Source organism: Somniosus microcephalus, chromosome 10 (genome assembly GCF_052327205.1).
Source record: "Somniosus microcephalus isolate GS21.2 chromosome 10, FLI_Smic_1.0, whole genome shotgun sequence".
Classification (NCBI taxonomy): domain Eukaryota; kingdom Metazoa; phylum Chordata; class Chondrichthyes; order Squaliformes; family Somniosidae; genus Somniosus; species Somniosus microcephalus.
The window spans coordinates 101,391,304-101,463,392 of NC_140996.1; positions in this window are offsets into that span (position 1 = coordinate 101,391,304).

Consider the following 72,089-nt stretch of genomic DNA (forward strand, 5'->3'; position numbering starts at 1 on the left):
GAACAGAGAAACCAGGCCTTCATGGAAGTCCTTCTGAGTAGGATTGCCAGTGCAGATACGGGTTCCCATGGCCCCCTGATGTGCAGCAAGGTGCTCTCAAGCCAACTCAAAGCGCTGGCCCCTTCTGGCCTGTGCAGCTTCAGGTGGGTGAGCAGCAGCCTGGCGCTGCTGTTGCTGCTGCTGTTGTTCCTGGTTCTGCTGGTGCCGCGGCTGGTGTTCGAGCTCCTCTAATGCCCAGAAGGGAAGGAAATAAATGGCTCCCATGCTTCTGGTATATGCCTCCGTTGAGGAAGCGCTGAGTGAAGGTGGCGAGCAGGGTTTCCCAGGAGTTCACACTGGAGATGTGTGTGAGGCTCCAACCTTCCACAGGTGTGGTTAAGCCTGGTAAAAGTTGCCCCAGCCCTGAAACAACAAAGTCCTGCCACCTGCAAATGATGACTGATCAAATCTCCTCTTTATTGGTTGAGCTGCAGCTGATAGTCAGCAATCCAAGAGTGCTCACGCCAGGTTTCACAGGTGTGATCCCCACCAGGCATGTTTTATGTGGGAAAAGGGTTAAACAGGCAAGGGCCTGTTAAAATGGAATTATAAAGGCCAATTAGTGCTGTTTAAGGGCCCTAAAGACCAGTCCTGCCTGTTGCAGGTGGGACTGATTCGGGACCATCAGACACGCCTGGGTTAAAATGGCTAGGTGTCGGGAACCAGGCGGGGGGGGGTCCCGACCTCCAGGTTTTGCGATTTTAATCCCCCACACGCCTCAAAGCCCGCCTGATGGCTGACTTAAAATTGAGCCCATTGTCTATATTCATTCTATTGGTAGCAAGATAATTTGCATAATTTGTCAGCAAAACAATTAGAGAAAGAATTGCTAACGTGAGGGGTAAATTTCACCCATTCATCTTAATTTCAGTCCTTTTGTTGACATTGTCATAGAATAATAGAATATCACACAATAGCTGTACATCTCAGGGGTCACTTCACAGTGTGAAAGCCTTTATAATCAATTTATGTTTGTGACGTTTGTGAACTACAGGCCTTTCTCATTCACCAGATGAACCCAATAATATAATTTGTGCTGGGTATACCCCAGCTGAAAACAGGAACCATTCAGTGAAATATCAACTGAGCTGATGTAATAACTTTATATTCAAGTAGCAAAGAAACCAGAGAGGAGATGAGGAGAATTTTTTTTATGCAGTAAGTTGTTAAGAGCTGGAATGCACTGCCTGAAATGGTGATGGAAGCAGGTTTAAAATCCTGGAACTCCCTCGCTAACAGCACTGTGGGAGTACCTTCACCACATGGACTGCAGTGGTTCAAGAAGGCAGCTCACCACCACCTTCTGAAGGGTAATTCGAGATGGGCAATAAATGCTGGCCTTGCTAGTGACGCCCACATCCCATAAATGAATAACAAAAAAATTAACTTTCAAAATGAAAGTGGTTATAAACTTAAAAAGGAAAACATTGCAGGGCTATGGGGAAAGACAGCAGCATTGCAAATTTTTGACTTCAACGCTGGAGCTGCCCTCTCTGAAGGTGGACATGTGTTCAGCAGCAGGAAGGACACTCCCACCAGCGATATTTAAAAGATTAGTTGCTGATTGATTTCTACTGGCCCTTGGTGAATTTTTGGGGGTATTTCTTGGTTTGGTGTCTTATTTGAAGTGGCTGAAGTCTCAAAGGAGTGGTGTACTTCTGCTCAGACATGGGTGCTGTAGTTTGTATCTCTCTTAGCCTGCAGCACGATAGGCAGAATGAGCAGGGGCGACACAGAGGAGGACAAGCTGCTCGAATAGGGAGCAGGGGGAGTGGGGAGGGCTCTCAGCAGAAGAACATATCCACCCAGGGCCTTCAGGGAGCAATTCTCCTACCTCAACCTCAGCGAGAAACAGTGCATGCAACGTCTCTGCTTCACTAAGGAGGTGCTCACTGGAATCTGCCACCTGTTGCAGGCAGGCCTGCAGCCTCAGAACTGGGTGAGGACGGCATTGCCACTGGTTGTGAAGGTAAGCGTTTCCATGAATTTTTATGCGTCGGGCTCCTTCCAAGCTGGAGCAGGCGACATTTGCAATAGCTCACAGTTCACTGTTCACCGTTGCATAAGGGAGGTCACTGAGGCTCTGAATACATTTTATTCTCTCTTGCCAGAGAGAAGCAGGAGGATCGAGCACGTGGCTTCACCATGGTACAGGGTGCTATTGCTTTGTGGGTGCTGCATGTGAACTCGGAAATGCACCACAACCGGAAGGAATTCCACTCCCTCAATATCCAGCAGGCAAGTCAATGCCCGATATGCTGGCAGCAGCCATGATGCCTTCTGACATGAATCAGTCATTCATGAGAGAAAGACTTATAAAATAATACTGAGCAGCCTGCGGGTGACGCTATCCAGGGAGAGTATAAATACTTGGGCACGGGCCCAGCTTGCCAGCTTGCGCAGGACATTCTTAACAGGAACTAGTGATGGACACAACTAGACCTCCATGTTGTAAAACAGTTGATTAAAGCTTTGTTTAACGCTTTGACCAAGTGCCTAGTAGTTTTCTTATGTCACCTTCATTTTGCGGTAGTGCGCTGTACCATCAAATTTGACCCACCAATGAGAAACCAGCAGATGGCTACTGGGCGACAAAGGCTATAGGCTGACCACCAGTCTCATGACTCCAGTGCGCAACCTAAGCACACGTGCGCAGCATGCATAGAACGAAAGCCATGCTGCCACATGGAATGTGATCCAGCAGACTAGTGGGGCCCGTAAACAATGCTTCCGTTGCCTGGACCACTCTGGAGGAGCCTTGTAGTACTCGCCAGAGTGTTCTCAAGATGCAATACAACATCCACCAGGTATATGGTTGTAGTGTCCGCGTATAAATAACACATGGACTGCAGGAGAACGGTAATAACAGGAGTTTACTGAACAGAGGGTATGCTGGAACTAACTGTACAAATTACTACACGGTGTTATATACAGGGGTGGTCACTACTGGTACTGCAGTATACAGAGGCTGTAAAAGATAGTTCCTCTCTTAAAGGTACATACATTACAATTCCTCCCCTTTTAGATAAACAGTACATAACATTCATTTAACAATTAAATAATAACTAATTACAATTACAATTTTCTTTGTACTATATACATCAGCTGAAAGTAATCATTTATAAATTCAGTCTTTGAGGAGGCTTCCTGATCCTGTCTGGATAGCGCCTTTCTCGAGTATCCTGTTCTTGCGGCGGAGTCGATTCTAGCTCATTGTCATTGGTTGGTTCGTCAGCTTCCAATACCACTGATTCTGAGGTAGACGCAATCTGTACTTTGGGTTCATCACCAGGTGCGTATGATCATGGCATGGGTTTGACTTGTTCCTGTGACTCTAGAATCTGGTCATCATGGCGTCTCACGATGCTCTTTCCAACGTCCACTGTGTACATTAGTGGTCCCTGCCATGTGCATATCATTCCTGGCTGCCATTTTTCTGTTCGGTAGTCGTGGGCCAAGACTGGTTGCCCTATCGTGAAGCTCCTGGTTGACTTCTCATTGATGTGCTGGAATTGCTTATTCTCAACATCTCGTCTTATGTTTGGTTTGAGCAAATCCAGGCGACATCTTAACCTTCGGTTAAAGAACATCATGGCTGGAGCTTGGTTGGTGACTGCATGTGTCGCATTCCGGTAAGCAAACAAGAAATTATCCACCTTGTGTTGCAGTGGTATGTTGTCGTTATACATCGCCTTTATTGCTTTTTTAAAGGTTTGAACAAACCTCTCAGCCAATCCATTTGTGGCTGGATGATATGGGGCGGATGTATAATGCTTTACCCCATTATTCCTCAAAAACCTCCGGAAATCCTCGGACACAAACTGTAGTCCATTGTCGGAGCAAATCTGTTCTGGCAAGCCATTCCTGGCGAAGATGGTCCGTAGGACGGCAATAGTTTTCTCCGTGGTGGTGGAGGACATTTTGATGACATGTGGCCATTTTGAATGTGCATCCACGGCGATTAAAAACATTGAGTCCATAAATGGACCAGCAAAATCAATGTGTACCCATTGCCATGGAGATGAGGGCCACTCCCATGGGTGTAGCGGGGCCTGTGGTGGAGCGTTTTGGACTTTCTGGCATCCTGTGCAGCTCTTACTCATTTCCTCGAGTTCTTTATCGATTCCCGGCCACCACACAAACGCCCTGGCTAGGCTCTTCATTTTTACCCCTCCCAGATGACACTCATGAAGCTCATTGAGCACTCTATCTCTCAACTTGGGTGGAATTACCACTCGGGATCCACACATCAAGGTCCCCTGGCACACTGACAGCTGTTCTCTCCTTGGCGAGAATGCTGGCAACAGTGAGTTGCCATGTGCTGGCCATCCCTTCACCGTCAAATCATAGACCAGAGAGAGTGTCGGGTCATTTCGGGTTTCCTTCTCTATACTTGAGTTTGTAACAGGTAGACATTCGACTATGGTCGAATGGAATATCTCAACAGGGTCCACTGCAGGTGCTTCCTCCACCATAGGCAGCGGCAGGCGCGACAGCCCATCAGCGTTTCCATGCTGTTTCGTGCCCTTATACTCTATTTCGTAATGATGTGCCCCTAGAAAAAGGGACCATCTTTGCCGCCGTTGCGCCGTCATCACCGGAACGCCCTTCTTTGGGTTAAAAATGGAGGCAAGAGGCTGGTGATCAGTCAGTAAGGTGAATGTCTGCCTGTGCAGATAGTGATTGAACTTCTTCACCCCCCACACCAGGCTGAGGGCCTCCCTGTCAATCTGGGCGTAGTTACGCTCGGCTGAGGTTAACGAGCGTGACGCAAAGGCTATTGGCCTCTCTGAACCGTCAAGGAATTTGTGTGATAGCACGCTCCAATGCCGTAGGGAGACGCATCACATGTCAACTGAATCGGTAGTGTTGGATTGTAGTGGGCCAATACTTCTTTTGAAGTGATTAGGCATTTACATTTCTGAAAGGCACGCTTACACTCATCACTCCATTTCCATGCTACTCCAGTTTGCAGCAGGGCGTTCAGTGGGTGCAGAATTGTAGACAAATTTGGCAAGAACTTATGGTAGTAGTTCACCAACCCGAGGAACGACCTCAGTTGCGACACATTTTCCGGTGCTGTAGCCTTGACTACTGCCTCAATCTTGTCTGGGGACTTATGTAACTCCTCTTCATCAATCACATGGCCACAATACGAGATTTGTTTCCTAAAAAACTCGCATTTGGGGTGGTTGGCTCATAGCCCATATTCTTGTAATCTAGTGAGCACCTGCTCCAGGTTGGCAAGGTGTTCACTGTCATTTTCGCCCGTAACCAGGATGTCGTCCAAATAACACTGGGTCCCCGGGATCCCTTGCAGGACTTGTTCCATCGCCCTCTGCCAAATAGCCGGAGCTGATGCTACCCCGAATACCAATTGGTTGTACCTTTGTGAGTGTTTATCGTGAGCTATTTTCTAGATGCTTCTTCTACCTCCATTTGTAGATACGCTTGGGCCAGATCAATCTTCGTAAAGCGTTTCCCTCCAGATAGTGAGGCGAAAATATCTTCTATCCGCGGAAGTGGATATTGTACTGTGTGAAGGACTGGGTTCACAGTTACCTTACAGTCCCCACAGATGCGAACTTTCTTCGGCTCCCCAGGCGTGCTGCTCAATGATTTCTTCATTACAGGAATGATGGGTGTGGCCCACTCGCTCCAGTCCACCTTGGACAGCACACCCGAACGTTCCAGACTCTCCAGCTCTGCTTCGACGGCTGGGCGGATCACATATGGTACCGGTCTGGCCTTAAAAAATTTTGGGTATGCGTTATCTTCAATTTTTATCGTTGCCGTTATGCCTTTTAGAGTCCCAAGTCCTTGCTGGAACACCTCTTTCACGTCAGTTAGAGTTTTTGACAGTCGTCCAGGTGTGACGTCGTCATCCTTTTTGTCAGCCACAGTTAGCGCCTGAATGGAATGCCAATCCAATTGTATTTTTCGGATCCATTCACGTCCCAATAATGGTGGTCCTCAATCTTGTAGTATATATAGATACAGTTTCTGTGTTTCCTTGCCATTGTCTTTAACGGGCACCCTTATTTTTCCTCTGGGGTAGACTTTTTGCCCCGTATATGTCTTCAAGACAATGGACGTGTCCTTCAAGGATATGTGTGAGAATAGCCGCTCGTAGTCCCATCGATTCATGACTGTTAGGGCTTATCCTGTGTCCAATTCCATCTTTACTTGGGACCCTGCTATCATGAGGGTGACCCAAATGGTTCGGTGATCCGCCTTTGCGATCACGTTGTGTAACTTTAGACAACTTAGTCTCCTGCTCCCGGAGTCATTATCACTCTTCTGATCTTCTGAACTACTGTCCGTCATCTTTTGTACTTTCTTGTACTTTTCCTTAGTAGTTCTTTTAGTGTTGGTTTTCTTTCCCGACCTGCAGACTCGTGCTATATGTCCCACTTTTCCACATTGCCTACATACTTTGTCTTTAAACCAGCAATCCTTCTGGTCATGGGTTGTTCTGCCACAGCGATAGCACTTTTCTGCTCCATATGCCATTTCATTGGTGCTATATTCTTGCGGTTTCTGTTGTATTTCCGCAGCTCCCCGTGCTGCTGCTTCGTAGGATACTGCAACGCCGAAAGCCTTTTCTAGTTTAAGGTCCTTTTCCGAAAGTAGTCGTTTCTGGGTTCCTTCACTCTGGAGCCTGCATACAAACTTATCCCTTAAGGTATCTGCCAGTCCTGCTCCGAACTGGCAGTGTTTCGATAACTTGCGTAGTTCCGTAAGATAGTCAGCATTACTTTCGTCTTTGTGCTGCATTCTTTTATGGAACTTGAATCTTTCTGCTATCAGCAGCGGTGTAGGGTTTAGATGTTCCTGTAAGATATTGACAATCTCTTCAAAGCTTTTCTCCATTGGTTTAGCTGGGGTAATTAAATTCCGCAATAGGCCGTACGTTCTCACGCCCATCAAATTCAATAATACCGACACCTTCTTTTCATCGGCCACCTCATTTGCCTTGCAGTACACTTCAATTCTTTCCACATACGTGGTCCAGTCTTCTATTTCGTTGTCGAAAGCAGTGATGCTGCCACTCTTCGGCATCTTGGGTGGTTTAAAATGGCGCCTCCCGTGCTTTTCCTTCTTCCCCAATGGATTAAAATGGCGCCTCCCGTGCTTTTCCTTCTTCCCCCGCTGCTGCCAGCGCTGCTCCTAGCGTTCTAAATAGTAATGGCGGCGCCCTGTGGATTTCGCGCGTCTCTCTTTTGTTAATTAATTTTCTTAGTTTTATTCTTCTTCGACGCTGTCCACTGCGCGTCTCTTTTCCTTCCCCCTTTTTTATTTTCTTTAACGCTGCCCGGCTCTTGAGCACTGGCTGCGCCCTGTGCGCTCCACCCTCTCTCTCTCTTTTTCTTCCCGACGACGCTGCTCAGCCCCCTTGCAGAGCCGCTCGATCGAGCTCTAGCCCGCCGCAGTCCGGGAAGGGTCAGTGCACTACCTGCTACCAGCCCGATTTGCTGGAACACCTTGGCTGGAGAACCAAGCCCAGCTCTCAGCAGCCTCCCCTGCGATTCTCCGAACTCCGATGGATCACTGGGCGGTTGCCCGCTGTCGACGCCCGTTGCTCTGGCTTCGACCTCCAAAAAGCTTCTTTTTAGGGATGGATCCCCGTGAGGTGATGCAGTACTGCAGGTGAGTTTGAACCTGCTCGTCGCCACTGTAGTGTCCGCATATAAATAACACACGGACTGCAGGAGAACGGTAATAAAAGGTGTTTACTGAACAGAGGGTATGCTGGAACTAACTGTACAAATTACTACACGGTGTTATATACAGGTGTGGTCACTACTGGTACTGCAGTATACAGGAGCTGTAAAAGATAGTTCCTCACTGAAAGGTACATACATTACAATGGTGAAGCGATGATGAGGTGGAGGAAGAGAAGGAAGAGGAAGAGCAGCGGGTGGAAAAGGAAGAGGAGGAGGAAGAGGAAGGGAGGAGACAAACCAGACAGCCTCTTTCTGGCCGGGCTGCCCATTATGAACTGATCCGACTGCGGTACCAGTGAACACAACCCCAATTCCCATTCACCCACAGTCCCACACCATACCATCCCTCTGTTATGGACCATCGGATCATCTTCTTGGGCACTATACTATAATAAAAGCCACAACAAAACAAAACATTCCAAACCAACTTTATACATCAATCCATCCAATATTACAGAACAAAGTCAAATAATTACCCTTGTGCATTCCCTTAGTGCCTGTCTTCCGTGTGCCTTTGCCTGTCCTAGTGCTCCTACGCAGTGCTAGCCCAGTGGCTGCAGCATGGCTGGTGGAAGGCTGCAGACTTTCAGTGGGGGAGACTGCAGATGGCCTTGCAGTACAACCTCGAGCAGCTCTGGGCTTAGAAGGCCCGGCTGCTGACTGTACCACCTCGGCATGGGCGGCAGCAGTCTGAGCTGGCTGGCTGACAGGCAACAGCAAGGACACTGGCAGAGTGGCAAAGGTGAGAGGACGAATGCGGTCATCCTCCACAGGTTCTTGCTCCACGGAGCCACTGCCTCTCTCCCAGGGCAACGCCTCAGCAATCAGTTGGAGGACAGATTGCTGGACTGCTGTGGCACCCTGCAAGCCCCTTTCAACACTGGTAACTGTAGCCACGATGGCAGCAGTTTGTGATTGCGTGGCAACAGGCTGAGCTTTGTTAGAAATCAGGGCTGTCCAAAATGTTTATGGTTATGCGAACAAAATTATGACGCGAATAATGCTGTGTTTACATGATGGTATTAGAACTGGAGACAAAAGGTTTCCTCAGACTAGTATTAGAATAACTAGATAGATGCTTAGAATCTGCTTGTGTTTTGATTTTCTACAGATGTTATAGCATTCTGCAGTGTGATGGTCATATATAATCTTGTTTCCAAGCTAACTATCTGCTGTTTTCAAGCTAGGATTTCAACTTTGTTCATGTATCTCTAATTGGACCAACTAAGGCTCAATGCCTACATTTCTTCTATTATTGCTAATAACCATGTTATAATGCTAAGGTAGGAATTGGAGTTGGCTTAACAAAACTGCTTGGGAAGATAGTTAAAAGTTAATTAGTATAGAAAGACATAGAATAAAAGGAATTTAGGGGAGTTAAGTTATCCATCTCAGGATGGAACAGTTTGTTATATGAAAGACTAGAGATAAGCTACTAATTGGCCTAATCTCTACAGCTTGCATGACTTCAGTCTGAGCTTCCACTGCAGTACTCAGATGTTGGGTGGCTTCTGCTTGTGCTGCAATGGAAGCTGGGACATCGACAATTAGATGCTCCATCACGGTTGTTCCACAATTGGGCTAATGTATCTGCCCAGCCGTTCCACGCTGGAAAAGATGGGCTCCAAACAATGCGCAAAACCCTGTGCTGGACTCCTCCATGCTCCTTGACATTGCATTCAGGCTTTCTGGCAGGCTTGCCAATGCACCAAGCAATTCATTGTGTACACCCATCAGCCTTCTTTTGTAGGCCGCCCTATTGAGGTAATCATCTAAGTCCTGTGTAGCAGAACTCATGTGCGACCTTGCACTCCAGGATGTTGGCACCTGCATTACCCTTGCCCCCTACCCTGCTGCAGCCCACTTGTGCCTGATAACTCACCACGTGCAGATCCCGCCTCTATGCTACCCTCTAAAGTACGTCCATTGCCAGTATCTGAGCTAATGGCTGGGAGTGTGAGATCGAGTGATGGTGCTTCTTCTTCATCAGTGTCTTCTTCATCTTCCACCACTGCCTGGCCATGTTGGAGTTCTTGGCTGCCTGAAAGGAGAAAGGCACAAAAGTAGAGTTATGGTGAGGGAAGGGGGGAAAGCAAGAGATGCATGCTTACAGCATCTGCAGCTTGTAATTCAGAAGAGATTGTGCGATGAGGGGGATGTGGGATGTTAGGAGGAGGATTAGTTATGAGCATACTGTTATCTTCTATAGTTTCAGCCCCACCATTGGCCACAGGCTCAGTCACAGCCCCTCCAATAATGCGAAGCACTGTCTCCTCGATCAGGGTAAGGATATGCAAGAGACCCTGTCTCCCTCCGGTTAGCTGCTGCTGCCTATGGTTTTGCGCCACCTTGTCCTGCAAGAGAGAGGGAAGTGTGTCAGTCAGTGTGGTGCAATGTGTTTGGGTGATGTGACTGTCATGGTTGATTAGCTGGCAGTGTGTGCAAGGTGTGAGATGTGGGTGTGAGGCTTGCAGCAAAGGTAACTGTGTGAGGGTGAGATGAAGCTATGAATGTGAGGTATGTGTTGTGATGGATAGAGATTGTTGGTAGGTGAGTGTTGAGGGTGTGATGCATTGAGCAGTTTATGAGGCTAATGGTGCAGCTGGTGGGATATGGCCTTTGAAGATGCATTCACTGACCTTGACCATTTGTGTGAAATCATTGAGCTTCTTTCAGCATGGCATCCAGGTCCTCGGGGCGACACTGCTGGCATTTACCTCCACAGCTATCTGCTCCCACTGCCTTTGCAGTGTCTGCCTGGAGGGCCTCCTGGCCCCCTGCAGATACAAAACCTCTCTCCTCCTATCCACCTCCTGCACTAAAGCCTCCAGTGCTGTGTTGGAGAACCTTGGAGCCCTTGTTTCTTTGCCAGGTCAAACTCACTTCTGGAATGACTTCCAGCACCTGTGCTCAACAAACTGTGCCTCCCCTTTAATAGCTGCAGGCTGGCTTTAAAAAGTGCAGGCTGGCTTTAATTGGCCCTGCTGAGCATGCAGCCACTCAACAGCGAGTTCAGTGTTGGGCTGTACGCTGCAATCATGTAAATTACCAGGCAGCACGATGGCCGCGATTTCACCATCAGAGGCGGGATCGCGGCAGGAGAGGTCGTTGGCGGGTACCGGTGCCGCTCCTGGCTCCAGACGCTCTGTGAAAAGGATTTCCCCCTGTTTGGGCTTGTTAAGCCCGCCCTGTGAGGTTGCCGGCCAATTAAAAGGAAACGTGTCTGATGACGTCATTTGATGATGCCTCATCAGCCGATTTCCTTAAAGGGACCATGGCCACATTCATTTTGACAGTTGTGCTGTCAGTGTTCTACAGCATTGAGGTGCTGCAAACACTGAGAAGTACTGCACAAAGGTGCACGGCTGCACCCAAACTCTCCCATGACTCCCTCCATATGCTTATGGAGGGAGTCACAGCAAGCAGGGAGCTTCTCTTCCCTTCCAAGGGTGGAAGAGACCTCCCCAGGACACCAACACAGCCTGGTTGCACAATGCACAGGAGGGCACAAGCAGGGAGGTCGTCAGGAGGACCAGGCTCCAGTGGCGCAAACCTTTCATTGATCTCAGAGGTCACAAAATGTTACTACAAAGACACACTCAACCTCATCCTGCTGTGCCACTCATCACACCCCCATCACTCTGCCTTCCCTACTCTACTCCTGCACATCCTTACTCACACCAACTTACCTTGCACCTCCACCCATCGCTCTTTATCTACATTATCACATCCCATCTCACGAGCCACCCCTCACACTCACCCTCACCCTAGTGCAATCATACCAACTAACAACACACAAGGGTAGGCACTTGGGTGTTTTATGCAATGTTCATGTAAATTTTCTGTTAATGTGTTGTCAAACATTGAAATCTATATTTTCAACACTTACCTTATTGGAGAGATCTGTGCTCACCTTTGGAAGTGTCTTAGTGAGTTCCAGTGAATGGTGAGACATAACTTCACCCCACGCTGCCCCCCCCCTCACCCCAATTTTGATGAGTGTGAAAGGAATGGCTTGCATATTGTAGGGATGCTTTATGGTGCTGGTGTGGGGTGGTGTCAACCTGGTGCGTCATGTGGCAGCCAGGGTGTACAGTGTTAAGTGAAGTCAATCTGGCCATGGTGAGGCCATCGCTGGCCTCCTGGGCAGCAGTGTCATCGGGTGCTGATGCACTGTGTCCTGTGCAGCATCAGGTGATTGCGGAGAAGGTTGTTGTTGGTGATGTTGGTGTATCTGGCGATGTTGGTGCTGGGGCTGATCGTGGAGGGATTCAGAGGACCCAGGTGAGATTTTTTCAAGGGCACCGATGATGCTGGAATAGATGGCAGCTGAAATTGAGATGACAGAAGTGATCTGTCAATGGTGAGAGAGGTTTCTCCAAGGAGGTGACAGTGGATAGAGAGTTTACTCCAAACACTTCCAACTGCATAAAGCTCAAAAGTGTCTTCCAAGTCCTGAAGGCTCAAGCTTCTGACATTGGAAAGTGACCAGCTTTGAAATAGTAGCTTTCATACCACTTTTGCAGCTGTCACCTATTCACAGCAATGGGGAGACATAGAGAACCCGACCTACTTTTCTGACGTGATCTACGAACAACGTGGACCTCATTTAAAAAATGGTAAAATAGAAGCAGGCTGGCAAAATAGTAGATAACAAGCGTTTAACAAGCATTTAACTATCCTAAATGCCTCCCCCGCTGCTTGGTGTCGGGTCTGTTCTGAAATCGCAGACCGGGCACTTTGGAAACTTACATGGAGGCAGGTTTGGATTGGGCTCCCAACCCCCTGTCAATCATTTTGATTTTGACAGTGGACCTGCCTTCAAACCTGCACTCTGAGTGCCGGCAAAATTCAGCCCCATGTTTGTGTGCTGCCTGCATTGGAGCGAACGGGTGCTATCGGGGGCTATCGAACTTTTAGCCCAAGTGAGGAAAGATTTTCAAATTCTGCTTTCATGACTAACTATACTTCCTATATAACAAGTAATAATTTCCTAATGATGGTAATAGCATGTTAAGAAAAATAAAGTGACATTTTTAAAATCTGATTGGATTCTAAATATGTTCTACTCTCATTATAACACAGTGTTCAGGAGCTAAGCATTTTGCATCATAAAGAGTAATGTAGTATAAGTGTATATTCCACATCTGCACAAATTGAAAGAGTCAAGAGGAAGGATCCAGAACCCTTATCGCAGCAATGGAGCAATAACTGAGGGCTTGATAACCAGGTTGGGTTTGTTCCTAGCAGCCCCATTATAATACTATCTGTTTAATTATTTACATCAGCTGCAAAATAATGCTTCTCCCTTCATATTTCTCAATGTCTACTGCATGACCACTCCATTACCATTACTGGTGTTTCTCTAATTTGAAAAGCAAAAACTGGAATCTTAATGAGGCCAGGGTTTGCTATTGCTGCTGTTATCAATCTCACTCCAAACTGGTAAGATTATTATTCTCAACAAAGTAAAAAAAAGCAGCGCTGCCTGTCTGAAACATTTAATTAATAAGTGATTAGCAGCTCTGTTGTTCAAACGTTGGAAAAATGGTTAATGAAGCTGAAAGCTAAAGCAGACCTGCAAGGTTAAAGTAGAAAACCAATTACAAGATTCAACCAATGGTATAACTGTAGCTTGTTCTTGATTCCTACTTGCATCATAATTCATTTTCTACACATCTCTCTTTGAGCAGAGCACATTTGTCTGTGTGAACTTTGAAAATTAATAAAGCTACGTGTAAGGATGAAATCAATATAACATGTCAGCACACATGAATTATATACACAACATCACTGCAATAAAGATAAGCCAGACCAGCTCAGTGTTTGTTTTAAATGGGTGCGCTCTTAAAATAAAATGTCGTTTCTAATTAAGACCAGCTTAAACTGGCATTTTATTAATTTATTTTACCTTCAGAGTTAATGCTGTAAATTTTTGATGGCTTGAAAACTTCTGGCTGGTTTTCTGCCGTCTCATTTGTAAACTGACAAAACCACCTACGTTGGTGAAAATAATACAAGAATTATTACAAATTCAATGAGAACTGCTAATTATGTGTCCTTGCCCCTAGGGAATGCAAGAAATGGGCACAGTTTGGTACACAGGTGATCAAAATGCATCTTGTAGTTCTATCATGTTAGCTGGGCTCCATGTGGAGAAGTACTTTTTTCAAAACTGAAGCTCATTCACAATGGCCCCGATATTAACTCTGGGCGGACGGGTAACAGGGTGAGTGCAGAATGCTAGTTATGTCAGTCAGTTTGTGAAGCCAATACCATTACGGTTTATGCAGCGGCTTCGCAGTTAAAATGGCGTGGTAGTCCAACTGATATCATTGGACTCCTATTTGAATTTATTATCAAGGCCCCTGTCTATTTCTGGTAGGTGCATTTTTGATCTGAATCAGCTCCGGAGTTCAGATGGCGGTCAGCAGGTCTCTGCTGGGGATTGGTGCGGTATGTTATTTTTCTCAATTTTACCTGCTCACCCTCCTCCCTCCCTGTCCCCATAGGTCGGGTTGGCTTAAAATCAGGATCAATGTTCTACAGTGTCAGCTGTCACTCAGTTGGTAGCACACTTGCCTCTGCGTCAGAAGTTTGTGGGTTCATAGTCCCACTCCAGGGACTTGAGCACGTAAAGCTAGGCTGACACTCCAGTGCAGTGCTGAGGGAGTGCTGCACTGTTGGAGATGGCGTCTTTCAGATGAGATGTTAAACCGAGGCCCCGTCTGATCTCTCAGGTGGCCATAAAAAGATCCCTTGGCACTATTTCGAAGAAGAGCAGAAATGTTATCCCCGGTGTTCTGGCCAATATTTATCCCTCAATCAACATAACAAAAACAGATTATCTGGTCATTATCACATTGCTGTGCACAAATTGGCTGCCACGTTTCTTACATTACAACAATGACTACTCTTCAAAAGTACTTCATTGGCTGTAAAGCACTTTGAGATGTCTGGTGGTCGTGAAAGGTGCTATATAAATGCAAGTATTTCTTTTCTTTGCAACAGTAAAACTACACAGATTTTTGCTTTATATTATTCAACGGAAAGCAACAAAATAGAGGCTAGCCAACACTATTACATGAAGTCTAGTTTTATAGTCATTTTAAGCTTTCTGATTCTCAGTAATATTTGAGTCCCTGTTTGTTTTAAAACTCCCTATTCTTATTCTAAAAAATCAATACACGGTTGATTTATTTTATGAGCATTTCGGATTTATAACAAAACGTGCTCTTAGCCAAATTGGTGTTATGGGGATTGCAGTTTTCTGCTATTATTAATTTATTGAATAATTGCTGTGTAGAGGGTCATGAAGTTATTGGCCTGTCTTTCTATTTCTATTTACAAAATACATAACAAAATAGCATAATTTGTGTTACAAGATTAACATTCTCTTTGGAAGAAAGGTTATTACATTGCCTGTGTGCAGTAACCTTACTTTTTTCATTTATGAAAATAATGCTGGGCTCTTTCTGTTCCAAAAACATAATGATAACTCCTTCAAAAGACTTGTCCCAAAATAGAAAATTAAGAAAAGAAATTTATTAAGCCTACATGGACAGCTGACAATGTTGGTTTGTGAGGCAATCTGACGCAATTCATCCTTGCCTTTTCAAAACAGGTTATCACCCCACTTTGCCATGTTGCCATGTGACGATTGAAGGTTATTGGGGAGAAACAACTAGCAAAGCCATTTTTAAATCGCTGGGGTCACTGATATTGAGGGCATCATCTTCTCTTGGTACACAATAGGCAATCACTGTCTGAATGTGTGAAACATTTTGCAGCATCTACTGCTGCTAATATAATTTTTGTTACTCTTACCTTTTATATTCTTGGCAGCGCAGATGATATCACAAACATTTGCCAGACCACCATATCTCATTGTACCAGGCTAAATGACAGCTGCTTTTACTCTTACTGGCCATCACTCTATTTGTTTTCCCAACTCGATGAATCTGCAACAGAAAACACAAATGGATTTTTGAGTCATAGCTTGCATCTCCAGAGTCCTGGGAGTAATATATTGCACGCATTTTGAAGTATGTACATTGCTAGAGATCCTATTCTGCAATCAAAAGGTTTGTCCTCTGTGAATGGGCAGGTGTTTACTAATTTCCCAGGATTCTGTCATGACACATTCATTCTGTCTCTATTGTCATTTCCCAGGCACTTAATGACAGACAAGAGCTTGTGGGACTGGTGATAAGTGAGCTAAAACATTTTTTGTGTGGATTAATATGTGTCACCATGATCAGGTAAGGTTGTGTTTGTAAAATTAGTTTTACTTTTGACTTTTTACAGAGGTGACAGCTGGTAGGGCCACAAACCACGGCTGGTGAATCAGTACCGCCTGTTTTGCACTATTACCCAAAGTCAAAATTACCCCCACTGATACATCTTTGTAATTCTCACTATTCTCCAATCCATGTCAGACTAGACATAGACAGGGGAATGGGAGGCCATGCCAATATGTGTGATCTTCAAATCTCATTTGTGTTGACCACATTTGCAATGGCTGTCATGTTTCCCGAAGAGTTTGAGTAGCCATTTTGAGGTTACATCAGTTGTTGCTCTTCTGTGGTGATCATTGAAAAGATGAGTGAAGTAGAGGAAAGCAGAAAAGCACCGAGTTTGGAAAAAGGGGACACATCTGAAAAATCATGAACTGTCTTTTCTCTTTACAGATGCTTCATATTTCCAGCCTTTTCTGTTTTTATTTCAGATTTCCAGCTGTTGTGTTTTTATAAAAAAGAAAAAAGACTGAGGAACATAAGAGCAGGAGTAAGCCATTCAGCCCCTCAAGACTGTTCCACTATTCAATTCAATCATGGCTGATCTGTGTATCATAGCACCATCTACCCGCCTTGGTTCTATAACCCTTAATACCCCTGCCTAACAAAAATATATCAAACTCAGTTTTGAAATTTTAAATTGATCTAGCTTCAGCAACTTTTTGGAGGAGAGAGTTCTAGATTTCCACTACTCTTTGTGAGAAGAAGTGCTTTCTGGCATCACCCCTGAATGGCCTAGCTCTAATATTAAGGTAGTGCCCCCTTGTTGTACAGCTGTAATATAACTGCCAACACTTTGTATTCCAACCATCTTGAGATAAAGGTCAACATTCCATTAGTCTTTTTAATCATTTTTGTACCTGTACACTAGCTTTTAGTGATTTCTGTACTTGGACCCTTAAATCTGTCTGCTCATCCACAGTTCCGACCTTCTCGCCATTTAAAAAACACTGATCTGCCTTTCTTAGGTCCAAAGTGGATGATCTCACACTTTTCCACATTGAAATCCATCTGCCACTGTTTTGTCCAGTCACTTAATCTATCAATGTCCCTTTGCAACTTTCTGCTCCCATCTACACTGTTTACTATGTGAAATAAAGAATAGATTTGCCTTTCTAATCTAGGCTTTATTAACTTTAAAATCCTGTAGCACATCTTTCCACACCCAGTCCCAACCAAAGCTGGAAAGAACTGAATTTAAGATGGCCACCACAAATCACATGACATCAACTACCAATGAGATTACAGCATATAGCCCAAGGCAGGAAACAAACAACCAATCACAATACTTCTTACTAAACATAAAGAATAATCACCACATTCACCCCTCCTTTTAAAATATACTCCAACCTAAATAAACTTTACAATTTATAATTAATTATTTACAACTAAAACTATGCACAGACAAGAATAAAACTATTCAACATGACACAATACTAAGCGAACAACAACAAATAGTAACATTGCACATAAGTATTAAGTATCTCTCAACTAAAACAATATAATATAATATTTCAACAATTTTAAAACATTACTATCAATTTAAAAGTCCATTTTCAATCGGTCGACCGGATATCTTGTTCGTGTCGACCTTCTTAACCTTGGTGAAATTCCTTGCCCTCCCACACCAGGAGACACAGAAGTATCTTCTGCAGGAAGGCTATCCATATCCCGATTTTCAACGGTTTCCGGATTAGAAATCCCATCAGAAGGAAAACTGGGACGGTCATAAACATCCATCGAGGGCTGACTAATAGAAGTATAATTATCTGCAATCGGATTGGAAATATTCGTAGTATCTGTAACAGCATCCACATTATCTGAATCATGACTGTTGTTAATATCCTCAGAAGAGGGCTGGCCACCACAAGGAGCCAAGTCTTTAATTGAAACGGTACTTTCTTTCCCATCTTGGAATCGAATATGAGCATATTGGGAATTTGCCTCCAACAGCTCCACCTCCTCCACTAAAGGATCATATTTTGACAATCTAACATGGCGTCGAAGCAGCACAGGTCCCTGCATAGTAAGCCATGAAGGTACCGAATATCCCGTAGTAGATCTCCGTGGATAGTTAAAGAGCCTTTCATGGGGGGTCACATTAGTAGCCGTTGAAAGCAATGATCTAATGGAATGCATGGCATCAGGCAGTACCATTTCCCACTGTGTATTCTTAAGGTTCCGGGATGTCAAAGCCAACATAACTGCCTTCCAGATCACCCCATTGTATCGTTCGCACTGTCCATTACCCTGGGGATTATACGGGGTAGTTCTACTAGTAGAAATTCCCCGACTCTGAAGGTATTCCTTCAACTGGGAAGACATAAAAGAACTTCCCTGATCCGAATGGATATATGCAGGCATCCCAAAGATGACAAAAAGTTGAGTCAGACATTTGATAACTGTAGCAGCTGATACATCTGTGCAAGGAAAAGCAAAAGGGAACCTTGAAAACTCATCCACAACAGTAAATATATATCGGTTTTGAGTAGTTGAAGGAAGAGGCCCCTTAAAATCGATGCTCAAACGTTCAAAAGGAGAAGTAGCCTTTATAAGATGAGCTCGTTGAGGCTTAAAGAAATTCGGTTTACACCGAGCACAGAAAGAACATGATGAAGTCATCCGCTTGATGTCTTCAACTGAAAAGGGCAAATTCTTACTGCGTACGAAGTGTATCATCCTCGTAACCCCAGGATGGCATAAGGCATTTTGAAGATTAATAAGCGTATCTCCGTGAATCACAGAACAATAAGCCCTCGACAGCGCATCAGCAGCAACATTATCCTTCCCCGGACGATAAACTATATCAAAATAGTAACATGCCAACTCAATCCTCCACCTCATTATTTTATCATTCTTAATCTTTCCAAAATGTTTGACATCAAACATAAAGGACACAGACTTTTGATCAGTTACCAACATAAAATGTCGCCCCGATAAATAATGTCTCCATTTACGCAGTGCTTCTACTATTGCATACGCCTCTTTCTCTATTGAAGAATGCCTTTTTTCACTATTGTTCAAGGTACGTGAGAAAAAGGCCACAGGTCTTCCATTTTGGTTCAGAGTAGCCCCAATTGCAAAATCAGAAGCATCCGTCTCAATCACAAAAGGAACCTGCTCATCAATAGAATACACAACTGCTCCAAGGATATCCTTTTTAAAATTATCAAAACATGTCCTGGCCTCCCACGATAGAGGATATGTCGTAACCCGAATAAGAGGCCGGATCTTCTGTGAAAAATTTGCAATCCAATTAGAATAATAAGAAAACAGTCCAACAACTCGTTGCAAAGCCTTAGAATTAGTAGGACAAGGTAAATCAATCAATGGTCGCAGACGTTCTGGATCTGGTTTAATCTTGTTTCCCGAGATAATATACCCCAATAGATTTACCTCAGTGGTCGAAAAGATACACTTCTCTTTATTAAAAGTTAAACCAACTTTTTCCGCAGCTTGAAGGAATCTTTTTAAATTAGAATCATGCTCCACCCTTGATTTGCCACACACTGTGATGTCATCTAAGTATGAAAAGGTGTCAGAGAGAGAGTTATCACTTATAAAAGCATCCATTGCCCGTTGAAAACAAGCAACACCATTAGTAACACCAAATGGTATTCGGCAAAACTGATACAGCTTTCCGCCAGCCTCAAAGGCCGTATATGGTTGATCCTTCTTAACAATAGGAATCTGATGATAAGCACTCTTTAAATCAATAGTGCTAAAAACCTTATACTGAGATACTTTGTTGATAAGCTCATCAATCTTAGGCAAGGGGTATGCATCTAATTGAGTATACCTATTAATAGTTTGGGAATAGTCTATCACCATTCGTTTCTTATGTCTCTCGTTAGTCGTGCCAACTACCTGTGCTCGCCAAGGCGAACAACTAGGTTCAATGATTCCTTCCAATAAGAGACGTTGAACTTCAGAATTACTAAATTCTCTATCCTGACTGCTATACCTTCTTGACTTGGTAGCAATTGGCTTACAATCCGGCATCAAATTGGAAAAAAGTGATAATGGAGAAATGGATAAAGAGGTTAATCCACAAATAGATAAAGGTGGCTTAGTCCCTCCAAATGAAAAACTGAGAGACTCGTGTAACTGAAGCACATCATGACCAATCAAAATATCCGCACAGAGATTAGGCAAAACAGATAGGCGTACATCAGTATATGTATTCCCTAGAAGAATCAATTTCACAAGGCAACAACCAGCTACTTGTGAAGTGAGAGTCGTCTGAGCCATACGCACCTGATATGTAACAGGCGAAATTTTCAAATGCTTCTCCTTTGCAAACTGAAGACTTATAAAACTCTCGGTACTGCCCGTATCTATAAGGGCCTTCACTTCCAACCCATTAACTTGGGCCGTAACTATAGCTTTGTTTAGGCCATGAGCAAATGCAGCAGAAATTGATGCAATAAACGCCCTATCTAAAGGCTGAATAGTCACAGAGGAGGTAATTGAACCTGATGATTTACACACACGTGCGTAATGACCTCTCTTGCCGCATTTACTACACACAGCCTCCCGAGCAGGACACTTCAGACGAGGGTGCCAGACGTTCCCACAAAAATAACACTTCTGAATCCTAGAGGCAACAGCCGCCGAAGTAGAAGCTGTTTCAGAATCTAGTAAACCACTCCTATTAAGTCCACATAATTCCTTTTCATCCGGAACTGCCGAAACCACAGTCGCAGGCCGATTAAAAAGAGCAAAAGAATCCGAACTTCTCTGAGCCACATCCAATGTAGAAGCTTGCTCAAAAGCACTCTTAAGATCCAAAGTCTTATTTTCTAACAACCGCTGACGAATTGATCTAGACAGTAATCCATTAATAAAAGCATCCCGTACCGATTCTTCCTTATATTCTTCAGCCGTCACGGCCTTATAATTACAGTTAACACTAAGGCACCGAAGTGCTTGTAAATAAGTATCCAAAGATTCTCCCACCTGCTGCCTACGGGCAGATAGAAGGTGACGTGCAAATACCTCATTCTTTGGTTTAACAAAAATCTTTTCCAATGTAGAAATAGCCACTTCGTACGTTTTACAGTCCAAAATATAGTTATACACATCCGGAGCAATGTAGTTGATCAGCATATTCAGCTTATTTAGAGACTCTTGATCCAACACGCCCAAAAAGTTTTTAAATGTACAATACCAGTGTTTCCATTTATCATCCACTCCAGCAGAATTAGGGTCAGCATTGAATCGTTCTGGTTGAAGATATCGCTCCATTCTGACATAAAGTTAATAAATTGAAATAAAGAATAGATTTGCCTTTCTAATCTAGGCTTTATTAACTTTAAAATCCTGTAGCACATCTTTCCACACCCAGTCCCAACCAAAGCTGGAAAGAACTGAATTTAAGATGGCCACCACAAATCACATGACATCAACTACCAATGAGATTACAGCATATATCCCAAGGCAGGAAACAAACAACCAATCACAATACTTCTTACTAAACATAAAGAATAATCACCACACTATGCACCTAACTTAGTCAGGAAACTTAGATACATGGCTTTCTATTCCTTCATCCAAGTCATTTATAAATAGAGTGAAAAGCTGTGGCCCCAGTACAGATCCTTGGGGACACCACTTGTCACTCCTGCCAACTGGAGTACATACCCATTATCCCTACTCTTTGTCTTCAACCTCCTAACCAATTCCCTATTCAAGCCATTTGGTTGCCTCCAATTCCATGCGCTCTCAATTTTGTTAACAGTGTCTTATGTGGAAACTTGTCAAATGCCTTCTGGAAATCCATATAATTAACACCCATAGATCCTCCCTTATCTACTTCATTAGTTACCTCCTGAAAAACTCAACTAGGTTTATTAGACATGACTTACCCTTTACAAATCCATGCTGGCTCTCTCTGATCAGCTCCTGTCCTGGCCAATATTTCTCCCTCAACCAACATAACAAAAAAAAAACAGATTATCTGGTCATTTTCACGTTGCCATTTGTGGGAGCTTGCTGTGTGTAAATTGGCTGCTGCGTTTCCCACATTAAACAGTGACTCCATTTCAAAAGTACTTCATTGGCTGTAAAGCGCTTTGAGACGTCTGGTGGTCGTGAAAGGCGCTATTTTAATGCAAGTCTTTCTTTTCATATTTGTCCAAATACTCAATCACTCTGTCCCTAATAACAGATTCTAGTAACTTCCCCACAACTGACATTAGACAAATAGGCCTATAATCTTAGTTTATCTCTCTTACCTTCCTTATATAGTGGAGTGACATTGGCAATTTTCCAATCCAAGGGCACAATTCCTGAATCGAGAGAGTTTTGGAAAATCATGACAAATGCATCAACAACTTCCTCACCTACTTCTTTTAATACCCTGGGGTGGAAACCATCGGGTCCTGGAGACTTGTCTATCTTTAATAACGTTAGTTTCTCCATCACCATTTTTTTACTTATATTGAATGTAGTTAGTTCCTGCACTTGATTTATTTAGTTTTCCTTGTATCTGTGGTATTTTATTCTCATCCTTTACAGTGAAGGCCGATGCAAAGTAATTATTTAGTAAGTCTGACATTTCCTGATTTCCAATTCCAATATCATCTCCATCTGTCATTAAGAGGCCGACCTTACTCTTCGTCACCCTTTATCTCTTAATATATTTGTTAAAACCTTTAGTGTTGTCCTTTATATCTCTCCCAGTCCACGGGCTCTCTAGTTCTGATGAAGGGTCATCAATCTGAAATGTTTCTCTCTCCACAGATACTGCCTGACCTGCTGAGAATTTCCAGCATTTTCTGTTTTTAGCACAGGATCTCTACCGTTGTTTGCCTTTGTATAAGCCCTTTTAGTTTTATACTATCTTTCACTTCCCTTGTTGACCAAGGTTGTTTAATTACACAAGTAGAGCTCTTGCTCTTTTAGGGGTTTGCACAGGTCTTGTGCTCTATCAAATACTTCTTTGAACACTGTTCATCCATGGTTTATCCATTAATAGTTCTGCCCAGGCTATTGCGGTGCGCACAAATTGGCTGCTGCATTTCCGACATTACAACAGTGCCCACACTCCAAAAGTACTTAATTGGCTGTAAAGTGCTTTGAGACATCCAGTGGTCGTGAAAGGCACTATATAAATGCAAGTCTTTCTTTCTTTTCACTTTCTGCCACATCCCTCCGAAGTCAGCATTTTAAAAATTTTAATCCTTTTCCATCCCAAACCTAATATCAAATTCTATCATATTATGGTCACCTTTAGCTAGGTGTTCCCTTACTGTCAGATGATTGACTAATTCAAGCTCATTACTCACGATTAAAAATATTTTACAGCCAATTAATTCCTTTTGAAGTGTAGTCACTGTTGTAACATAGGAAACGTGATAGTGTTTATTTTTTATTCATTCATGGGATGTGGGCGTCGCTGGCAAGGCCAGCATTTTTTGCCCATCCCTAGTTGCCCTTGAGAAGGTGGTGGTGAGCCACCTTCTTGAACTGCTGCAGTCCGTGTGGTGAAGGTACTCACATAATGCTGTTAGGGAGGGAGTTCCAGGATTTTGACCCAGCGGCGATGAAGGAACGATGATATATTTCCAAGGCAGGATGGTGTGTGACTTGGAGGGGAACTTGGAGGTGGTGGTGTTCCCATGCGCCTGCTGTCCTTCTAAGTGGTAGAGGTCCCGAGTTTGGGAGATGCTGTCGAAGAAGCCTTGGCGGGTTCCTGCAGCGTACCTTGTAGATGGTACACATTGCACACATGGTGCAACGTGTGAAGTGTAAATTTAGAAGCGGAAGTTGTTCTTTGCACAGATCAACAGCTAGAAGTTGATTCAATCTAGGACAGTGGACTCATTTAGGATACAGCAAGATACTGTAAATGGGAGATGGTAGATTTTGGAATGATGAGATCAAGTGCTTTGTGTAACGATCATTCTATAGTGGACACTAGGTGGAGCAGTAGAGCTGTATATAGCTGTATGTATAAGACTACACTACCCAGCTGTATGATATTAAGGCTACATTACCCATGAGGCATTAGGCTACCCACAAGGCAGCAGTCAAGATGGAAGCCTCCACAGATACAGTACCTAGTCCACATGTGCTCAATAAAAGTAACTAGCAAAAGCTAGCTGTGTTCATAACAAGAATGTCTATTTATTAATGAACATAAGATGGTACCAGGGTGGTGAAGATCTGCTGAAAATTGTGAAAAGCGACATGGAGAATTTGAAGCCACCAGAGCATTTTGAATCTCACAGAAAAAATCGACTACAATTGGCAGACTTTTAAACAACAATTCGAACTCTACATTGCAGCCATCGGATTCGGTATGAAGCCAGACGCAAGGAAGATAGCGTTGCTGCTTACGGTTGCAGGCCCACAGGTGATAGAGGTATTTAATACATTTGTATTTAATCCAGTGGAGAACAGAGAAAAATTAGAAGATGTGCTAAAAAAATTTGATGCACATTGCTCTCCCAAAAAGAATGAGACCTATGAAAGATACATCTTCCGTTCTCGGACACAGCAACAAAATGAGACTTTTGATAGCTTTATAACTGATCTGAAACTGAAAGCACAGACATGTAATTTCTCTGAGCTCAAAGCATCCATGATTCGTGCCCAGATTGTGTTTGGTATTCATGATAAAAAAAGTCAGGGAACGTCTGTTGAGAGAAACCGAACTAAATTTGGAAAATGCGGTGAAAATATGCCAAGCCAGCGAGCCAGCTTGAAAGCACACGAAGACTTTCAGTGAAATCAATAATGATGCGAATGTAATGAGTGATAATGCTGCTGTCAGTGCTGTGTCCTACAAGGGGAAGAAACGTGGGCAGAACAGAAATGAAAAGCAATCGGAGGATGAAATTTTTAATTGTAAACGCTGTGGTTACAAACACCAGTTAAGACAATGCCCAACATTTGGAAAAATGTGCACAAAGTGTAATGGAAAGAATCACTTTGCCAAACAATGCTTTTCAAAAGTAAAAACGACGAAAGGGCAACGAGTTAATGTGATTGAGGACACTGATTTAAGTGAGACATTTTTTGTAGGAATGGTGTCATGTGACGATATCAAAAAAGATACAGAAAATGTGCAGCCCACAGAAATGGACAATGCTGAACATAAAGTCAATGCAGTAAAAGTGGACAAATGGATGATCCCACTGCAGATAAATGGAGCATTAGTTACATTGAAACTGGACACTGGGGCAAAAGCAAACTTAATCAGTATGAGTGACATAAAAAAGATGAAAGAAAAGCCCAAAATACAGAAAAAGTCAGTACTACTGAAGAGCTATAATTGACAGAAAATAGATAGCTTAGGTGTATGCAGACTTAAAGTGACAGTCAAAGACAAAGTGCATCATCTCATGTTTTCTGTTGTGGCTGAAAGACTTGATTCGATACTAGGTGACAAAGCTTGTGAAGACTTCGAACTGGTCAAGAGAGTCTACCGTATAAACTGTGCCATAAGCAGACCAGATGACTCAAGTGATGAAGCAGAGAGCCCATCAAGGATGAAAAGGTCAAAGGGTGTCCATGTCTTCAAAAAGCCTAGTTTCTCCAGGAAGAAAGAAAAAGACTTTAAGCACAAAGGAAAAAAACACAAGGAGAAAAAGTCCAAAGATATAACCACAGCAGATGTTGTTAAGCAGTGGAAAGAGAAAAAGAAAAAGAAGAAGCCTGCACCAGAGCAGGAAGCAGTTCCGGTGGATACTCCTTCTTCCCTCAGGCCAATCTTTGGTGTTCCATTAGCTGAGGCTGCTGAGAGGGCTATGCTGTATGATGGGATCCAGCTGCCAGCAGTTTGTCGAGAGTGCATTGACTACATTGAGAGTTATGGCATGAAGAGTGAAGGAAACACTGAAACCCTCTCCAAGCAAAGATCGCAAGGAGACCTCGATCTATACAAGAGCAGATTGATGACGATGCCGCAACTGCATCTTGTCATTCACCGCCAGAACAATCTCATGAAGACACATCAGACTTACCCGTGTTGAGAAGATCCACACGTGAAGTAAAAGAGCCTGATAGACTTAATCTTTGAGTACAATGTAAAGCTTTGAAAATGTGTTGACTGTTTTGAAAATGTTTATGTTTATAGAGCACTAACAAAAGTGTTACTGATATTATCTTTATTGTTTTCTTGAAAGTTGATTGATATTGATTTTGTTAAACCTCAAAGAAAGGGGGATGTAACGATCAATAACATGTCATTCTATAGTGGGCACTAGGTGGAGCCGTAGAGCTGTTTATAGCAGTGTGTATAAGACGACACTACCCAGCTGTATGATATTAAGACTACATTACCCATGAGGCACTAGGCTACCCACAAGGTGGCAGTCAAGATGGAAGCCTCCACAGATACAGTACCTAGTCCATATGTGCTCAATAAAAGGTCTAGCAAAAGCTAGCTGTGTTCATAATAAGAATGTCTATTCATTAATGAACATAACACTTTGCCTTCTTCATCTAAAACTAACTTGTGAAAACCACAAGATCAGTGAAAAAATAGGAAGATTCCTGAGCCGGAAAAGAAATGGAGAAAAGCAAAACCATGTAGCAGGGAAAATTACATAGCCAACAGAAAGACAACAATGCACACAGATGCAGACAGCAAAGAAGGAGAGAGGAGAGCAAAAAAGAATCCGAAAAATAGCTGTTCAGAAAAAGAGGCAGATAAGAAACAGAAAAGATAGATGGTCAGCAAAGAACAAAACAGAGTATTGAGAAGTTTTGAGAGATGACCAATGGTGTGATTGAAGAGATGGGGATAATTTTCAACTTCCGTCAGGGACAAAAAACTGGTAGCAGCAGATCAACCGCCTGTTATATTTCTGATCTGGAATTTCTGATCTGGAAACAGCAACAGAACTCAAGAGCAAGAAAGCAGCTCTACAGAAGCCTGAAGGCCGAGGTCCAACAAAAAACTCGCGACCTAAAAAACAGATGGTGGGTGGAGAAAGCGCAGGAGATCCAGCAGCTAGACGACAACCACGACGTGCGTGGATTCTTTAGCGCAGTCAAGACCATCTATGGCCCAAGCACCCAAGGCCCTTCCCCACTGCAGGCCAAGAATAGAGAGGTACTCATCAAGGACAGGGAAGCAGTCAGTGCCCGCTGGAAGGAGCACTTTGAAGATCTCCTTAACCACGACTCTGTCTTCGACACGAGTGTCCTCAACTCCATCCCACAGCAAGCTACCCGCCACCATCTCAGCACAACCCCAGCCCGGCATGAGGTTGAAAAGGCCATCCGACAACTGAAGAACAACAAGGCCTCAGGAGCAGATGGAATCCCCGCCGAGGCACTAAAGCATGGCGGAGAAGCACTACTGGTGTGAATTCATGAACTAATTTCTCTTATCTGGAAGGAGGAGAGCATACCAGGGGATCTCAGAGACGCTGTAATTGGGACCATATTCAAGAAAGGTGACAAGTCCGATTGCGGTAATTACAGAGGAGTTTCCCTGCTATCTGCCACAGGGAAAGTCATCGCAAGAACCCTCCTCAATTGCCTTCTCCCAGTGGCCGAAAAGCTCCTCCCAGAGTCGCAATGCGAATTCCGCCCACTAAGGGGCACAATGGACATGATCTTCACCGTACGTCAATTACAAGAGAAAAGCAGGGAACAGCACCAACCACTGGACATGGCCTTCTTTGATCTCATAAAGGCCTTTGACACTGTCAACCATGAGGGATTATGGAGTGTCCTCCTCAAATTCGACTGCCCTCAAAAGTTTGTCACTATCCTCCGCCTGCTTCACGACGACATGCAAGCCATGGTCCTGACCAACGGATCCACCACAGACTCAATTCACGTACAAACCGGGGTCAAGCAAGGCTGTGTCATCGCACCAACGCTCTTCTCAATCTTCCTTGCTGCAATGCTCCATCTCACCCCCGGTAAGCTCCCCACTGGAGTGGAGTGAATTTACAGAACAAACGGGAAACTGTTCAACCTCCATCGCCTCCAGTCCAGATCCAAGGTCATCCCATCCTCTGTCATTGAATTACAGTATGCAGACGATGCGTGCATCTGCGCTCACTCGGAGGTCGAACTCCAAACCATCGTAAACACCTTCACCAAAGCATATGAGAGCATGGGCCTTACACTAAACATCCGTAATACAAAGGTCCTCTACCAAACTGCCCCCGCCACACAGTGCTGCCCCCCGATTATCAAAATCCACGACAAGGCCTTGGACAACGTGGACCACTTTCCATACCTCGGGAGCTTACTGTCAACAAGGGCAGACATCGACGACGAAGTCCAACACCGCCTTCGGTGTGCCAGTGCAGCCTTCGGTTGCCTGAGGAAGAGAGTGTTTGAAGACCAGGACCTCAAACCCGCCACTAAGCTCATGGTCTACAGGGCAGCAGTGATACCTGCCCTGCTGTATTCCTCAGAGACATGGACCATGTACAGCAGGCATCTCAAAGCACTGGAAAGGTACCACCAACGCTGCCTCCGCAAGATCCTGCAAATCCATTGGCAGGATAGGCGCACCAACATCAGTGTTCTTGCTCAGGCCAACACCCCCAGCATCGAAGCTCTGGCCACGCTCAATCAGCTCTGATGGACGGGTCAAATTGTCCGCATGCCCGATACGAGATTCCCAAAACAAGCACTCTACTCGGAGCTCCGGCACGGCAAGAGAGCCCCAGGTGGGCAGAGGAAGCGCTTCAAGGACACCCTCAAAGCCTCCTTGAAAAAGTGTAACATCCTCACCGACACCTGGGAATCCCTGGCCCAAGACCGCACAAAGTGGAGGAGAAGCATCCGGGAAGGCGCTGAACACCTCGAGTCTCTTCGCTGGGAGCAAGCGGAAGCCAAGCGCAGGCAGCGCAAGGAGCGCACGTCAACCCAAGCAGCCCACCCACCCACCCCTTCAACCACCATCTGCACCACCTGTGACAGAGACTGCAGGTCCCACATTGGACTCATCAGTCACCTGTGAACTCATTTTTAATGTGGAAGTAAGTCATCCTCGGTTCCGAGGGTCTGCCTAAGAAGAAGGAGAATATACCTGCCCAAATTTCTTTTCCATTTACTTAAATAGGTTTTGAAAGTTCTTTTTAATGTGTAACAAGGCAAAGAGATTTTGAGAGGGAGAGATTTCCAGAGTACAGGGGCATGGTGGGTGGGAAGTAGAAAAGCAGGTTGGGTAGACGGCTGGACAAAGTGCAAAGAGATGAAGAAACAGGGGAGATAAAGAGAACAGAAACAGAATGAAAGCACAGACAGAATCAAACCAGATAAAAAAAATTACAGAGACAATAAGAACGTGAGAAATGTAGAGCAATAAAAAGCATATATAGCTGCGATATCTACCCCTCCCACACAAACTCCAACCTAACCCCTACCTGCAGCTGTAATCCAACCCAATGACTGCTAACAGTGACAATCCAAGCCAACACCCAGCAGCAACTACAGACTCAAATGAATGAACTTAAGGCTGATAAGCCTGCCACTGTTACCATGAAAGGTTGGATATATTTGGAATTTGAAGTTATAAAAGGCTAGCATCTATATAGGAATAACATAAATCAAGTACCGATGCACTCAAATAAATGAACTTAAAATTTACAAGGTTATTTATTTGTCTTTATTTATTTATCTATTTAGTTATTTAATTAATTAATTAATTTTTTCTTTTTTTTAAACACTTAGGCCGGAATTTTGCCAGCACTCAGGGGGCGGGTTTGGAGGCGGGGCATCCGGAAAAATCACAAAGATTGACATCGGGCAGGAAACCCTCTGTCAATCCGCTGCCAATCAATCTTCCCAAGTGTCGGGTCCTCGATTTGCGCATGGACCTGACACCTAGCTGCGGGAAGTGGATTCTAGCTACTTAACTGCCTATTAAAAGTTGTTAACAGGCAGTTAATAGGTTCTTTTGCAATTTTGACACTTCTACTTCGGGTACCTCGATGTCCGGACACCACGCCAGGTAAATGTGGTGTGTTGTGAGTCTGCTGTAATCTTTCTGCATTGATGACAGCTGCAGAAGTGGTGTGAAGGATCCAATGGTGCATTGGTGAGTTTAAGAGGTAAGAAAATGTTGCGAAATTCATTTTTAATGCATTTAGACTTTCTGTAGGTAACAGGTTTTGAATTGTATGCCTAGTCCCACCTCATTGGGAGAACCTCTCTCACCAGTGACAGATCGCTTCGGTAACCTCACCTGCAGCTGCCATCTGTTCTACCCTAAGGAGGGAGTCACTGGAGAGCCCGGGTGCAAGAACTCACCTGTGAACAGTCATTGTCAGTGTTTGCAGCACTTCAATGCTATCAAAAACTGAGAGAAGATCTGTCAAAGAAAAAATGTGCATTGTCCCTTTAAGAAAAGCAGCAGATGATGCATCATCAAATTACATCATTTTCACTGGCTTCTTCTTAATTGGCCGGCAAGCCCGCAGGGTGGGCTTAACAAGGCCAATTGACGTAAAATCACATCCGTGGGCTGGATGAACATAAGAACATAAGAAATAGGAGCAGGAGTAGGCCATACGGCCCCTCGGGCCTGCTCCGCCATTCAATAGGATCATGGCTGGTCTGAATCTAGACTCACTTCCACTTCCCTGCCCTCTCCCCTTAACCCTAATTCCCTTATCTGCTCGGAAAATGTCTATCTCCATTTTAAATTTATTTAATGTTGCAGCTCCCACAGCTCTCTGGGGTAGCAAATTCCATAGATTTACTACCCTCTGAGTGAAGAAGTTTCTCCTCATCTCAGTTTTGAAAGGGCAGCCCCATATTCTAAGATTATGCCCCCTAGTTCTAGTCTCACCCATCAGTGGAAATATCCTCACCGCATCCACCCGATCAAGCCCCCTCACAATCTTATATGAAGTTGGGGGCGGGACTGGAACCCGGAAACTAGCTGACCCGCTCCCAAGCTGCATCAATCAATAAAATCGCGGCCTTAGAATTTAATTAATCACATATTACCAACCTTTAAAAGTGATGGACTTGTCAGCTGTCATTTTATTCAAGTCCATTAACAGCCGACAAGTCAGGAACTCTTAATATGCAGCGAATGGACATACATGGGTAAAGAAGTTGTAAGTGTTTGTTGTTTTTAAAGATATAAATAAAATAAATAAAACTCTTATGCACTTAGTTGAGTGAGTATTTGCGATGCAACCCAGTATGGCTAGTGTCCACGCTAAGCCTCGTTCCAGAAAAAGCTGCCCTCGTTCAGCCCTTTCAGAACCTGTGAATAGTTATTCATCTTGTGTTCCCTCTTATAACACGCATTTAAGAAAAAAAAGAAAGAAATTGCATTTATATAGTGCCTTTCACAATTTCAGGACATTCCAAAGCGCTTCACAGCCAATGAACATAAGAACATAAGAACATAAGAAGTAGGAGCAGGAGTAGGCCATACGGCCCCTCGGGCCTGCTCCACCATTCAATAGGATCATGGCTGATCCGAACCAAGACTCACGTCCACTTCCCTGCCCTCTCCCCATAACCTCTAATTCCCTTATCTGCTAGGAAACTGCCTATCTCCGTTTTAAATCTATTTAATGTTGCAGCTTCCACAGCTCTCTGGGGTAGCAAATTCCATAGATTTACTACCCTCTGAGTAAAGAAGTTTCTCCTCCCCTCAGTTTTGAAAGGGCAGCCCCTTATTCTAAGATTATGCCCCCTACTTCTAGTCTCAACCATCAGTGGAAACATCCTCACCGCATCCACCCGATCAATCCCCCTCACAATCTTATATGTTTTGATAAGATCGCATCTCATTGTTCTGAACTCCAATGAGTAGAGGCCCAACCTACTCAACCTTTCCTCATACGTCGACCCCCTCATCTCCGGAATCAACTGAGTGAACCTTCTCTGAACCACCTCGAGAGCAAGTATATCTTTTCTTAAATATGGAAACCAAAACTGCACGCAGTATTCCAGGTGTGGCCTCACCAATACCCTGTATAACTGCAGCAAGACTTCCCTGTTTTTATACTCCATCCCCCTTGCAATAAAAGCCAAGATTCCATTGGCCTTCCTGATCACCTGCTGCACCTGCATACTAACATTTTGTGTTTCATGCACCAGGACCCCCAGATCCCTTTGTACTGTAGCACTTTGCAGTTTCTCTCCATTTAGATAATAAATTGCTCTTTGATTTTTTCTGCCAAAGTGCATAACCTCGCACTTTCCAATATTATATTCCATCTGCCAAATCTCTGCCCACTCACTTAGCCTGTCTATGTCCTTTTGCAGGTTTTTTATGTCCTCCTCACTCACTGCTTTCCCTCCCATCTTTGTATCGTCGGCAAACTTGGATATGTTGCACTCGGTCCCTTCCTCCAAATCATTAATATAGATTGTAAAGAGTTGGGGTCCCAGCACTGACCCCTGCGGAACACCACTAGTTACTGATTGCCAGCCCGAGAACGAACCATTTATCCCAACTCTTTGTTTTCTGTTAGATAGCCAATCTTCCACCCATTCCAGTATATTACCCCCAATCCCGTGATTTTTTATCTTGATCAGTAATCTTTTGTGTGGCACCTTGTCAAATACCTTTTGGAAGTCCAAATACACTACATCCACTGGTTCCCCTTTATCCACCCTGTATGTTACGTCCTCAAAGAATTTGAGCAAATTTGTCAAACATGACTTCCCCTTCATAAAACCATGCTGACTCTGTCCTGTTAAATTATGTTTATCCAAATGCTCTGTTGCTGTTTCCTTAATAATGGACTCCAACATTTTACCAACCACAGATGTTAGGCTAACTGGTCTATAGTTTCCAGCTTTTTGTCTACTTCCCTTCTTAAATAAGGGTATTACATTAGCAGTTTTCCAATCTGCTGGGACCTTTCCTGAGCCCAGGGAGTTTTGGAAAATAATCACCAATGCATCCACAATCCCTACTGCTACTTCTCTCAAGACCATCGGATGTAGGCCATCATGTCCGGGGGATTTATCCACCTTAAGTCCCATTATTTTACCGAGTACCACCTCCTTAGTGATTTTAATCATGTTTAGCTCCTCCCCACCACCTCCATTGCCCCCTGTTTGTCCAGTGTTGGGATATTTTTAGTGTCCTCTACTGTAAAGACTGATACAAAATATTTGTTCAGCGCCTTTGCCATCTCCACGTTCCCCACCACTAGTTTCCCGGTCTCATCCTCTAAGGGTCCAACATTCCGTTTAGCCACCCTTTTCTTTTTATATAGCTGTAGAAGCTCTTGCTATCTGTTTTTATATTTTTTGCTAGTTTAATTTCATAATCTATCTTCCCTTTCTTAATTAATCTTTTAGTTATTCTTTGCTGGCTTTTAAATGCTTCCCAATCTTCTATCCTCCCACTCGATTTGGCTACTTTAAATGCCCTTGTTTTCAGTCGGACACTATCCTTTATTACTTTACTAAGCCACGGATGGCTGTCTTTTCTTTTACCCCCCTTTTTCCTCAGTAATTTTCTTGAAAGATGTGAAATATCTCCTTGAATGTAGACCACTGCTCTTGTACCGTCTTACACTTTAATCTGTTTTCCCAGTCCACTTTAGGCAATTCTACTCTCATACCTTCATAGTCTCCTTTATTTAAGCTCAGTACGCTGGTTTGAGATCCAACTCTCTCACCCTCAAACTGAATTTGGAATTCAACCATATTATGGTCACTCATTCCAAGGGGATCCTTTACTAGGACATTTTTTATTAATCCTGTCTCATCCTGTCCTCCGGGTGCTCCGGTTTCCTCCCACAGTCCAAAGATGTGCGGGTTAGGTTGATTGGCTATGATAAATTGACCCTTAGTGTTAGGGGGATTAAATACGTGGGGTTACGGGGATAGGGTGGGATATGTGTTGGTGTAGGGGTTACGGGGATCGGGTGGGATATGCGTCGGTGCAGGCTCGATGGGCCGAAATGGCCTCTATCTGCACTGTGGGGTTTCTGTGATTTCTGTGATTACACAGGACCACATCTAAGATTGCCTGCCCCCTGGTTGGTTCAGTTACATACTGCTCAAGGAATCCGTCCCTAATACACTCTATGAACTATTCCTCAAGGCTGCCATGCCCAATTTGATTAGTCCAGTCTATATGAAAGTTAAAATCCCCCATGATTATAGCTGTTCCCTCATTACAAGCCCCAACTATTTCCTGATTTATACTCTGACCAACAGAGTTGCAACTGTTAGGAGGCCTATAGACTACACCCACTAGTGACTTTTTCCCCTTATTATTCCTTATCTCCACCCAAACTGTTTCACTATCCTGATCCTTTGACCCAATATCATTTCGGACTATTGCAGTGATTCCATCCTTGATTAACATAGCAACCCCACCTCCCTTTCCTTCCTGTCTGTCCTTCCTAATTGTCAAATACCCTTGTATGTTTAGTTCCCAGTCATGATCATCTTGCAGCCATGTTTCCGTAATGTCTACCAGATCATAACCATGTGTAGTTATTTGTACCGTCAACTCATCTATTTTGTTACGAATGCTGCGTGCATTCAGATAAAGAACTATCAAATGTGTTTTCTGACAATTTATTCCTGTTTTTACCCATTTTACTGCTTTACCTTTATCATCATACATTCTGTCCCTTCCTGACATGTGCTGGTGTTTAATTCCCCCACTGCTACCTTGCTCTATTGCCTTCTCCGCTGTCATTTTAATTTTTCGCTTTCTTAAAAACTCCCCCGCCACTAATTAGTTTAAAACCCTCCCTACAGCCATAGTTATTCAATTCACCAGGATTCTAGTCCCAGCACTGGCCAAGTGAAGTCCGTCCCAACGGAACAGCTCTCTCCTGTCCCAGTACTGATGCCAGTGTCCCAAGAAGCAAAACCCATTTCTCCCACACCAGTCTTTGAGCCATGCATTTAACTCTCTAATTTTATTTACCCTAGCCAAATTTGCACGTGGCTCAGGTAATACCTTGTGGTTGTGCTTTTTAATTTGACCCCTAGCTGCTCAAACTCGCTCAGCAGAACATCTTTCCTTGTCCTATCTATGTCGTTGGTACCAACATGGACCACGACAACTGGATCCTCCCCCTCCCACTCCAAGTTTCTCTCCAGCCCAGAGGAGATGTCCTTAACCCTGGCACCGGGCAGGCAACACAGCCTTCGAGACTCTTGCTCTCGGCTGCAAAGAACCCTATCTATCCCCCTAACGATACTATCCCCTACCACTACAACATTTCTTTTAACTCCCCCCACTTGAATGGCCCCCCACTCCACGGTGCTGTGGCCAGGTTGCTCATCCTCCCCGCAGTCCCCGTTCCCATCCTCACAGGGAGTAAGAGCCTCAAACCTGCTGGACAAGAGCAAGGGCTGCGGCTCCTCCAACACTACCTCCTGGATCCCCTTACCTGCCTCACTTCTAGTCACACAATCCTGTCCCTGACCACAGACTACATCTGAATTAATTAATCTAATTGGTGTGACTACCTCCTGAAACACAGAGTCCAGGTAACACTCCCCCTCCCTGATGTGTCGCAGTGTCTGAAGCTTGGTCTCAAGCTCATCGACACAGAGCCAGAGTTCCTCTAGCAGCAAACACTTATCGCAAATGTAATCACCGTGAGCATCAATGGTGTCCACCAGCTCCCACATTTCGCAGCAGTAACACATCACCTGCTCTCCCATTCTATGTAATTAATTAAATTTATTAATATTATTTAAGAAGATCCTCTGTCTCTATTTTAGGTGAAGATCACACCTTTATTTAAAAGAACTTACCAACTTATAAAGGTTTTAAAAAGAAAGACAAAAACAGCCCCTCACTCCCCACTTGCCCGAACTCTCACACTTACCAAACTCTAGATAAGCACTCTTTCGCTGCCCGCACTCCACGCTGCCCGCGCTCGCACTGGCCTTTTTAACTTTTAGCAGCCAATCAGTGTCCCCTATTCAATTAATTACACTTCCGATTTTTTAACGCTTTTTCTTCCTGCCCAATTAATCCCCGCTGTTTGACTTTTTAAACAATAAGTTTTTCCTTAACTTAAATTATCTTAAATTGCTTAACTTATCTTAATAATCTAATTAATTAATCTTATGCCACAACTCTAAAACTCACACTTACCAAACTCTAGATAAGCACTCTTTCGCTGCCCGCACAATGAAGTACTTTTTGAAGTGTAGTCACTGATGTAATATAGGAAACATGGCAAGCATCCACTGGTAGCTATCCCAAACAGCAATCCCCACTGCCTCATTCTTCTATCTAGAGGTGTCAGCCTTGGCTCAGTGGTAACACTCTTTCCACTGAGGTAGAAGGTTGTGGGTTCAAGCCCTACTTCAGAGACTTGAGCACATAATAGAGGCTGACACTCAGTGCAGCACTGAGGGATTGTTGCACTGTCGGAGATGTCATGAGATGTATAACCAAGGTCCCGTCTACCTTCACAGGTGGATACAAAAAAACCCATGGCACTATGAAAAAGAACAAGGGCAGTGTCCTGGTCAACATTTATCCCACAAACAATATCACTAAAAAAACAGATTATGTGGTATTATCACATTGCTGTTTGTGGGATCTTGCTACGTGCAAATTGGCTGCTGTATTTATTAAATCACAACAGTGACTACACTTCAAAAGTACTTAATTAGCTGTGAAGTGCATTGGGGCACCCTGAGATTGTGAATGGTGTTATATAAATGCAAGTCTTTCTTTCTTTTCTTTCTTGACACAAAGTTCACTCTTCTTCCCCTCAACAGCAACAACTTCCATTTATAGTGTCTTTAACACAGCAAAACATCCCAAAGCACTTCACAGAAGCGTTATCAAACAAAATTTAACACTGAGTCACATAAGGAGATATTAGGACAGGTGACCACAAGCTTGGTGAAAGAGGTAGGTTTTAAGGAGCGTCTTAAAGGAGGAGTGAGAGGTGGCAAGGCGGAGCGGCTCAAAGAGAAATTTCCAGAGCCTAGGGCCCAGGCAGCTGAAGACAAAACCGCCAATGGTGGAGTGATTAAAATCAGGAATGCGCAAGAAACCAGAATTGGAGGAGCACAGAGATCTCGGAGCACTGTAGAGCCGGAGAAGGTTACAGAGATCATAGAATCATAGAATGGTTACAGCACAGAAGGAGGCCAGTCAGCCTGTCGAGCCCATGCCGACTCTTTGCAAGAGCACTTCAGCTAGTCCCACTCCCCCGTCCTTTCACCATAGCCCTGCAATTTTTTTTCCTTCAGGTACTTAGCCAATTCCCTTTTGAAAGCCACAATTGCATTCCAGATCTTAACCACGCTTTGCATAAAAAAGTTTTTCCTCATGTTGCCTTTGGTTCTTCTGCCATTCACCTTAAATCTGTGTCCTCTGGTTCTCGACCCTTCTGCCAATGGGAACAGTTTCTCTTTATCTACTCTGTCTAGACCCCTCATGATTTTGAACACCTCTATCAAATCTCCTCTCAACCTTCTCTGCTCTAAGGAGAACAACCCCAGCTTCTCCAGTCTATCCACACAACTGATGTCCCTCATCCCTAGAACCATTCATGTAGATCTTTTCTGCACCCTCTCTAAAGCCTTCACATCCTTCCAAAAGTGCAGTGCCCAGAATTGAACACAATACTCCAGTTGAGACCGAACTAATGTTTTATAAAATTTCATCATAATTTCCTTGCTTTTGTACTCTGTGATAAAGCCCAGGATCCCATATGCTTTTTTAATGGCTTTCTCAACCTGCCCTACCACCTTCAGCGATTTGTGCACATTGTAGGGGGTTCCTCTTGCTCGTTCTGGTCTCCTGCCAGGCTTTGTGCAATAATTACCCTTGAGTGGTTCGACCCACTCTCCCCTACGGTTCTAGACCTTGGACTTAGATGCAGAGAACTGTAGTGCAGAGAAAGGACTCAATAGACCAGGTTGAATAGCATGAAATGGATGCTTTTATTTTTAAACAGTTTGAAGCATTACAAAATACATGTCATAGGCACAGATTAAGGTAACTACAATCATGCACAAATTTATGAACTTGACTCTATGGAAATGGGGAATACACGGCACATCGTAAAAGGGGAAACACATTACGATTTAACCTTACTCCCTCCCCTAATACCTAAACTAAGTTTCGACTTGAGGAACTCGGGATCATGCTCACCACTATCAGAATCGCAAAAGGAGGGGTTCGCAGCCTTTCTGGCACAGCTTTCCGTCGTCACGTGGATTTGGAAACTTCTGGCGCAGCTTGTTTTTCTCTCTCTTTCTCAAGCGATGAGGCAGTGGACACAGCCTCGGTGAGCGTTCGTCATGGCTGGAACCCACCAAGTCTGTTGTTGATTTGTATTCATGGGGCAGTCCCTGCCACCAATGTGATATTGAAGAGATGGATGCACATGTCGAGTCCCTGCCTGGCTAGGCTCGGAATGTCCTTTTTATCCGACCTGGATCGTCGGTTCTCCCGAGGGTGTCTTCTCCTTCGGCCTGGGTCGTCGATGATCTCCCGACAACAGCAACCGGGCCACCCTCGTCGTCTTTCCGTCGTGGCCGAGCCTTGTCTGGCTGAACACCGACCACGTTGTCTTTTCCCGAAATGTCCGTCCGAAGTGTCTTTAAAAGAAGAAATGTCTTGATCGAATCTCCGAAGCTACCGAGGTGGAAGAGAGGGCAGGGGGCTGATGGACTTTTCAAAATCCATATTTATACCCTTTTGGGCCAGCCTTATCTCCCGCCAGATCATAGTCCAGTCTTTGTAATATTTTGGCGGGCAGAAATCTCTGCAGGGGCGCTTTGTCTTGTAACGGGAGCCGGTGATAACTTAACTGGCCTTCCTGGCCGATAATGTCTTTTAATGTCTTTTACATTGTCACCGTGACTCGGTTCGCATATTGATCGGTCTGGAGATTTCCCTTGATGGCTGTTAAACGGTTTTTCCTTTGTACATTAAATGGGTTTAAGGGTTCATGCATTGTCCGCCCATATCTTGATGGGCCCCATCCTGTTTGCCTGAAACTGTCCTGTACTTAGAATCCATTGAATATGTATGCTGTTTCCCTGAGTTTCGGTTTCCCGATACTGGCTTTCGCGGGCTTACTGCCTTCAATCCACAAGCCTGTCTGGCTTGCAGTAACAGAAATCAAATGGTCCAGAAACTGATCATGATGCCCGGCGGCCATTTTGTATGCCCTTTTATCAAAGGTTTTTCTGTGCAAGCTTACTTTGGTCAATAAACTGTCTTATTTTATCCTGTTTTCTTGCGTGATTATTGCTGAAAATTTCGAATCTTACAGGCCCCCCTGTGATACTGATAGCTTGCTAGAGGTATCAATGATCCTTGGTGAGCAAATTTTCCCTGATTCCCCAATTCCAAACATTCCTGGCACTTAAATATCTATGACCCTCACGGCACATGCAGTTCCCATTTCCGATAAAAATGAAAATTACCTTGTGCACATTTGGACAATCATAGGCAGCACTTCTTAAACTATAACACATTCATCTGTCAGATGTGCAGGGGTTGATACCCTCTTGCACCACCTGCATACACCTTTTATTAATCCAAAAACTTAACAACGACTAATAACATGACAATATTCATATACTTAAAAAAAGAAACACGCGCAAATGGCCAAAATCTAAAAATGGAGGGACGCCTAAGTTTCAATACTAGCAGCTTAAAGTGGGGTGTCTTCTTCCCCCATTCGCACATAGCGTTCTCTCCATTCTCCCGTGTTCTCGTGCCTCTGGAGGCGTTTGCCTCTCTTGCAATGCACGAACAGCAAAAATATCACAATTAAAACCTGACACACTACTAGGATGTGGGATGCTATTCTAATCCAGGCCGGGACCTCTATGTTAGTGAACAAGTCCCACCATGGTGGGATGACTATGTCCAATATGTCTTTTCCTATCTCTAAAGTCTTCTGCTCCAGTGTGTAAAAATGTTTCTGTAAACTATAACGGCTTTTAAAATCTTGGTGAGGTGTTCGGGAAGAGGGGGAATGACATAACCAAAATGCGCGACGAATCGTTGAAAGTCCGTGAAATTCTCTTTTACAGTGAGGTGAACGGTGGAGGGTGCAGGAATGGGGACAATTCGTTGTTGTGCCACTTGAACCTCGGCCCTGGGTTTGAAACAGAAACTGCTATCACTGATCGAACACCACTCGTGCTGTCCGTAGCGGTAGTGAGGCGCTGCAGTGGTGACGCAGTATGTCCCACCCCCGATATATGCTACCTGCGGGGGCACATGGTCCTCTGCCATTGCCTCCATGGTGCAATTTATCGGCTTCGCGCTAGCGGTTCTGAACCCGCACTGTGGTTTCAAAAAGGCATTCAAGTGCTGGGGACACAGGGTGATGTGTGCTCTCCGGCTCCGACACCCCGAGAGGTCGGTGCCTGTCATCGTACGCTCCCATCTGATGACGTAAGGCGGGACCACTGCGTAACGAATGTGCGCGCCCCCCTGAATGACTCCAATGTTCTCCACCCTGTATACCGGGGCGGGCTTTGCTGCGGGACACAACACCGGCATTCTTACCACTATTACCATGATAGTATGATTCGAACGTCCGCAGTCCCCTGGGAGTGGGTATGCTTCTGCAGCTAGTCTGAGCTGGCACGGGCTTAATGCATTCTCAAAAGGGTGGAGCACTTGCAAGTGCTTGTTGCTGATCCAGGACAGGACCAAACCCTGTTTTAAATCCTCAAGATTACTGCGGCCCTCGCCCAGTAACCACGCCCCATATAGCACACAGGCCTCGTTTTGCGCAGCTTGATCGGACGCATTCCAATCCTCATTAATGAGCGCATTTACCGTTCTCGCGTGTTTCTCCAGCTCAGCTATTATTTCCTTAAAGTGTAGTGTCATGGCCTGGTCTTCATGTAACTCAGAACCCACTACCTTATTTTCGTCTGTCAGTATGTTCCTTAACTGGGCTTTTAAACCATTGATCTGTGTCTGCAGCTCTACATTATCTAGAGCGTTGACGACAGATGTCCCAGTATTAAAAGCAATGAATATGTCATTTACTGTACCCCTTCTTTGCCTCCCGACTCGATCCAAAACTTCCGGTGGTGTGGTGTATAATTTGTCTTTGTCGATGTCGGCAAAGTCAAACTCGTAAAACTGTCTAAACATTCGGGTTAACAGGACCTGGTATAATTGTTCCGTTTCTTTGGGACACCACTCCGGCAATCGTACCTCAGTGAGGTTTAAAATCACTGAGGCCACCGCGTAGTGTACCGCTTGGTACAGCACCTGACCGGTGGGTACCAATACTAAACTGTTCCCGGGTCCCTTGGTGGTGGTGGGGCACCCTTCTCTCTGGGCTAGTGCTACCGGAAGCGTGGGCAGGGGCTTGCGTGGGCGGGTGATGAGTTCAGTGGCGTTTACCGGAATAGGGGAGTATGGGGCTCCGCACGTTCGAGTGCTGACATCCCATCTCATCCCCTTTCCTTCATCCTGCCACTGCCTCTGGAAGAAGATGGATACGCCCTTGGGGCAAACGCGTTTTGAACCCCACATACAGACATATATTCCTTCATCTGGTTCCCACCATTTGTCCCAACACACACGTAATTGTCCGTGAGTCCCCGTAATAGTCCGATGGGTATTATTACCCAGTCGCTCCCACTCGACCGTAGGGTTCTTCATATCCTTTCCCAGCTTTCGCAGCCACCACCATCGCCTTAGTGGTACGTTCCCATTACACACCAGACAGATCCTCTTTCCCACGGTAACGCTTACTCTGGGTGCAAGGATCCTCACCCGAGGGCACGTTAACGAAGTCTCTTGGTAGGCGAAACAGAAATTGCTGGAGTATTCCGTAGAATTCGTCCCCAGCCAACCTGGCCATCTCCCCTGGTGGAAGTAGGTGGCGGTTTCCTCAACCTCTCGCTCCCCTGTCCCATCCGTCGCGATGGGGGCCGTGTCCCCGGAACACCCGAAGATGATGACGTCCTTGGTGCAGCCTCGGTAGGCCTACCCGCACCCGATCGCCACGAACACGATGAGAATCTTTTTCATCATATCCCAGGTTTCTGTAACCAATAAAATGATGTAGCCAGGCTCCCAATAGGTGCTGGCCTAATTAAATGGACGTGCGGGTTCCTAGACCCCGCTTCCAAACAGGCACACATACCGGGCAGACTTCAAAATTGTACTCTTAACATTTCTTAACACTGTATACTTTATATTCCTTAAACTAATCATCATAATTACCTAACTTAACTTATGTACAGCGCCGCCCTCCGCCGGGCGGCCTACTGAATTCCTGTGAGGGCTGCAGCGTGCCGCACCCTGTGGTGGGGCTGCACTGACCTTCGGCTTTGATCCCCCGCAGCCTGTCGCTGTTGAACGGGAACCATGCCTTTCTGGGGCTACTCTAAACCGAGGTTGGGAAGGATGGGGAGAATCTGGCCAAAACTTTCTGGGCTGGGGCGCTCGAGTCGACCTATGAGGGGCTGCTTTGGGTGAGGCTCCCGGGGCTGATGGACCGGGGGTTGGGACTGTCACCGTCACAGCCTGTGGTTCCACCACAGCTGCCGGCTCCAGCTCCCCTCCCTCAGGCTCCGCCCCCCCGGGGCCGGGATTTGTGGCTTCCGACTCCACCTCACCTGTCCCTACAGGTAGTGAGTCTCCGCCCCCATTCCCTACCTCCCCCAAGCTTGAGTCGAGGGCGGGATCGTCGTCCTCTGACTCTTCCTCCTCCGTGATTGGGTCTAAGGCGAGGTCGAGCTGTTCGGGCTCTTCCTCGTCCGAATCCCAAATTAGAGGGGAGGCCTCCCACTCCGATGGGGTGGCCCCTCCCTTCACGCAGGCTACTGTTCCAGCCTGTGTGGTCTGTGACTCTGTTACAGGCTGAGGATTTTTGTTCTCAGACCTGGTCCCTTTTGTTGGCCCTTGTGCACCCGATTTAAACAGTTTACACTGGTTAATGTGAAACCATTTGGTACATCGGGGCACCTTCACTGCATAAACCATGGGGCTGGCCTTGTCTAGAATGCTGTAAGGCCCCATGTACAATGGTTCAAAACTCCCTACCCTGGCATAGTTTCGGACCATGACCTGGTCTCCGACTACCCACTCTTGTTGCTTACGAGGTTCCAGTAACAGTCGATTTCCCTGGTGCTGTCTTCCCATGTTCCCAGCCGCCTGCCCATAAATCTGTTTCAGGCGCTCCAAAAGGGTTTGGACGAATTTGTCTCGCTTCACCTCTCGGAGCTGGCCCTCAGTGAGCACCGGGGCTAGTACATGGGTGGGTGTTCGCATGATCCTTCCAGTCATTAATTCGTGCGGGGAATACCCCGTACTTTTGGACTGGCTGGCTCGGATCCCCATGAGGACTAAAGGCAGGACCTCCGCCCATTTCTGGGGCGAGCCCATTGTCTCTTTCCTCAGCTTTTCCTTGAGGGTCCGATTCATGCGTTCAACAATCCCGGATGACTGGGGATTGTATGCTACGTGACACTTCCCCTCAATGCCCAAGAGCATGAGGGCGTTCTGCATTACTTGATCGGTGAACTGACTCCCTTGGTTGGACTCTACAAAACGGGGGAGTCCCCACCGTGAGAACACTTCCCGAGTCAAGATCTTAGCAGTGCCCAGTGCCGTAGCTGTTCTGCACGGGAAAGCTTCTACCCATTTGGTGAACACATCGACCAGGACAAGGCAGTACTTATATCCTCCCTGGGCGGCGGGCAGGGGCCCTATGTAGTCGACCTGAATCGACTGCCATGGTCCCTCTACCCTCCTGATGAGCCCCATGGGCACCTTCCTTTTGTGGGGGTCTGGGTTGTTTGCAGCGCACACAAGACAGTTTGTGCAGAATTCGCGGACATCGTCCCGAAGTCGCGGCCACCATCCCGCCTGCTCTATCCGTTGCCAGGTAACCACAGGCCCAGGGTGTCCCGCCCCTGGACCCTCGTGGGCCAGTTGCAGGAATTCCCTCCGGTGCTGCTGCGGCACAACCCACTGCTCCTCTCGGAACAGCATGCCTTCTTTGACTGAGAGGGCTGCCGTACTGTACGGACCCTCTACCTGCTTGCCTTCTGTGATGGCTTTTAGGACTGTTTTTAGGGCGGGATCCAGGGTTTGGACGGTCTTTAGGTCTGGGGGCGGTGTCACCCCTGTGTTCCCTGGAATTCCCTCCCTGCCTTGGATCGCCGCCACGGGTCCGGGTCCATAGGGGTCCCAGAGAAAGCCGTTGCGGGCACCCTCCCTGGCTAGCACATCCGCCTGCTGGTTGCCCTGACTGCGGGGTTCTGTGGTGGAATGAGCCTTCACCTTATGGATGAACACCTCCCCTTCCTCTCCCACAGCTGCCAGGATCTTTTCCAGCAAGGGCTTAACTGTTAAAGGCCACCCGTCCACGGAGGTATATCCGCGGCGGGACCAGATGGCGAGGTACTCCGTACACGAATTGCATGTGAACATGCTGTCTGAGCAAATCGTGTGTGGGGCTGGGAAAATCTCGGGGTGGGTAACCACGTACGCCACCGCGGACAGTTCAGCCTGCTGTGCGCTCATAGTGCTGGGGAGCTTAAGTGCCAGGGCAATGTTTGCCGCAGGGTCATAAACTCCACACCCTGTGAGTCGTTCGCCAGCAGATACAGTGCTAGAACCGTCTACGTAGATTTTGCGGCCTGTGGGGTGTATCCCGGCCCGTAAACCTATGTTGGCCTCCCATACCCCTTCTACGGAACACCGATGGGCTGTACCGGGATATACCATGTTGGCTGCGAGCTTTGGCTCGCAGAGGCCTTTAACTTTGAGATCCATCTGGGAAAGGAGGAGGGTCCAGCGCGCAATCCGAGCGCTGCTTACGGTCCCATCCTTAATCCTTCCATCCAGAAGCATCTTTGTGGGGGTGTGATGGGTGAGGAGCGTGATGGGAGAGGTTCCTGTGAAGATCACTGATCTGTTCACAGCACAATGCGTGGCCAGGAGATGCCGTTCGCAATTGGAGAAACTCCTCTCTACATCTGTGAGCACCCTGGAGGAATAAACTACCGGTCTCAGCTTGCCGTGCCGCTCCTGGAGCAACACGGCGCTCAGGCTGTCCCCACTAGCGGCTACCTCCAGGAAGAACTCCTCTCCCCCATCTATGGCCCCTAGGGCTGGCGCGGTCTGCAGATCTCTTTTCAACTTCTCAAATGCTGCCTGGCACCCCTCATCCCAAGTCCACTCGATTCCCTTGTGTAAGAGTCGGAGTAGCGGGGCTGCTGTGGCAGCATAGTCCTCGATGAAATCTCTGCAGTACCCGGTCAATCCCAAAAAGGACCTTACACCCGTTACTGTGTTGGGGATCAGCAGATCTTGTACTGATTCCCTTCTGGCCTTATCTATGGCTCTTTCTCCAGCGCGGATGGCCAGACCCAGGAATTTGACTTCCTGCTGGCCGATCTGTGCTTTCTTTGGGTTTACTTTGAAACCCTTCCTTTCTAACAGCTCCAATAATTCGGCTAATAGTGGGCCGTGCTCCTCCCTTGTGTTCGTGAACAGGAGTAAGTCGTCCACATACTGTACTATCTGGTTGGGCTGGCTAAATTCTTTTAAACTCCCCGCCATGCATTGATGGAAAATGCTGGGGCTGTTGTGAAAACCCTGTGGCAAGCAGTTCCAAGTGTACTGTTGCCCTTTGAAAGTAAAGGCAAACTTGTACTGATCCTCCCGCCGCAGCGGAATGGACCAAAAACCGTTCGAGATATCCAGCACCGTGAACGTGGTCGCCGATGCTGGAATACTCCCTATTAGGTCTGCAACTGCTGCTACCGTGGGCGCGCAGGCTGGGATGTTACTATTGAGGACTCTGTAGTCCACCGTGGCTCTCCACGAATTGTCCGGCTTCTTTACCGGCCATAAGGGGGAGTTCACGTGAGTGGCTATTGGTCTCAATATGCCCTGCTGCACCAATGAAGATATTGCGGTCTCCATGTCGGGTTTTGCCTCCTTGGGGAAATTATACTGCTTTTGGGGTCGGATCATGGGGTCCCCGTCTACGCTGACTTCAAACCCAGTGACTCTCCCACAGTCGTGCTTGTGGGTGGCAAACGCGGTTAGATTTTCCGACACACACGCCTGCAAGTCCGTTGGGACGTTCGCTACCATGAGCTCGAGATCGTAACCTCCTGACGGCTTCATGGTGCACAGGGCCCCCTTTTCTTCCCTCCCTGGGATTACGACTACCTTACCTAAACCGCTCTCGGCTCCCCAGAGACAGTGATTTCTCAGGTCCACGAGGATCCCGTGTTCCACCAAGAAATCAGCCCCGAGGATACCTTTTCCACCCCCCTCACTCCACTTCAATAGGATACACATCCATGTGGTGTGGAGTGCTCCCAAATGAATGGAGAGCGGGATGGAGTACGCGCCAGCCTGTTCTCTGCCTGTGAAACCCGCTACTGAGAATGGAGCCTGGGTGGACAGAGGTGAGGCAAAAGGTCTAGCTGTGTGGATCTTGGTACACGAAGCTCCCGTATCCAACAGGTAACTACCCTTTTCCCTTTCCACCTCCATTTCCACCACAGGTCTTCTCCAGGCGTTATAGCGGAGCGGACACAAGTAGACGGGCTGGCCAGGCGTCAGTCATTTAGGTGCTTCGGTTGGGGTCTCGGGAGCGATAGGGCTGTTGGCGACTGCTACCTTCCCCTGCGAGGTCATTAGAGACCGCATAGTCTCTAAAATTGACTCAATCGTAGCGGGATCCACAACCGCACCACCTCCTGTTGCTGGGGCAGGGGCTACGGTTGGGTTTTGGGCTGGTGCTGGGGCAACAGTCTGGGCCTGGACTTGGGCTGCGGGGAATCTTCCTCTATTATCCTTCCATGGATTTCTACAGTCCTTGCGCCAATGACCCTCCTTCCCACACCCGTAACAACTGCTTTTGGCTTGGGGAGGGCGATTCCCCTCCTGATGCCATTCCTTTTTAGCAGAAGCTGTGGGACTTGCCTCATGTACCTTTCCTTTTAAAACAGGCATTTTCCTACCCTTGTTGTTCCTGTAACTGATCGTGAGCTGATCAAGTACTAGTTCCTCCGTGGAGCGGGCGTTAGTGGGGTCAAACCATGCTTTGGCCTGCTCCCTCACTATTGGCAAGCAACCTGCTACCAGGCACTGGAGCCAATGAGCCCTTTGTTCATCATTTAGTGCATTCCGTTCCGGTCCTCCCGGGCAGCTGCGCCGATACACAGGCCACAACCTTCCGGCGAAAACCCGTGGGGGTTCTCCCTCTAGCTGCACTGTCTTTTCTAAACGGAGGAACGGAGTTCCGTCACCCTCTCCTATAATCTCCAGGATCTCGTCCCGTAACAACCCATATTCCCTGTGCCCTCTCTTGCTCTCGTCAGGGAGACACTGGAGGAGCGAGCTGTCCAGGGAGAACAGCAGCATCTTAGACTGTTCAACCCCGTCGCAGTCATTAACGGCTGCGGTCTGCTCTACGTCCCTAAAATGGACGGAGGGATCTCCTGACTCGGAGAGTTTTGGGATGTGACTTATCATTGCCCTCAGCTGTTGTGCGCTGTGGGGCATTATGATCTGATTCACAAGGGGTCCGTCCTCGCCATTGTCTTCGTTCGGACCGAGCCTCCGGTGTCGAGTTGGACACATCGGCGCCGGCCCCGACTCTACTATCTGGTGTTGCTCTACCTCAAGAATCTCTTCATCTACCGTCTCCGTTTCCTGTCCCGGAGTCCAAGACTCATCATAAGCAGGAGGCGCAGAGGGTTCGGGGGTTGGTTCCTGAACTATCTCTTGTGGAATCGGTCTTTTGGATTCCTTGGCTAGCAATAGCTGGCTCGCTGGTGGGTTTATGAGACACACCAACCCGTTTGCCTTGGCGAGGGCCGTTCTCAGGTCCTCTTGCTCCCGGCGGCAAGCGCTGTGGTCGGTGCTCTCAGATCTATCCTCCATGGCCATCTTATATGCTGCCCTGGCTCCCAGAAGTTTTTCCTCTTGGGTCTCTATTTGCTTAGCTAGACGGAAACACCTTTCTCTCCCCCTAACGATACTATCCCCTACCACTACAACATTTCTTTTAACTCCCCCCACTTGAATGGCCCCCCGCTCCACGGTGCTGTGGCCAGGTTGCTCATCCTCCCCGCAGTCCCCGTTCCCATCCTCACAGGGAGTAAGAGCCTCAAACCTGCTGGACAAGAGCAAGGGCTGCGGCTCCTCCAACACTACCTCCTGGATCCCCTTGCCTGCCTCACTTCTAGTCACACAATCCTGTCCCTGACCACAGACTACATCTGAATTAATTAATCTAATTGGTGTGACTACCTCCTGAAACACAGAGTCCAGGTAACACTCCCCCTCCCTGATGTGTCGCAGTGTCTGAAGCTTGGTCTCAAGCTCATCGACACAGAGCCAGAGTTCCTCTAGCAGCAAACACTTATCGCAAATGTAATCACCGTGAGCATCAATGGTGTCCACCAGCTCCCACATTTCGCAGCAGTAACACATCACCTGCTCTCCCATTCTATGTAATTAATTAAATTTATTAATATTATTTAAGAAGACCCTCTGTCTCTATTTTAGGTGAAGATCACACCTTTATTTAAAAGAACTTACCAACTTATAAAGGTTTTAAAAAGAAAGACAAAAACAGCCCCTCACTCCCCACTTGCCCGAACTCTCACACTTACCAAACTCTAGATAAGCACTCTTTCGCTGCCCGCACTCCACGCTGCCCGCGCTCGCACTGGCCTTTTTAACTTTTAGCAGCCAATCAGTGTCCCCTATTCAATTAATTACACTTCCGATTTTTTAACGCTTTTTCTTCCTGCCCAATTAATCCCCGCTGTTTGACTTTTTAAACAATAAGTTTTTCCTTAACTTAAATTATCTTAAATTGCTTAACTTATCTTAATAATCTAATTAATTAATCTTATGCCACAACTCTAAAACTCACACTTACCAAACTCTAGATAAGCACTCTTTCGCTGCCCGCACAATGAAGTACTTTTTGAAGTGTAGTCACTGATGTAATATAGGAAACATGGCAAGCATCCACTGGTAGCTATCCCAAACAGCAATCCCCACTGCCTCATTCTTCTATCTAGAGGTATCAGCCTTGGCTCAGTGGTAACACTCTTTCCACTGAGGTAGAAGGTTGTGGGTTCAAGCCCTACTTCAGAGACTTGAGCACATAATAGAGGCTGACACTCAGTGCAGCACTGAGGGATTGTTGCACTGTCGGAGATGTCATGAGATGTATAACCAAGGTCCCGTCTACCTTCACAGGTGGATACAAAAAAACCCATGGCACTATGAAAAAGAACAAGGGCAGTGTCCTGGTCAACATTTATCCCACAAACAATATCACTAAAAAAACAGATTATGTGGTATTATCACATTGCTGTTTGTGGGATCTTGCTACATGCAAATTGGCTGCTGTATTTATTAAATCACAACAGTGACTACACTTCAAAAGTACTTAATTAGCTGTGAAGTGCATTGGGGCACCCTGAGATTGTGAATGGTGTTATATAAATGCAAGTCTTTCTTTCTTTTCTTTCTTGACACAAAGTTCACCCTTCTTCCCCTCAACAGCAACAACTTCCATTTATAGTGTCTTTAACACAGCAAAACATCCCAAAGCGCTTCACAGAAGCGTTATCAAACAAAATTTAACACTGAGTCACATAAGGAGATATTAGGACAGGTGACCACAAGCTTGGTGAAAGAGGTAGGTTTTAAGGAGCGTCTTAAAGGAGGAGTGAGAGGTGGCAAGGCGGAGCGGCTCAAAGAGAAAATTCCAGAGCCTAGGGCCCAGGCAGCTGAAGACACAACCGCCAATGGTGGAGTGATTAAAATCAGGAATGCGCAAGAAACCAGAATTGGAGGAGCACAGAGATCTCGGAGCACTGTAGAGCTGGAGAAGGTTACAGAGATCATAGAATCATAGAATGGTTACAGCACAGAAGGAGGCCAGTCAGCCTGTCGAGCCCATGCCAACTCTCTGCAAGAGCACTTCAGCTAGTCCCACTCCCCCGTCCTTTCACCATAGCCCTGCAATTTTTTTTCCTTCAGGTACTTAGCCAATTCCCTTTTGAAAGCCACAATTGCATTCCAGATCTTAACCACGCTTTGCATAAAAAAGTTTTTCCTCATGTTGCCTTTGGTTCTTCTGCCATTCACCTTAAATCTGTGTCCTCTGGTTCTCGACCCTTCCGCCAATGGGAACAGTTTCTCTTTATCTACTCTGTCTAGACCCCTCATGATTTTGAACACCTCTATCAAATCTCCTCTCAACCTTCTCTGCTCTAAGGAGAACAACCCCAGCTTCTCCAGTCTATCCACACAACTGATGTCCCTCATCCCTAGAACCATTCATGTAGATCTTTTCTGCACCCTCTCTAAAGCCTTCACATCCTTCCTAAAGTGCAGTGCCCAGAATTGAACACAATACTCCAGTTGAGACCGAATTAATGTTTTATAAAATTTCATCATAATTTCCTTGCTTTTGTACTCTGTGATAAAGCCCAGGATCCCATATGCTTTTTTAATGGCTTTCTCAACCTGCCCTACCACCTTCAGCGATTTGTGCACATTGTAGGGGGTTTCTCTTGCTCGTTCTGGTCTCCTGCCAGGCTTTGTGCAATAATTACCCTTGAGTGGTTCGACCCACTCTCCCCTACGGTTCTAGACCTTGGACTTAGATGCAGAGAACTGTAGTGCAGAGAAAGGACTCAATAGACCAGATTTAATAGCACGAAATGGATGCTTTTATTTTTAAACAGTTTGAAGCATTACAAAATACATGTCATAGGCACAGATTAAGGTAACTACAATCATGCACAAATTTATGAACTTGACTCTATGGAAATGGGGAATACACGGCACGTCGTAAAAGGGGAAACACATTACGATTTAACCTTACTCCCTCCCCTAATACCTAAACTAAGTTTCGACTTGAGGAACTCGGGATCATGCTCACCACTATCAGAATCGCAAAAGGAGGGGTTCGCAGCCTTTCTGGCACAGCTTTCCGTCGTCACGTGGATTTGGAAACTTCTGGCGCAGCTTGTTTTTCTCTCTCTTTCTCAAGCGATGAGGCAGTGGACACAGCCTCGGTGAGCGCTCGTCATGGCTGGAATCCACCAAGTCTGTTGTGGATTTGTATTCATGGGGCAGTCCCTGCCACCAATGTGATATTGAAGAGATGGATGCACATGTCGAGTCCCTGCCTGGCTAGGCTCGGAATGTCCTTTTTATCCGACCTGGATCGTCGGTTCTCCCGAGGGTGTCTTCTCCTTCGGCCTGGGTCGTCGATGATCTCCCGACAACAGCACCCGGGCCACCCTCGTCGTCTTTCCGTCGTGGCCGAGCCTTGTCTGGCTGAACACCGACCACGTTGTCTTTTCCCGAAATGTCCGTCCGAAGCGTCTTTAAAAGAAGAAACGTCTTGATCGAATCTCCGAAGCTACCGAGGTGGAAGAGAGGGCAGGGGGCTGATGGTCTTTTCAAAATCCATATTTATACCCTTTTGGGCCAGCCTTATCTCCCGCCAGATCATAGTCCAGTCTTTGTAATATTTTGGCGGGCAGAAATCTCTGCAGGGGCGCTTTGTCTTGTAACGGGAGCCGGTGATAACTTAACTGGCCTTCCTGGCCGATAATGTCTTTTAATGTCTTTTACATTGTCACCGTGACTCGGTTCGCATATTGATCGGTCTGGAGATTTCCCTTGATGGCTGTTAAACGGTTTTTCCTTTGTACATTAAATGGGTTTAAGGGTTCATGCATTGTCCGCCCATATCTTGATGGGCCCCATCCTGTTTGCCTGAAACTGTCCTGTACTTAGAATCCATTGAATATGTATGCTGTTTCCCTGAGTTTCGGTTTCCCGATACTGGCTTTCGCGGGCTTACTGTCTTCAATCCACAAGCCTGGCTGGCTTGCAGTAACAGAAATCAAATGGTCCAGAAACTGATCACGAGGCCCGGCGGCCATTTTGTATGCCCTTTTATCAAAGGTTTTTCTGTGCAAGCTTACTTTGGTCAATAAACTGTCTTATTTTATCCTGTTTTCTTGCGTGATTATTGCTGAAAATTTCGAATCTTACAGGCCCCCCTGTGATACTGATAGCTTGCTAGAGGTATCAATGATCCTTGGTGAGCAAATTTTCCCTGATTCCCCACATCCAAACATTCCCGGCACTTAACTATCTATGACCCTCACGACACATGCAGTTCCCATTTCCAAAAAAACGAAAATTACCTTGTGCACATTTGGACAATCATAGGCAGTACTTCTTAAACTATAACACATTCATCTGTCAGATGTGCAGGGGCTGATACCCTCTTGCACCACCTGCATACACCTTTTATTAATCCAAAAACTTAACAACGACTAATAACATAACAATATTCATACACTTAAAAGAAAACGCGCAAATGGCCAAAATGTAAAAATGGAGGGACGCCTAACTTTCAATACTAGCAGCTTAAAGTGGGGTGTCTTCTTCCCCCATTCGCACATAGCGTTCTCTCCATTCTCCTGTGTTCTCCTGCCTCTGGAGGCGTTTACCTCTCTTGCAATGCACGAACAGCAAAAATATCACAATTAAAACCTGACACACTACTAGGATGCGGGATGCTATTCTAATCCAGGCCGGGATCTCTATGTTAGTGAACAAGTCCCACCATGGTGGGATGACTATATCCAATATGTCTTTTCCTATCTCTAAAGTCTTCTGCTCCAGTGTGTAAAAATGTTTCTGTGAAACTATAACGGCTTTTAAAATCTTGGTGAGGTGTTCGGGAAGAGGGGGAATGACATAACCAAAATGCGCGACGAATCGTTGAAAGTCCGTGAAATTCTCTTTTACTGTGAGGTGAACGGTGGAGGGTGCAGGAATGGGGACAATTCGTTGTTGTGCCACTTGAACCTCGGCCCTGGGTTTGAAACAGAAACTGCTATCACTGATCGAACACCACTCGTGCTGTCCGTAGCGGTAGTGAGGCGCTGCAGTGGTGACGCAGTATGTCCCACCCCCGATATATGCTACCTGCGGGGGCACATGGTCCTCTGCCATTGCCTCCATGGTGCAATTTATCGGCTTCGCGCTAGCGGTTCTGAACCCGCACTGTGGATTCAAAAAGGCATTCAAGTGCTGGGGACACAGGATGATGTGTGCTCCCCGGCTCCGACACCCCGAGAGGTCGGTGCCTGTCATCGTACGCTCCCATCTGATGACGTAAGGCGGGACAACTGCGTAACGAATTTGCGCGCCCCCCTGAATGAATCCAATGTTCTCCACCCTGTATACCGGGGCGGGCTTTGCTGCGGGACACAACACCGGCATTCTTACCACTATTCCCATGATAGTATGATTCGAACGTCCGCAGTCCACTGGGACTGGGTACGCTTCTGCAGCTAGTCTGAGCTGGCACGGGCTTAATGCATTCTCAAAAGGGTGGAGCGCTTGCAAGTGCTTGTTGCTGATCCAGGACAGGACCAAACCCTGTTTTAAATCCTCAAGATTACTGCGGCCCTCGCCCAGTAACCACGCCCCGTATAGCACACAGGCCTCGTTTTGCGCAGCTTGATCGGACGCATTCCGATCCTCCTTAATGAGCGCATTTACCATTCTCGCGTGTTTCTCCAGCTCAGCTACTATTTCCTTAAAGTGTAGTGTCATGGCCTGGTCTTCATGTAACTCAGAACCCACTACCTTATTTTCGTCTGTCAGTATGTTCCTTAACTGGGCTTTTAAACCGTTGATCTGTGTCTGCAGCTCCACGTTATCTAGAGCGTTGACGACAGATGTCCCGGTGTTAAAAGCAGTGAATATGTCATTTACTGTACCCCTTCTTTGCCTCCCGACTCGATCCAAAACTTCCGGTGGTGTGGTGTATAATTTGTCTTTGTCGATGTCGGCAAAGTCAAACTCGTAAAACTGTCTGAACATTCGGGTTAACAGGACCTGGTATAATTGTTCCGTTTCTTTGGGACACCACTCCGGCAACCGTACCTCAGTGAGGTTTAAAATCACTGAGGCCACCGCGTAGTGTACCCCTTGGTACAGCACCTGACCGGTGGGTACCAATACTAAACCGTTCCCGGGTCCCTTGGTGGTGGTGGGGCACCCTTCTTTCTGGGCTAGTGCAACCGGAAGCATGGGCAGGGGCTTGCGTGGGCGGGTGATGAGTTCAGTGGCGTTTACCGGAATAGGGGAGTATGGGGCTCCGCACGCTCGAGTGCTGACATCCCATCTCATCCCCTTTCCTTCATCCTGCCACTGCCCCTGGAAGAAGATGGATACGCCCTTGGGGCAAACGCGTTTTGAACCCCACATACAGACATATATTCCTTCATCTGGTTCCCACCATTTGTCCCAACACACACGTAATTGTCCGTGAGTCCCCGTAATAGTCCGTAGAGTTCTTCATATCCTTTCCCAGCTTTCGCAGCCACCACCATCGCCTTAGTGGTACGTTCCCATTACACACCAGACAGATCCTCTTTCCCACGGTAACGCTGACTCTGGGTGCAAGGATCCTCACCCGAGGGCACGTTAACGAAGTCTCTTGGTAGGCGAAACCGAAATTGCTGGAGTATTCCGTAGAATTCGTCCCCAGCCAACCTGGCCATCTCCCCTGGTGGAAGTAGGTGGCGGTTTCCTCAACCTCTCGCTCCCCTGTCCCATCCGTCGCGATGGGGGCCGTGTCCCCGGAATACCCGAAGATGATGACGTCCTTGGTGCGGCCTCGGTAGGCCCACCCGCACCCGATCGCCATGAACACGATGAGAATCTTTTTCATCATATCCCAGGTTTCTGTAACCAATAAAATGATGTAGCCAGGCTCCCAATAGGTGCTGGCCTAATTAAATGAACGTGCGGGTTCCTAGACCCCGCTTCCAAACAAGCACACATACCGGGCAGACTTCAAAATTGTACTCTTAACATTTCTTAACACTGTAAACTTTATATTCCTTAAACTATCATCATAATTACCTAACTTAACTTATGTACAGCGCCGCCCTCCGTCGGGCGGCCTACTGAATTCCTGTGAGGGCTGCAGCGTGCCGCACCCTGTGGTGGGGCTGCACTGACCTTCGGCTTTGATCCCCCGCAGCCTGTCGCTGTTGAACGGGAACCATGCCTTTCTGGGGCTGCTCTAAACCGAGGTTGGGAAGGATGGGGAGAATCTGGCCAAAACTTTCTGGGCTGGGGCGCTCGAGTCGACCTACAAGGGGCTGCTTTGGGTGAGGCTCCCGAGGCTGATGGACCGGGGGTTGGGACTGTCACCGTCACAGCCCGTGGTTCCACCACAGCTGCCGGCTCCAGCTCCCCTCCCTCAGGCTCCGCCCCCCCGGGGCCGGGATTTGTGGCTTCCGACTCCACCTTACCTGTCCCTACAGGTAGTGAGTCTCCGCCCCCATTCCCTACCTCCCCCAAGCTTGAGTCGAGGGCGGGACCATCGTCCTCTGACTCTTCCTCCTCCGTGATTGGGTCTAAGGCGAGGTCGAGCTGTTCGGGCTCTTCCTCGTCCGAATCCCAAATTAGAGGGGAGACCTCCCACAGCCTGTGTGGTCTGTGACTCTGTTACAGGCTGAGGATTTTTGTTCTCAGACCTGGTCCCTCTTGTTGGCCCTTGTGCACCCGATTTAAACAGTTTACACTGGTTAATGTGAAACCATTTGGTACGTCGGGGCACCTTCACTGCATAAACCATGGGGCTGGCCTTGTCTACAATGCTGTAAGGCCCCATGTACAATGGTTCAAAACTCCCTACCCTGGCATAGTTTCGGACCATGACCTGGTCTCCGACTACCCACTCTTGTTGCTTACGAGGTTCCAGTAACAGTCGATTTCCCTGATGCTGTCTTCCCATGTTCCCAGCCGCCTGCCCATAAATCTGTTTCAGGTGCTCCAAAAGGGTTTGGACGAATTTGTCTCACTTCACCTCTCGGAGCTGGCCCTCAGTGAGCACCGGGGCTAGTACATGGGTGGGTGTTCGCATGATCCTTCCAGTCATTAACTTGTGCAGGGAATACCCCGTACTTTTGGACTGGCTGGCCCGGATCCCCATGAGGACTAAAGGCAGGACCTCCGCCCATTTCTGGGGCGAGCCCATTGTCTCTTTCCTCAGCTTTTCCTTGAGGGTCCGATTCATGCGTTCAACAATCCCGGATGACTGGGGATTGTATGATACGTGCCACTTCCCCTCAATGCCCAAGAGCATGAGGGCGTTCTGCATTACTTGACCGGTGAACTGACTCCCTTGGTCGGACTCTACAAAACGGGGGAGTCCCCACCGTGAGAACACTTCCCGAATCAAGATCTTAGCAGTGCCCAGTGCCGTAGCTGTTCTGCACGGGAAAGCTTCTACCCATTTGGTGAACACATCTACCAGGGCAAGGCAGTACTTATATCCTCCCTGGGCGGCGGGCAGGGGCCCTATGTAGTCGACCTGAATTGACTGCCATGGTCCCTCTACCCTCCTGATGTGCCCCATGGGCACCTTCCTTTTGTGGGGGTCTGGGTTGTTTGCAGCGCACACAAGACAGCTTGTGCAGAACTCACGGACATCGTCCCGAAGTCCCGGCCACCATCCCGCCTGCTCTACCCGCTGCCAGGTAACCTCAGGCCCCTGGACCCTCGTGGGCCAGTTGCAGGAATTCCCTCCGGTGCTGCTGCGGCACAACCCACTGCTCCTCTCGGAACAGCATGCCTTCTTTGACTGAGAGGGCTGCCGTACTGTACGGACCCTCTACCTTCTTGCCTTCTGTGATGGCTTTTAGGACTGTTTTTAGGGCGGGATCCAGGGTTTGGACGGTCTTTAGGTCTGGGGGCGGTGTCACCCCTTTGTTCCCTGGAGTTCCCTCCCTGCCTTGGATCGCCGGCACGGGTCTGGGTCCATAGGGGTCCCAGAGAATGCCGTGGCGGGCACCCTCCCTGGCTAGCGCATCCGCCTGCTGGTTGCCCTGACTGCGGGGTTCTGTGGTGGAATGAGCCTTCACCTTATGGATGAACACTTCCCCTTCCTCCCCCACAGCTGCCAGGATCTTTTCCAGCAAGGGATTAACTGTTAAAGGCCGCCCGTCCGTGGAGGTATATCCGCGGCGGGACCAGATGGCGAGGTACTCCGTACACGAATTGCATGTGAACATGCTATCTGAGCAAATCGTGTATGGGGTTGGGAAAATCTCGGGGTGGGTAACCACGTATGCCACCGCGGACAGTTCAGCCTGCTGTGCGCTCATAGTGCTGGGGAGCTTAATTGCCAGGGCAATGTTTGCCGCAGGGTCATAAACTCCACACCCTGAGTCGTTCGCCAGCAGATACAGTGCTGGAACCGTCTACGTAGATTTCGCGGCATGTGGGGTGTATCCCGGCCCGTAAACCTATGTTGACCTCCCATACCCCTTCTATGGTACACCGATGGGCTGTTCCGGGATATACCATGTTGGCTGCGAGCTTTGGCTCGCAGAGGCCTTTAACTTTGAGATCCATCTGGGAAAGGAGGAGGGTCCAGCGCGCAATCCGAGCGCTGCTTACGGTCCCATCCTTAATCCTTCCATCCAGAAGCATCTTTGTGGGGGTGTGATGGGTGAGGAGCGTGATGGGAGAGGTTCCTGTGAAGATCACTGATCTGTTCACAGCCCAATGCGTGGCCAGGAGATGCCGTTTGCAATTGGAGAAACTCCTCTCTACATCCGTGAGCACCCTGGAGGAATAAACTACCGGTCTCAGCTTGCCGTGCCGCTCCTGGAACAGCACGGCGCTCAGGCTGTCCCCACTAGCGGCTACCTCCAGGAAGAACTCCTCTCCCCCATCTATGGCCCCTAGGGCTGGCGCGGTCTGCAGATCTCTTTTCAACTTCTCAAATGCTGCCTGGCAGCCCTCATCCCAAGACCACTCGATTCCCTTGTGTAAGAGTCGGAGTAGCGGGGCTGCTGTGGCAGCATAGTCCTCGATGAAATCTCTGCAGTACCCGGTCAATCCCAAAAAGGACCTTACACCCGTTACTGTGTTGGGGATCGGCAGATCTTGTACTGATTCCCTTCTGGCCTTATCTATGGCTCTTTCTCCAGCGCGGATGGCCAGACCCAGGAATTTGACTTCCTGCTGGCCGATCTGTGCTTTCTTTGGGTTTACTTTGAAACCCTTCCTTTCTAACAGCTCCAATAATTCGGCTAATAGTGGGCCGTGCTCCTCCCTTGTGTCCGTGAACAGGAGTAAGTCGTCCACATACTGTACTATCTGGTTGGGCTGGCTAAATTCTTTTAAACTCCCCGCCATGCATTGATGGAAAATGCTGGGGCTGTTGTGAAAACCCTGTGGCAAGCAGTTCCAAGTGTACTGTTGCCCTTTGAAAGTAAAGGCAAACTTGTACTGATCCTCCCGCCGCAGCGGAATGGACCAAAAACCGTTCGAGATATCCAGCACCGTGAACGTGGTCGCCGATGCTGGAATACTCCCTATTAGGTTTGCAACTGCTGCTACGATGGGCGCGCAGGCTGGGATGTTACTCTTGAGGACTCTGTAGCCCACCGTGGCTCTCCACGAATTGTCCGGCTTCTTTTCCGGCCATAAGGGGGAGTTCACATGAGTGGCTATTGGTCTCAATACGCCCTGCTGCACCAATGAAGATATTGCGGTCTCCATGTCGGGTTCTGCCTCCTTGGGGAAGTTATACTGCTTTTGGGGTCGGATCATGGGGTCCCCGTCTACGCTGACTTCAAACCCAGTGACTCTCCCACAGTCGTGCTTGTGGGTGGCAAACGCGGTCAGATTTTCCGACACACACGCCTGCAAGTCCGTTGGGACATTCGCTACCATGAGCTCGAGATCGTAACCTCCTGACGGCTTCATGGTGCACAGGGCCCCCTTTTCTTCCCTCCCTGGGATTACAACTACCTTACCTAAACCGCTCTCGGCTCCCCAGAGACAGTGATTTCTCAGGTCCACGAGGATCCCGTGTTCCACCAAGAAATCAGCCCCGAGGATGCCTTTTCCACCCCCCTCACTCCACTTCAATAGGATACACGTCCATATGGTGTGGAGTGCTCCCAAATGAATGGAGAGCGGGATGGAGTACGCGCCAGCCTGTTCTCTGCCTGTGAAACCCGCTACTGAGAATGGAGCCTGGGTGGACAGAGGTGAGGCAAAAGGTCTAGCTGTGTGGATCACAGTGCACGAAGCTCCCGTATCCAACAGGTAACTACCCTTTTCCCTTTCCACCTCCATTTCCACCACAGGTCTTCTCCAGGCGTCATAGCGGAGCGGACGCAAGTAGACAGGCTGCGCAGGCGTCAGTCATTTAGGTGCTTCGGTTGGGGTCTCGGGAGCGATAGGGCTGTTGGCGACCGCTACCTTCCCCTGCGAGGTCATCAGAGACCGCATAGTCTCTAAAATTGACTCAATCGTAGCGGGATCCACAACCGCACCACCTCCTGTTGCTGGGGCAGGGGCTACGGTTGGGTTTTGGGCTGGTGCTAGGGCAACGGTCTGGGCTTGGGCTTGGGCTTGGGCTGCGGGGAATCTCCCTCTATTATCCTTCCATGGATTTCTACAGTCCTTGCGCCAATGACCCTCCTTCCCACACCCGTAACAACTGCTTTTGGCTTGGGGAGGGTGATTCCCCTCCTGATGCCATTCCTTTTTAGCAGAAGCTGCGGGCCTTGCCTCATGTACCTTTCCTTTTAAAGCATGCATTTTCCTACCCTTGTTCCTGTAACTGATCGTGAGCTGATCGAGCACTACGTCTTCCGTGGAGCGGCCATTAGTGGGGTCAAACCATGCTTTGGCCTGCTCCCTCACTATTGGCAAGCAACCTGCTACCAGGCACTGGAGCCAATGAGCCCTTTGTTCATCATTTAGCGCGTTCCGGTCCGGTCCTCCCGGGCAGCTGCGCCGATACACGGGCCACAACCTTCCGGCGAAAACCCGTGGGGGTTCTCCCTCTAGCTGCACTGTCTTTTCTAAACGGAGGAACGGAGTTCCGTCACCCTCTCCTATAATCTCCAGGATCTCGTCCCGTAACAACCCATATTCCCTGTGCCCTCTCTTGCTCTCGTCAGGGAGACACTGGAGGAGCGAGCTGTCCAGGGAGAACAGCAGCATCTTAGACTGTTCAACCCCATCGCAGTCATTAACGGCTGCGGTCTGCTCCACGTCCCTAAAATGGACAGAGGAATCTCCTGACTCGGAGAGTTTTGGGATGTGACTTACCATTGCCCTCAGCTGTTGTGCGCTGTGGGGCATTGTGATCTGATTCACAAGGGGTCCGTCCTCGCCATCATTGGCGCCTGGACCGAGCCTCCGGTGTCGCGTGGGACACATCGGTGCCTGTCCTGACTCTGCTACCTGGGGTGGCTCTTCCTCAAGAATCTCTTCATCTACCATCTCCGTTTCCTATCCCGGAGTCCAAGACTCATCATAAGCAGGAGGCGCAGAGGGTTTGGGGGTTGGTTCCTGAACTATCTCTTGTGGAATCGGTCTTTTGGATTCCTTGGCTAGCAATAGCTGGCTCGTTGGTGGGTTTATGAGACACACCACCCGTTTGCCTTGGCTAGGGCCATTCTCAGGTCCTCTTGCTCCCGGCTGCAAGCGCTGTGGTCGGTGCTCTCAGATCTATCCTCCATGGCCATCTTATATGCTGCCCTGGCTCCCAGAAGTTTTTCCTCTTGGGTCTCTATTTGCTTAGCTAGACGGAAACACCTTTCTCTCATTCTACCTTGACAGGCCTTGGCTTCAATGAACTGACATTTTAAATACTCTACCCGGGTTTCGTGGCGGTGAGTTGTGGATTGGCGTTCCTGATTCAGCGCGTTAAGCGATTCAATCAGTTTTTGACCTCCCGCAACCTTTTCCTCTACTTCTGTAAGCAACCCTTTGATCTGGGCTGTCTGTGCTACAACGACTTGGTCCAAAAGCTGGACTTGCTTCTTGTAGCACATCAGCCAGACCGCCTTTTCTACAGATTTCTTATGCTCTTTACCCTCTGTCCACTTGATGGCTGCGTCTAGCGGGCGCCTGTCCCTTAATAGGTCAGATATCCATTGTTTTGTGAGGTTTACCTTTCCAAAAACATAATCCGCTATTCTTTCATCCATCACATTTCGTTTATTCAGACCTTGATCTAACACACTACTTTCCTGCTGCCAAGGTCCTGCCGCGGTCGCCATTTCTGTAGGGGTTTTCTCTTGCTTGTTCTGGTCTCCTGCCAGGCTTTGTGCAATAATTACCCTTGAGTGGTTCGACCCACTCTCCCCTACGGTTCTAGACCTTGGACTTAGATGCAGAGAAATGTAGTGCAGAGAAATGACTCAATAGACCAGGTTGAAAAGCACGAAATGGATGCTTTTATTTTTAAACAGTTTGAAGCATTACAAAATACATGTCATAGGCACAGATCAAAGTAACTACAATCATGAATAAATTTATGAACTTGACTCTATGGAAATGGGGAACACACGGCACGTCGTAAAAGGGGAAACACATTACGGTGGCATAGTGGTTAGCTCTGTTGCCTCACAGCGCCGGAGACCTGGGTTTGAATCCAGCCTCGGGCGACTGTCTGTGTGGAGTTTGCACATTCTCCCCGTGTTTGCGTGGGTTTTCTCCGGGTGCTGCGGTTTCCTCCCACAGTCCAAAGATGTGCGGGTTAGGTTGATTGGCTATGATAAATTGACCCTTAGTGTTCGGGGGATTAAATACGTGGGGTTATAGGGACATGTGTTGGTGTAGGGGTTACGGGGACCGGGTGGGATATGTGTCGGTGCAGGCTCGATGGGCCGAAATGGCCTCTATCTGCCCTGTGGGGTTTCTGTGATTTCTGTGATTCTGTGATTATGATTTAACCTTACTCCCTCCCCTAATACCTAAACTAAGTTTCGACTTGAGGAACTCGGGATCATGCTCACCACTATCAGAATCGCAAAAAGGAGGGGTTCGCAGCCTTTCTGGCACAGCTTTCCGTCGTCACGTGGATTTGGAAACTTCTGGCGCAGCTTGTTTTTCTCTCTCTCTCAGGCGATGAGGCAGTGGACACAGCCTCGGTGAGCGCTCGTCATGGCTGAAATCCACTAAGTCTGTTGTGGATTTGGGTTCATGGAACAGAACAACACCTCGATGGGATGTTGAGGCACGGAAGTGCTAGGCCAGGAATGTCCTTTCTCTCCAGCCTGGATCGTCGGTTTTCCTGAGGGTGTCTTCTTCTTCGGCCTGGGTCGTCGATGATCTCCCGACAACGGTACCCGGGCCACCCTCGTCGTCTTCTCGTCGCGGCCGAGCCTTGTCTGGCTGAACACCGACCACGTTGTCCTTTCCGAAATGTCCGTCCGAAACTTCCTGATCGAATTCTGAAGCTACCGAGGTAGAAGAGGCGCTGATGGACTTTTCAAAATCCATATTTATACCCCTTTTGGGCCAGCCTTATCTCCCGCCAGATCATAGTCCAGTCTTTGTAATATTTTGGCGGGCAGAAATCTCTGCAAGGGCGCTTTGTCTTGTAACGGGAGCCGGTGATAACTTAACTGGCCTTCCTGGCCGATAATGTCTTTTAATGTCTTTTACTTTGTCACCGTAACTCGGTTCGCATATTGATCGGTCTGGAGATTTCCCTTGATGGCTGTTAAACGGTTTCTCCTTTGTACATTAAATGGGTTTCAGTGTTCATGCATTGTCCGCCCATATCTTGATGGGCCCCATCCTGTTTGCCTGAAACTGTCTTGTACTTAGAATCCATTGAATATGTATGCTGTTTCCCTGAGTTTCGGTTTCCCGATACTGGCTTTCGCGGGCTTACTGTCTTCAATCCACAAGCCTGTCTGGCTTGCAGTAACAGAAATCAAATGGTCCAGAAACTGATCACGAGGCCCGGCGGCCATTTTGTATGCCCTTTTATCAAAGGTTTTTCTGTGCAAGCTTACTTTGGTCAATAAACTGTCTTATTTTATCCTGTTTTCTTGCGTGATTATTGCTGAAAATTTCGAATCTTACAACAGTAACCAATCGCAGGGATCTTACACTTGTAACAATGGCACCATTTGTGTAATTGCTAATTGGACGATTAATTGCGAAGCCTGTGGGTTGTTCGAAATGAAATCTGGGATGGATAAAATAGTATTTAGCCAAGGATCTAATATAACTCTAAGTATAAAATGGGAAAAAGGAGTGAACATAAGTTGTAGGATAGAGAATGACACTGACATACTAAACAATTATACTAAATTATGGAAATGGTATAAAAATGACACAAGAACCGGAGACATGGAACAACCGATATATTTGAAAGACGGTCAGGCGTACGGATGCGTAAATGCAACTCTGAAAGAAGGAAGACCTCACTGGTATGGGGAAACATTCTTCGCAAAGAAAACGAAACAGATAGAAAGTCCTATGGACCATTTGTAAAGATTGCATTCTACCTGTGCCCCAGTCTTGATCTCCCCATATACTCTAAATTTGACAGTACAGGTACAATATGAGGATAAAAAAGACACTGGATGTAATATTACTACTATACAAGCCAAATTGAATAAGAGAGTTAGGATCGGGAGAAGGAGAAGGGACTTAGCAATGGTCTTGGGAGGAGTAGGAACTGGTATGGGAGCCCTTAATGCAATAGATATTGAAACATTGCAGAATAAAATACAGCAAGTAGGAGGACTGACAGGAGATGCTATAAAATTAATTTGTATAATGTGGATAAGAGTGAGATATCTGCTAGCGCAAACAGTAGAATCAGTAGCATCTGTAAAAAGAGCTACGAAAGTATTAGAGAGAAAGGAAAGAGAAAGAGCAAACCAGGATGACTATGATGAAGAAGATTGTCTAAAAATGCGTCCTTTCCCAAAGGGATATTATCCTCCCTATGAAAACGAACTGAATACAATGCCGTAAAGCAGTGTTGATCAGTAAAGATCAACAAGGAGGGAATTGTGGGAGAAAACGTATTAAGCATTAAGGCATGCTGGGATACTTGACCACTTTACTAATTGAACAAAGGAAACTAAACTAGTTAAAACTAAAAGAACTGCTGACTGCCATAATGAAGTCAAGCTGACCTTTTGGCTTAGGACATCTGGTGATAAAATGTGAACATGTCAATCTGTTTCTTGAGAACAATGGAACCTATGAAACCTTATGTTGAAATGTAATGTAAGCTAATCACCTGAAGTTGTTTATCTTGCTGTATAACTATGAGCGCTGTACATTAGTAATTTAGAGTGCTGCTGGGCAATAGGGACTGCTGCAGACTCTCCGTGATATCACGTAATAAATTCCTAAAGTGAACCTCGAAGTCTCCGTCTGATAATTAATTTCCTCAACAGTTCCTATTCCCTTCTTGAACACTTCCTGAGAGTCAGAGAGTATTTGTGACAGTCTCTCAGGAGTGGTGTTGCTGTCCTCCTTTGCTGACACAAACAGTGCTTGGATGGTGTGCCAATCCAACTGTATTTTCCTGAGCCATTCGTGTCCCAGCAATGGTGGTCCTCCATTTTTCAGTACATGGAGGTTCAATTGCGGTATTTTTTTTTCTTTGTATGTCACTGTCACTTTTATTTTACCTTTGGGGCACACACTTTGTCCTGTGTATGCCTTTAACAGTACTTTAGTTGGCCTTAGTGGTATGTGTGAAAACAGTCGTTTGTAGTCATGTACAGAGACCACTGTTAAAGCTGAGCCTGTGTCCAACTCCATTTTCAGCCTAACTCCTGCCACTTCTGGAGTAATCCATATTATTCTGTGATCCTTTGTCTCTTTCACACTGTGTAGTTTCAGACAAGCCAAATCCTCTTCCTCTGAGTCTGTGTCACATTTTTTTATCTGAACTGTTTCCAGTCACGTGGTGTACCTTCTTGTATCTTTCTTTGAAAGGTTTCTTGTTTTCAGTCACTTGATGTACCTTCTTGTTACTCTGTATTGTATCAGTTTTCTGCTTCTTATTTGCTTTGCAGACTCTTTCAATGTGCCCTTGTCTGCCACATTGTCTGCAGTCTTTGGGGGAGAAATTGGGTGAGTATCGCCACTTGTTAGTGCCTAAAGAGGCAGTCAGTGGCTGTAGCGCCACTGGCTGCGTCTCCTGCGATATTCAGTAGGGGCGCTAATGGTGGCATTAGGCATTTGCGCTGCGCCACCACCGATGACGTCATCGGTGTGCGCAGCACCCCATTTGTGCCCCGTTCGCGATATTTGGTAGCAAATGCTGCAGTTGCGCCATTCGCTACCCACGCCCGGTTCACGGGCCTTACTGTGCCAGCAGCGGCGCAAGTTAAGGTGGAGGTACGGGGCGGCCGCTTTTTTGGCGGCCGCCTGCCAGCACCTCCGTCCCCGGCCTCCTAACCTCCCCCCCCCCGTGGCATTGCCAGCTGTTTCCCGAGATCCTGGCACTTCTCCTTGGTGCCGGGCTCATTTGCCGGCACTCGCGAGCGGGTATCGCGCTGTTGCAGGCACCTCCCCCTTAGCAGTGGGAGGAAGGCCTGCAGTACCACAGCATGCTGTGCCGCAGCGTGTGGCGCTGCGGCATGTTGCGCTGTGATAATCAGTTTCAGCGCCCTAAGAGGGACGCGGAGCACCTCGAGCCTCGCCCCGTGTCCCTCGAGCGGCACTGAAACTGAATTTCTGGCGATCGGTATTACTCTAATTGCTGCGCTAAATCCTGCGCTCAGGCGACTTTTGCGCCACTTTGGCACCCCAACCCAATTTCTAGGCCACTGGCCTAGAAATTCAGTGCCCTTAGCGCCGATTTTGCGGCGCTAGAGGGCCTAGCGCTGCAATTGGCGCCGGCGCCGAAATTGCCTGGGGCCCTTCCGCCGCGGTAGACCGGTAGCGCTGCGCCGGCACCGATGACGTCATCGGTGTGCGCAGCGTCCCGGTTGCCATGCCGACGGGCCCCAGCGCCGAAATTCAGTTGCGGCCGCCTCGCCCGTGGCAGCCGCAACTAAGACTCTGGCAACAGAGTCTTACATGACTTTGCGCCGGCGCATTAAAGGCCCCGCGGCGGCCGGCCGCTTTCCCGCCAGCCGCCTGGCCGCAGCTCCCTCCCCGGACTTCCGCCCCCCCCCCCCCCGGAACAGAAGCAAGCCCGGCACTTGTCCGAGGTGCCGGGCTCATTTTTAAAAAGATTTTCGCGGGCCGCGGCCGGGTGCAGGCAGCTCCTCCTTAAGGGAAGGAGGAGGCCTGCACTTCCCGAACCTGCCGCACCGCAGCGGGCGCCGCAGCGCCGGAATAGCGCCGAAATTCAGCGCGTTGCGCCAGTTTTCAGGAGCAAACAGCTCTCAGCAGCGCCGGCAGCCGTTTGGGCGCAGAACTATTGAATTTTGGGCCCGACCAGCGCGACTTAGCTCCGGCACTAACTTCCGGCGCTAAAGCCCTGGCTGCGCCAAAACTCAATTTCTAGGCCTTTGTCTTTAAACCAACATTCATTGTGGTCATGTGACATTTTGCCACAGCGATAACACTTCTTTTCTTGTTTCAGTGACATTTTATTAGTTGAATTTTCCAGGGATTTTTGTTGAATTTCTAAAGCGCCACGTGCTGCTGCTTCCATTGATATTGCGATACTAAGAGCCTTCTCCAATGTGAGGTCTTTTTCAGACAGGAGCTTCTTTTGTGTGCTTTCATTTTGCATGCCACACACAAATCTGTCCCTCATTGCGTCTGATAAGCCCACTCCAAATTGGCAATATTCTGATAATTTGCGCAACTTTGCCAAATATTCAGAAATGCTTTCATTTTTGCCCTGGTTCCATTTATGGAATTTAAATCTTTCAGCTATGAGCAGTGGTTTGGGGCTTAAATGGTCTTGGAGTGTGTCCACTATTTGTTTGAATGTTTTGTTTGCTGGCTTTTCAGTGGTTAATAAACTACGTAGCAGCCCATATGTCTTTGCACCCATAACACACAGCAAAAGAGTGGCTTTCTTTTCTACCTCCACTCCGTTAGCCTCACAGTACCACTCCACTCTTTCAATGTAAGTTGCCCAGTCTTCAATGCTGCTATCAAATGCTGCAATAGTGCCAATCATTGCCATTTTTTTTTCCAGACCCGTTTTTCTTTCTTTACTAGTTAGCTAGCGTCATGCACGTCACTGCGCACTTTTCACTTGACTTACGTATCCCCTGCCTAGCTTAGCAAGCGTACTCCATTTTCTCTGCCTTCTCGCTCCTTTCTTCTAAGTTTCGGTGTCCTCTGGATGCAATGCCAGAATAGGAAGATGTACGTTCATAATTCTCGTTGCCAATTTGTTGTGTTTGTACCACTATACACAACTACATAAAATAATAAAGCAGCAGAGACTGAGAGTAACTTCAAGTGATCTTTACTGGTTAATTGGAACATTGGTGCTGACTATACAAATCGATACACGCCTGTTATATACGCTCGCAACTAAGGATGTACATCCGCAAAACAAAGTAGTCCCTTCAATGTTGTATACATTACAGTTATGTACAGGAGTGGGAGTGTTATTTACTGGAGAAGAAGTGTTATGTACTGGAGCAGGAGTGTTATGTACTGGAGCAGGAGTGCTATGCACTGTAGCAAGATGTTATGTACTGGAGCAGCATTGAAATGTACTGGAGCAGGAGTGTTATGTACTGGAGACGGAGTTTTATATACTGGAGCAGTCGTGTTCTGTACTGGAGAAGGCGTTTTATGTACTGGAGCAGGAGTGCTATGAACTGGAGCAGGAGTGTTATGTACTTGGAGCAGGATTGTTAAGTACTGGAGAAGGAGTTTTATGTACAGGAGCAGGAGTGATATTTACTGGAGCAGGAGTGTTATGTACTGGAGCAGGAGTGTTATTTTATGGAGGAGGAGTGCTTTGTACTGGAGCAGGATTGTTATGTACTGGAGAAGGAGCTTTATGTACTGGAGCAGGAGTGTTATGTAATGGAGAAGGAGTATTATGTACGGGAGAAGGAGTGTTATATACTGGATAATCAGTGTTATGTACAGGAGCAGGAGTGTTATGTACTGGAGAATGAGTGTTATGCACAGGAGCAGGAGTGTTATGTACTGGAGAAGGAGTGTTATGTACTGGAGGAGGAGTGATATGTACTGGAGCAGGAGTGTTATGTACTGGAGCAGGATTGTTATGTACTGGAGAAGGAGTTTTATGTACTGGAGCAGGAGTGTTATGTACTGGAGAAGTAGTGATATATACTGGAGCAGGATTGTTATGTACTGGAGCAGGAGTTTTGTGTACTGGAGCAGGAGTGTTATGTACTGGAACAGCAGTATTATATACTGGAGCAGGAGTGTTATGTACTGGAGCAGGAGTGTTATGCACTGGAGCAGGAGTGTTATGTACTGGAACAGCAGTATTATATACTGGAGCAGGAGTGTTATGTACTGGAGCAGGTGTGTTATGTACTGGAGCAGGAGTGTTATGCACTGGAGCAGGAGTGTTATTTTATGGATCAGGAGTGTTATGTTCTGGAGCAGGAATATGATGTACTGGAGAAGGAGTGTTAATTGCTGGGGAATTAGTGATATGTACTGGAGCAGGATTGTTACGTACTGGAGAAGGAGTTTTATGTACTGGAGCAGGAGTGTTATGTACTGGAGCAGGTGTGTTATGTACTGGAGCAGGAGTGTTATGTACTGGAGCAGGAGTGTTATTTTATGGAGCAGTTATTTTATGGAGCAGGAGTGTTATGTACTGGAGCAGCAGTGTTATGTAGTGGAGAAGTTTTTTTTAATGAAATGGAGCAGGATTGTTACGTACTGCAGCAGGAATATTATGTACTGGAAAAGGAGAGTTATGTACTGGAGCAGGATGGGTATGTACTGGAAAAACAGTGTTAAGTGCTGGAGCAGGAGTGTTATGTACTGGAGCAGCAGTGTTCTGTACAGGACCAGAATTGGGGGTAATATTCTGGCATGGATAGAGGATTGGCTATCTAACAGAAGGCAGAGAGTTGTGTTAAATGGTTCATTCTCAGACCGGCAATCAGTAACTAGTGCTGTTCCGCAGGGGTCAGTGCTGGGTCCCCAACTCTTTACAATCTACATTAACGATTTGGAGGAGGGGACCGAGTGTAACATATCAAAGTTTGCAGATGATACTAAGATGGGAGGGAAAGTAGTGAGTGAGGAGGACATAAAAAACCTGCAAGGGGATATAGACAGGCTAAGTAAGTGGGCAGAGATTTGGCAGATGGAATAGAATACTGGAAAGTGTGAGGTTATGCACTTTGGCAGGAAAAATCGTAGAGCAAATTATTATCTTAATTGCAAGAAACTGGAAAGTACTGAAGTTAAAAGGGATCTGGGGGTCCTGGTGCACGAAACTCAAAAGGTTAGTATGCAGGTTCAGCAAGTGATTAAGAAGGCCAATGGAATGTTGGCTTTCATTGCTAGGGGGATAGAATATAAAAATAGGGAGGTATTGCTTCAGTTGTACAAGGTATTGGTGAGACCGCACCTGGAATACTGCGTACAGTTTTGGTGTCCATACTTAAGAAAGGACATACTTGCTCTTAAGTCAGTACAAAGAAGGTTCACTCGGTTAATCCCGGGGATGAGGGGATGGACATATGAGGAGAGGTTGAGTAGATTGGGACTCTACTCATTGGAGTTCAGAAGAATGAGAGGCGATCTTATTGAAACATATAAGATTGTGAAGGGGTTGGATCGGGTGGATGCGGGGAAGATGTTCCCGATGATGGGTGAAACTAGAACTAGGGGGCATAGTCTTAGAATAAGGGGCTGCTCTTTCAAAACTGAGATGAGGAGGAACTACTTCACTCAGAGGGTGGTAGGTCCATGGAATATGCTGCCCCAAAAAGCTGTAGAAGCTACATCATTACAAAAATGTAAAACAGAAATAGAGTTTCCCAGAAGTAAAGGGAATTAAGGGTTACGGGGAGCGGGCAGGAATTTGGACATGAGCCTAGGTTCGGATCGGTCATGGCCCTGTGGGTAGCGGAGCGGGCCCAGGGGCCGTGTAGCCTGATCCTGCTCCTATTTCGTGTGTCTAATTCTGTTAGATTCAGGAGATGGTTCTGAGATAGTGGATTGGCGGTTAAGATCAGATCAGCTATGATCTTATTGAATAGCAGAGCAGGCTCGAGGGGCCGATTGGCCTACTCCTGCTCCTATTTCTTATGTTCTTATGTTCTTATGATACCTGGGATGGCAGGAATGATGTATGAGGAGAGATTGTGTTGATTGGGCTTATACTCACTGGAGTTTAGGAGATTGGGAGGGGATCTCATCGAAACCTATAACATTCTGTCAGGCCTGGACAGGCTAGATGCAGGAAGGATGTTTATGATGGCTGGGGAGTCCAGAACCAGGGGTCATAGTCTAAGGATAAGAGGTAAGCCATTTAGGACAGAAATGAGGAGGAATTTCTTCACCCAGAGAGTGGTGAACCTGTGGAATTCTCTGCCACAGAGGACGGTGGAGGCCAGGTCATTAAATATATTCAAAAAAGATTTGGATACATTTCTTAAGGCTAAAGGGATCAAGGGATATGGGGAGAAGGCAGGGACAGGGTACTGAATTTGGATGCTCAGCCATGACCTCATTGAATGGCGGAGCAGGCTCGAAGGGCCGAAAGTCCTACTCCTGCTCCTATCTTCTATGTTTCTATGTTTCTATAACAATCCTGTTCCAGTACATAACAATCCTGATCCAGTACATAACACTCCTGCTCCAGCGCATAACATTCCTGCTCTAGCACATAACACTCCTGCTCCAAGACATAACATTCCTGCTCCAGTAAATAACAATCCTGCTCCAGCACATAACACACCTGCTCCAGTAAGTAACATACCTGCTCCAAGATATAACATTCCTTCTACAGTACATAACACTCCTGTTCCAGTACATAACATTCCTGCTCCAGTACATAACACTCCTGCTCCAGTACATAACAATCCTTCTCCAGTACATAACATTCCTGCTCCAGTACATAACAATCCTGTTCCAGTACATAACACTCCTGCTCCAGTACATAACATTCCTGCTCCAGTACATAACACTCCTGCTCCAGTACATAACAATCCTTCTCCAGTACATAACATTCCTGCTCCAGTACATAACATTTCTGATCGAGCACATAACACTCCTGCTCCAGTACATAAGACTCATGCTCCAGTACAAAACATCCCTGCTGCAGTACATAACGTACCTGCTCTAGTACATAACATTCCTGCTCCAGTACATAACACTCCTGCTCCAGTACATATCAATCCTTATCCAGTACATAACACTCCTGCTCCAGTACGTAACAATCCTTCTCCAGTACAGAGCAATCCTTCTCCAGTATATAACACTCCTTCTGCAGTACATAACATCCCTGCTCCAGTACATAACAATCCTACTCCAGTACATTCCTACTCCAGTACATAACACTCCTGCTCCAGTATCTAACATTCCTGCTCTACTACATATCACTCCTGCTCCAGTACATAACATTCCTGCTCTAGTACATGACAATCCTGCTCCAGTACATAACATTCCTGCTCCAGTACATAACATCCCTGCTCCAGTACATAAGATCCCTGCTCCAGTACATAACATTCCTGTTCCAGTACATAACACTCCTGCTCCAGTGCATAACATTCCTTCTCCAGAACATAACACACCGGCTCCAGTGCATAACATCCCTGCTCCAGTACATAAACTTCCTTCTCCAGTACAAAACAATCCTCTTGTAGGCAATAACATTCCTGCTCCAGTACATAACAATCCTTCTCCATACATAACACTCCTGCTCCAGTACATAACAATTCTGTTCCAGTACAAAATACTCCTTCTCAAGTACATAACATTCCTGCTCTAGTACATAACATTCCTGCTCCAGTACATAACACTCCTGCTCCAGTACATAACACTCCTGCTCCAAGACATATCATTCCTGCTCCAGTAAATAACAATCCTGCTCCAGCACATAACACGCCTGCTCCAGTATATAACATCCCTGCGCCAATATGTAACGGCCTAGAAATTCAGCGGGCTGCGCCACCCGTTCGCGCCTTTGGAGGGCGCTAAGTGGGTCGGAAGCCACTTGCCACGCCTCCCGCTAAATTCAGCGGGACGCTAATGGCGGTGCTGCGCCACTACTGATGATGTCATCGGTGTGCGCAGCACCCCGCTAATGCCCCAATCGTGATATTTAAATGCACCCCCTGCTTTAACGCTGGACGCTATTTG